At 36.4% G+C, this 53,631-nt stretch overlaps 1 protein-coding gene and 2 pseudogenes across 1 annotated transcript; all 3 read left to right on the top strand.

Moving 5' to 3' along the window:
* Positions 1-3,515, top strand: part of LOC148873872 (putative calcium-binding protein CML44 pseudogene) — an 11,873-nt pseudogene extending 8,358 nt beyond the window's left edge.
* Positions 3,516-20,684: 17,169 nt separating this feature from the next.
* On the top strand, positions 20,685-21,450 carry LOC148873871 (putative calcium-binding protein CML44 pseudogene; annotated as a pseudogene).
* A 20,008-nt stretch (positions 21,451-41,458) lies between these two features.
* On the top strand, positions 41,459-52,750 carry LOC148873870 (putative methyltransferase PMT11). The gene is made up of 5 exons (XM_088965145.1): positions 41,459-42,441; positions 44,424-44,573; positions 44,680-44,950; positions 45,221-45,331; positions 52,495-52,750. The coding sequence occupies exons 1-5, from the start codon at positions 41,770-41,772 to the stop codon at positions 52,665-52,667; spliced, it is 1,377 nt and encodes a 458-aa protein (XP_088821271.1). The 5' UTR covers positions 41,459-41,769; the 3' UTR covers positions 52,668-52,750.
* The last annotated feature ends 881 nt before the right edge of the window (positions 52,751-53,631 follow it).

Below are 53,631 nucleotides of genomic sequence, written 5' to 3'. Positions count from 1 at the left end.
CCAAGATGGGCCAGGAACACAATAAGTGCTTTTTCAAAAAGTTCTCGAAAAAAAAAACCAAAATTTTGAGGTTATTAAAAATGGGTTTAAGCCTTGGGCTTGAGCCTTAGGCCCAATGCATAGGGTTCAGCCTATGTTGAACATAAACTCAGGCCAACCTGCACAACTTGCAGCCTAGCAGTCCAATCATTTGGGTAAAATGGATCAACCAATAATGTTATAAAGCTAAAGAATAAAATTAAATAATAGATAGAATTACAAAAACAGAAATATAGAAAAATTTGACTATCTCAAATACTATAAATTTGTCATATTAAACAAAGATAAGTCTGATAAACAGCAAGAATTGTTTTTAAAAGTAATTATAAAAATAAAAATAGAAAAATTATACAAAACACAGAAATTTGTCAGAAAAATTGTATACGTCTCTAATATTATATGTTTATCATATTAAACAAAAATAAATATGAAAAATAAGTAATACTTTTATTAACAAAGCAAATAAATTACAAAGTTTAATTTCACTAACACATCATGCTTTAATTACTTATCTTTTTTAATGGATTCTAAAAAGGATATTAAAATTATCATTGCTATTTAAACTTGTTACACATTTACTAGTAAGATATGTGCTTATTGGTGTGGTTCCAACCTAAAATAAGTGCTTTTCCGTTAAATGCTTAAAATTAAGCACCACCAAACGAAGGCTTAAGATTCTCTCAAGGGCTATATCTTTCACTTGAGGGAACCTCTCCCTCCTTCCACAAACGAGCATAAGTTTTTTAGAGATTTGACAAAATGAAAATTATTATTACAAGGGAGAAAGTGGATGGGCAATTTGGCATTTGCTGGATCTCAAAGAATTACAAGAAAATCCTCCGTTCTTTCTATGTTTTTTTTAGGTAAATGGGCTACCATAGCCTCCTTCGAACCACACCAAGACCCCCAAATTTGAGTTCAGATCTGCCCCCTCACAAGGGGGCACCCCACAACGTCGCACAGCACATCCCCGCCGTGTATTGGGAATATCTCCTGATGATGACATCATCATTTCTGGTACATCATCAGGAGATGTTCCCAACACACGGCGGGGATGTTGGGGGGGCCTTGTGGGGCACAGATGTGAATTCCCCAAATTCTATCTCTAGTCTCCACTACGACTAGAAGAATTTGCATTTTTGGGCTTTTAAACTAGGCCCATTGAAATTTTAACAATTCCTCAACTCGAGCCCGCCCAAGTTGCACCTCTGTCTAAAAAACAGAGAAAGAAAAGTTGCACCTCGGTCTAGCCGTCTAGGTTCCATTTGAGCTTTGGGTGGAAGCAGCTTCAAAATGCTTTTTACTTTAAATGAAACTTCAATGAAGCTCCTTTGATGCTTAAAGCTTTTGCAAATGATTAATTAATGTCGAGTTTGGATGGTTTCAGGATTAGTGTTTTTCAAAAGCACTTTGGTTTTAAACTAGAGTCCGATCTGCTGCTAGCAAGATCAATGATATTATTGTTTTTGTAAGTAATTCTTATCAAATGCTCAAAACACTTCTTGGCCCATTTTTAGTTTTTGCATTTCAAAACTCAAAATTAGGAATGGCAACAAGGTTGGTTCGGGTTGGGATTACATTCTTTGTTTCCGATTTTAACTTTGAAATAAATCCTTATCCCCAACCCCTATCCTCATCGGGGAGAAAAGTTATGCTCCATCCCTGATTCCCAATGGAAATGGGTTCTCCATGGGATCCAAATCCCAAAAATTTTTTAATTAACAGTATTTTTTTGAAAAATAAATTTACTTAAAATAGAAAAAAAAATTTAATATATAAATTATATTATTTTAATATATAGGGTAAAATACAAAAACCTCTCCTAAAGTTTTTGACAATCATAAAAACCTCCCTTATAGTTTCATTTAACAAATACCTCCCCTGAACTTTTGAGAAACTCAACAAAAACCTCCCTTCTATCATCGTCCCAGATGGAAAACATTAGACTGATGCACTAGTTTTTTTTTCAAATACCCATTCTACCCTTTTATAAATTATTTTGCATTCAAAATTACTGAAATGATCCCATTTTAACTCAACAAAAATACATATTTCAGTAATTTTGTATTGTATGTAAAATTACTGAGATGATCGTTCAAGGATGTTTTTGTTGAGTTCAAGCAGGTTATTTCAGTAATTTTGCATGTAAAATAATTTATAAAAGAGTAGAATGAGTATTTGAAAAAAATCTGGTGAATCAGTCTAACATTTACCGTCTAGGACGGTGACAGAAGGGAGGTTTTTGTCGAGTTTCTAAAAAGTTCAGAGGTGGTATATGTTAAAATGAAACTATAGGGGAGGATTTTATGACTGCCAAAAACTTTAGGGGAGGTTTTTTTATTTTACCCTAATATATATTGGGTTTGGGGGTTCCCATCCTCAACCCCACGGTTGGGGATCATGGGAAAAATTATCATCCCTACTCAAAACTAAAATGATTATCTGAGTAAATTCTTGTAAAAAAAAAGGAGAATGACTGATCAGTCTAGGTTAGAATTCTGAGTGTGAATTGATGCCAAATTCATGGGCAGTATGTAGTTTATAGGGGGGGGGGGGGCTGTGATTTAGAATTCTGCATAGGGTTGCAGAGTACTTAACCCTAACCTGTTCTTTGCCACAAGAAAACCAATAAAAAGATAAGATTTTTCCCCTGAATGGTTTCTCCTACTTCAGTTATGTTAATTCGGGCACCAATCTTTCATATACGTTACGTTGTTGTGGTCCATAGATGTAGACTGACCGGCAGAGAAACGGCCCTTAAACTCTTGAGAAGCTTCTCCGAAATTTCCTTGCCGACTTTTTCATCATGTCAACTTTCGTACTCAATGCGGTACTAGCTAGAACAAAGTGGAAATTTCGCCTAAATTTCATCATCCCCATTGCACCTCTATTTATACAGAAGCTTTGCATACGGAATATGTGTGCAAGGCTGCAAATGCAGTGCCACCTGTTCCATATTGTTCCTGAATTCTGATGACTCCTGCTGCCGCATGGCTAGCCTCAAGTCCGTTGACTTGCACAGGATATTCAAGAAGCTGGACCAGAACGACGATGGCTACGTTAGTCTCGGCGAGCTCAGCTGGCTCCTGGACAAGGTTGGCATCCGAACTGGCCCTGACGAGCTCGAATCCATCGTGGGACGAGAGAGATTAGACCTGCAAGAGTTCATCTTCTTCTATGAGCAGATATCGAGGCCAGACGGGGCGGAGCCTGCAGCTGGCTTTGAGGGAGATGAAGAAAAGGACCTTGTCGAGGCGTTCAAGGTGTTTGACCTGAACAAGGATGGATTCATATCCTGTGAAGAGCTTCAGAAGGTTTTGTCCAGCCTTGGACTCTGGGAGGAGAGGAGTGGATGCAGTTGCCGGAGTATGATCTCTGAATTTGATACCAATTCGGATGGGTTGCTTGATTTTGAGGAATTCAAGAGAATGATGCTACTTAACGATTCCTTGAGCCTTTCTGTATATGAACTATAGACTTCTCGTTCTCTCATACAAAATTAAGTTGTTAATGGTTAATAATAATTTTGGATTTATTTTGATTTTATTGTTATAATATATGTTTATAAACAGGTATAACTCCTATATTTATGTACATGTATGGCATCCATGAAATTATGTATATAGTTATATGGTTATATATTATTATTTATTTATCACATCACAGGTTATTCTGGATGGTTGAACCACATACCAGCCATACCAGCCACACTAGAGAAAAATAGGTCAGGGTTGGTTTTTAAAATATTATGGAAGCGGTTGGTTTTATTGTATTTTTAAAATATTAAAAATAAACTTACATATTAAACTTTAAATAATCTTTAAGCCCAACAATCTTTTTTACAATAAAATATTTGATAGTTGTATATTTGAAACCAAAAAATGAAAAATTATACATCATTTAAAAAGGACTTTCTTCTTCCCCTTCAGATTCCCCCTTTTCCTCTCTCGACTTGTTTGACGAGACGCTCCTTTCCTTTCCTTTCCTTTCCTGATTTGTTTGAAGTGCATGAGATGCTCTTTCCCTCTCCTAACTTTTTTTCACGTGCATGAGATACTCCTAATCCAAGTTGTTGGGTGTCTTGTAGAAGACAATAAAAATAGAATATTATTTTCATGCCAAAAAATTATAAGTGCATGGAAAATAAAAATAAAGTTGGGATGACTTACCGGGTTTGCTGGCGAAGCATCATGAGAGGCGTAGAGATTGTTTTCCGATCCATGACTCTACACAAAATATATATTTTAAAATTCAAACAATAGCTTATGATTGTTTCTAAGTGATTAGTCCCATAACTAGTAAAGCAATTATCAGATTCCGTTAATCCTTTCTTTTTATTTGATATATAAATTCAGTTATCAAATTCGGTTAATTCAAACTAGAATCACCTGAAAGTCATTTTCTAGACTCCATAAGTTACTTTACCAAAGAGGTTGGATTTTTCACAATTGAAGCTATAGTCTTACAAGGGTTCAGCATTAAGCATGGAAATCTTTCACTTCACTCAAAATTCCAACATATTTATAAGAATCACCAAGGACCACTTTCTTTTTAAATTCGTTAACTAACATCCTTGCTCAAATGAGTAAGATATTCACTATAGACGCAAGAGCTTTACCTTCTTCAATATGGTGCCTCAATTGCTACAGCCCTTTCTCTACATTGTTCATCCGTCTGATGGCCATTTTGAGAGTCATCCTCCACCTTCAACCTTTGAAAGTCAAGGGAGAGCATGAACCTCAACTACTGCAATAATGCAAAGTCTTAGCTCTAATTGTTGTTCCATAACAAATCAGATATGAGCACTGGGTATAATGAATCTTCCCATCTGAATTTATGAAAATACCTTGGTTTCCAGAATTTCCAAGGTTTCCAAAACTACAGCCATAAAAGTTCAGTTTGGCAACTCCAGTCATGAGATGAAGGAAATCAATTCTACATCTAAATACTTCTTCTAGAAGATGTTCTCGGAACATCTTGCTATGCTCTCTTCTTAGTGCCTCATACACCTCATCATCATCAATTTGGCAATTAATCCTACTACACTCTTGCAGCATAAGTCTAGACAACTCTAATTACCTCAACATCAGAATGGATCCTCTTCCGTTGTATAGAAATTCATGAAGTTCATGTGTATTCCACCAACATCTCTCATACTTAATGTGGCTGAATTTCTTTCTAGCATTGAAGCAAGTTGAGACGTTCAGCCCAGTAGTTAAGCCTATAACTATTCGGCCCATTCTCTCACTCGCCTTGTCCTTTCAATGGGATATTCACCAATTAGATGTTAGCAATGCCTTTCTTCATGGTGTCCTTGATGAATAAGTATTTATGAAACAACCTAGTGACTTCACTAATCCCCAATTCCCTAACCATGCGTGCGACTTCACAAGAGTTTATATGGCCTCAAACAAGTACCTCGTTATTGGTTCACTTGACTTTGCAATTTTCTCCTCTCTTTCCAATTTGTTGAGTCAAGGGATGACACCTCTCTCTTCATTACATGATGTAACTCCAAAATGATTACTTTACTTGTAAATGTTGATGACATACTAATTACTGGCTCTAGTTCCACTACCATCTCTTCTCTCATTTCTGAGTTATCATCCTAGTTTGCTCTTAGAAATCTTGGTCCTGCTCATTACTTTCTGGGTATTGAGATGCATCACACTCAAGATGGTATTCATCTCTCAACACAAGTATATGCATGATTTACTGGTACAGGTTCATATGTATGAAACAAAACCTGCCTTCACTCCGATGGCTTCCTCTACTCGACTTTCTGTTGATAGTGGAGATTTATTGAACAACCCCACTCAATTTCGTAGTATTATAGAGAATCTACACTATTTGAAGTGTATGATTACTCATGGATTATTTCTTTGTCCCTTGTGTTCTCTCTCTCTAGCTTCTCTGATGTTGACTAGGTTGGTTGCCCTATTGATCGCCGCTCTAGAGTAGTTATGCAATTTTTCTTGGTCCTAATCTCATCTCCTGGAGTTCTTGGAAACAACCGGTTTTCTCTCATTCCAGTACGGAGGTTGAATATCAATGCCTTGCTTCTACTGCTGTTGAAGTCCTCTAGTTAAAGATGCTCCTCTTTGAGCTTGGCTTTCCTCCTCTTAACTTGCTACTTTATGGTGTGATAACATGGGTGTCAAATTTCTTGCTTCTAATCCTGTTCAGCGTTCCCATACTAAACACATTGATCTCTTGATATTCATTTTTATCTGAGAGAAGGTTGTTGATCAATCTATTATCATCCACTATAATACATCTCTAATTTTGATCAGATGACTGATATCCTCACTAAAGCCTTACCTTATTCATGGTTTATGGACCTCACTCTCAAGCTCAATGTCTATCAACCCCCATTGACCTTGAGGGGGCTGTCTAGGGATAGTGTTTATCCCATTGTTGTTATAGATTCTTATCCTAATTAACCACTAACTCTTATCTTTGTAACTTATCTCTTCCAAAATACATGTATAAATATCTATTGTTCAATCAATGAAATCACTAGGATTTTCATTCAAACTCGAGCTCTATTAGGAGCTTCAAAGTGTGCTGGTGAGACTTGACCTGTAGTCAGAGAACGATGGGGTCTGCGAGCAAATTATTTGTAGGTTCGATACCAATTCGGATGAGTAGCTTGATTTTGAGGAGTTCAAGCTCATTATGTTGCTCTACATTCCATGACAATATGCAAAGAGAATGAGAGACATTCTTTGTGAGATTCAAAAAACATTGTTTCTTTCTCATGGTGATTGAGATCATTTCATTGTTTCTATTAGATGGGAATGGATTGGATTAATGGTCAATGAAAGTAAGTTTTCTTCCTTCTTCCTCTTACTCTTACTCTTATTTTTTCTTCTGAGAATAATCAACTATTTCATGCCAAATTAACATGGTTTTCAAAATCGGACCAGACCGGACCGGACGGTTGGACCAGAAAAACTAGGAACTGATTAGGTGACCGGTTCCATTTCCCTCTAAACCGGATTTTCTAAAAAAAAAACGTTGATTTTGGTCAATAAACTGCTGAACCAAGCAGTTAACTGTTCAAACGGTTTTGCCCGCTTTTTATTTTTTTACTTTTTTAATTTTTTTGTTAGAACAGGCTGATCATTTAGTTCGAACGGTTGGACCGTTCGACCCGGTAACCGGACCCTTGACCGATTCAGTTTCTAAGTCGGTTTTAAAAACCATGCAAATTAAAGGAGCACTAAAACAGTGAAATGAAAGAAAGAACAATCATCCAGATTTTCTCAAAAAAAAACATTGATTTTGGTCAGCAAACCGTTTGAACAGTTTTGACCTTTTTTTTTTATTTGTTTTTTATCAGCACAGGCTGACCATTCGGTTCGGACTTCGGATCGATTTTAAAAACCATGCAAATTAAAAGAGCACTGAAACAGTGAAACGCAAGAAAGAGCAATCATCCATTGTAAAACTGAATCAAGAACCATCATAAACCATCATACCCAATAAGAAATGAGAGCAAGTAATTATATTAAACTCACTATTTTAAAATAAAAGGAGTCCTATCACAAGTTCAAATCAAACTTTGGATTATGTCTAAGTCAGTCCAACTACAATTCAAGTTTTACTTAATGGTTAATTTTCTATTTCTATATATCTTCTATTATTTATTATTTTTAAATTCTATTAATTTTATGAATACTTAATAATTAATTTTTTTAAATAGAATTTAAATCGACTTATATGCAAGTATGTTAATTACATGGGTATAACATATGAGAGCATATATGAGATGGATTGGCATCAAACTTAATGGGCCCATGGTCAGAATGAATATCCATGTACTATTTTCTTATGGTCTGAAATTCTGAATGAGTCCATGTATTATGTGGTTTCTCATTTCTATATAAGATATGGGACTGTATATGGGAACGGTTCACATTAAAAGTAATGGGCCTATGGTCTAAATGAACTCGTGTATTATGAGGTTTTTACAAAAGATAGGCCCATATATAGGAGAGGTCAGCATTAAAATTAATGATGGAGGTTTGAACGAATCCATGTGTCATGCAGTTTATATACAAGAGGCTATATATGGGACGGGTTGATATCTGGGTTATTTTTGGTTTCACCATTTTAGTTTTAGGGTATTTCCGTTCAATTAATTCGGTTTTAGGGTATTTCCGTTCAATTAATTCGGTTTTAGGGTATTTTGGTCATCAGATTAAAGTTTTATATTTGAAAAATCGATTAACCAAAAAATCCGGATTAACCTTATTTCATTGTGGGATTAATTGAAATAATTGAATAAGAAATTAGTTCAATTATTTCTATATTTCCTTAATTTGCTTTTGGTTTGATTGTTCATCTTTGAATTTTAATTAATTCGATTTTGATTTTTAACTAAATAAACACCCCATGGGGGTTATGGATGTGGATGGGCTATCTCCATTGTGTAGCCCTATAAACCAAAAAAACAAAGAAAAAGTTGTACCTTGCGGGATGGGTTTTTGACTAAATAGTTTAACACATTAATTCAATAGGGCTGAATTGGGTTCTTCCCTAACTAATGTTTTTTTTCAAATTTGAGTGCTATACAAAAATAATGTAGAGCAATAATGTGAGGTGATTGTGTGTAGAATGATCAACAACAGGGGTGGAGCCAGGAAATTGTTATAGGGGGGCCAAAACATAAATGAAGTATGGATGCGCCCATAGGGGGGTCAACCATTGAGATAGAGAGTGGGGGAGGGGAAAATTTAAATGGAAAATTGTATTATAGTGGGGATTTTTTGAACCATAGGGGGGGGGGCATGGCTCCCCTCAGTCCCCCGGGCTCCGCCCCTGATTAATAACAAGTTTAAAGAACAATCACAAAGAATCAAAAGCACATACAAGATTTATAGAGATTTGACCAACTCATGCCTACGTCCTCTCCCTAGTAGGGGTGTCAATTGGATTGGATTTGGCTCAATTGATCTGGTCCAATGTAAGTCTATTACAAATGGACCAGGTCCAATCCAATCTGATGAATACTTTGGACCATTTTGGACCAATCCAATTCAATATTTGGATTGTCCAATCTTCTGAAATTGGTTTTATTTTAGATTTGTTCCAATCAAACCTGAGCTATTGACACTTGTATTCTTATCTTCTATTAATGGACCAAATGTTGGTTCAATCAGACCCAATCCAATATAAATCCATTACAGATGAATTAATTCCAATTAATCCAATGAATACTTTGACTTCTTTGGTGTCAATAAGTCTTTTAACTGGACAAACTTACAAGTGCTATCTCAACCTTTATAGTGGTCAATGTTTAAAAACTCAACAACTATCAACAAGAAACCCACTAACTAATCAAATCTAACAAAAATAATCAAATATGAAAATAAAACACAATATAATTCATTTACAAAGACTGATATATGCAAATACAAAATAAACTATTCAAATACAAGAATGAGCACAAACAAATATGGGCTATGCACTTGAAGAGAGTAATGATTCTTGGAGAGAATCAATGAAACACAAATAAAATTTTCAAGCTTTTCCTGCCAATACATTTGGGTGTATCAATACTTTAAACCATGCAAGACCTTAGCCCAATTCACTTGAGTTTTTCAGCACAAACTCATGTACATATAGCAAGAATCAAGCTTAGAGAGCTTGTGACCATTATAAAGTTGCTGGGAAGAGATTTACTCTAGAAAATGTTTAGAACTTATTCCCAACATTGCTAAAGGCTTACTAGAAGAGAAAAGAACAATCAAGGGTCAAAATATCGATACGATCAGGTCGTATTGACCAGTACATATCATATTGGGGGCTTCCCAATATGCCCATACAAAGGGTGTTTCGAGGTCCCGACCGGTTCAGAGGGTGGAGGAACCTTAAACCGGCCCCTCTGAACTAGATTAAAAAATAATACTAAAAAAGAAGCTACCGATACTGCTTGATATGCTACTACCGGCGTATCAGGCGTATCGATATTTTGAACCTTGAGAGCAATTGATCCTTTAAATGGTCAAAAATCTCATTTATTTTCATGAAGTAGTTGATTAGTACAAGAAAATGATCAACTACTTCAATTCCATCAGAAGTAGGTAGTCAACTATTGTGTTCAAGTAGGCAACTACTATTCACTAGAGAGAATATTTTTTCTCTCATAGTTGATTGCTATCTCTTGGTAGTTGACTACTTGATGCAACTTATTCTCAGTTAATAGATAGTCGAATACTATCTTTTCAATAGTTAACTATAGGCTAGAGCCAATGTGGCATCAGACTCAGTTGTCATAGGTAGTCGATTAATGCCTCATGGGTAGTCAACTATTTAGTGACACTAGTTTCGACTATCAAGGTAGCCAACTACTACCTTATGGGTAGCCAACTATTCACTATGTCCAACCTTAGAACCTTTTGGTAGATGAGTCCAAAGGTCTGGGCGGTTAACTTTTCGACCTCTAAGCTTAATTTAAAGTTTGGGGAAAGCCTAAACACTTTTTTCTAACTTCTCCATTGGTATTTAAGGTCTTGAAAATATCAAGATAGGTCTCAGATAAGTCATTGTTCAGCATCTTGCAAATGATTACATTAAATCCTAAAAGCAACAAAAAAAGTTGAAAATTCTAGAGCTTGATGTCTTCTTTTTCTTGTTCATGGTAGCAGTAGAAATCACTTATTGTAGTTTTGGATAAATTCCTTGTGAAGAGAAAGAAGAAGAAGAAGGTGAAGAGTTTCAGTGGTAGAGAAGAAAAGGAGTAGGATGTCAACCAAAATTGAATTAATTCTGGCCGCCAACCTCTCTTTGTATTATATACTCAACTTAAAAGAATAAGAGATTACAAGAATGCCCTTAGTAGGGCGGCTACCTAAGTAGCTGAATAGTTACAACTTAAAAACATAAACTAATGGGCCTAAAGCCCAACAACTTCCTAACTAAACAACTTAAAAGTAATAAATAAATAATTGGGCCCAATAACGAGAAATTGGCCCAACTCAACAATCCCCCTCAAGTTGGGAGTAAATGTCACACATTCCCAACCTGCGTAGATCATGCTCCAACGTGCTTCTTGCAATACTTTTTGTGAGAACATTAGCAAGTTGTAGATCAGAAGCAATGTATGAGAGACAAACTTCCCTAGAAATCATCGTTTCTCTGATGAAGTGTCTATCCACTTCGATGTGTTTTGTCCGATTATGTTGAACTGGGTTATGGGCAACGCTAATTGCTGCCTGATTATCACAATACAACATCATAGGTTCTTTTTCCTTTACACCAATCTCTCATAACAAGGAACAAATCTAGAGAAGTTCTAAAACTCCATGTGCCATAGCCCTGTATTCTACTTCTACACTTGATCTTGCCACCACTGTCTGTTTCTTACTATTCCACAAGACTATGTTACCCCCAACAAGGGTGTAGACTCTTGAAGTAGATCTCCTGTCATCAAGGCATCTTACCCAATCAGCATCTGTATAAGCCTTTAGCTTCAAATGTCCATGGTTAGCAAATAGTATGCCTCTACCTGGGTGTCCCTTCTGATAAGCAAGAATCCTGTCAATAGCCTCCCAATGATGGACTCGTGGGGAATGCATGTATTGACTCACCACACTCACTACATAAGAGATGTTTAGTCTTTTCATACACAAATACAGCAGCCGCCCACAAGTCTGATATTGCCCAATGTCCTTTACTAGCTCACTTTCTGATGCATTAATTCTATGATTTTGATTAATAGGAGTATTGATTGCCTTTGTTCCAAGCTTCTCTGTTTCTTGGAGAAGATCCAAAACATACTTCCTCTGTGAAATAAAGATTCTGTTTTAATCTTGCAACTTCAATGCTCAAGAAATACTTAAGCTCTCCAAGATCCTTAATTTCAAATTCTCTGTGTAGATTTTTCTTCAAACTGCCAAAATCACTTAGGTCATTCCCTATGACAACAATATCATCTACATAAACAATTAGGGCTGACACCAAGGATCCCCTCTACGTCACAAACAAGGAATGGTCAGATTGAGCCTGAGAGTAGACAAAAGCAACCAAAGCCTTCTTGGACCTGTCAAACCATGCTCTGAGTGACTTCTTAAGTCTGTATACCTTTCCCTTTTCAGCATCATTGTAGAAATCAACAGGAAGATCCATATACACTTTATCTTGCAGATCTTCATTTAGGAAATCATTCTTCACATCAAGTTGAAACAGGAGCCAAGAGTATGTGACAACAAGAGAAAAAAGCATCCAAATAGAAGTCATCTTTGCAACTGGTGCAAAGGAAAGGAAAGGAAAGCACGGTAGGAAGGAGAAAGTCCAATGTAGGATAAATATTGTGAAATACAGTGAGAAGTACACTTTCTCTTCCATTTTCTGAAAGCAATAGGAAGGTCTAGGTTATTTGTAATAGGATTAGTAGAATCAATGGGAACTGAAACAGTAGAGGGATCAAGAGGAATACTTGAATCCACGTCAGCTGAATCTAGAGTCTCCAAGGAACCGATAGGAAGTGATGTGAGTACTACTGTAGTGAAATCAACCTCCTTGTGAAGGCTCTGTTGTGAGTAACGTTGAGAAGCAGGACACAAGGGAGGTGGTAAGGTAGATGATGTAGGAGGATCAAACATAGGAGTGGACACAGGAACTGGAACTGGAAGAAGGATAGGCTACTCACTCACTTCCCCAAAACACTCCCCCTGAGAAGGATTCTTTGAGAAGAAGGATGTGGACTCAAAAAAGGTGACATCCATAGTAGCATATCGACTCCTAGAGATTGGATCATAGCAATAGTACCATTTTTGATTTTCTGCATATCCAAGGAAGACACAATTTTTTGTCTTCGGATCAAGCTTCGAATGGTGAGGACCAAGAATATGAGCAAAGAAAATACACCCAAACACTCTGAGAGGAATATGGAACATCTCCCCCTCAAAAAAAAAAGATTGAATGGGGTGCTGAATCCAAGTATACAGGAGAGCACCCTGTTAATCAAAAAGACTGTTGTCAGAACTACATCACCCCAAAAATGAACTGGAACTGTAGATGTGATCAACAATGTGCCTATTCTTCCTCTCTGCCACATCATTTTGCTGTGAACTGTAGGAACAACTGTACTGATGGACAACACCATATTCTAACAAATACAAAACAAGATGTTTTTCAAAATATTCCCTTGCATTGTCTGATCTGAACACCTTTATTCGTATCCCAAATTGTGTTGGCACCATCTGATGAAATTGCTTTACCAAGGATGGTACCTCATCTCAGGATCTCATTAAGTAAATCCAATAATATTGAGAAAAATCATCCATAAATTATCAAAAATATCGATAACCGCCCATAGAAGGAACATGATAAGGTCCCCATACATTAGAATGAATAACATCAAAAGGAGATGAACATCTTTTATTACTAATTTTAAAAGAATATTTACAATGTTTTCCAAGTTGATAACATTCACACTCCAGACTTGACAAATTAACAGACTCAAAAAGCTTTGGAAATAAGAAACTTAAAGAAAAAAAGACAAATGACCTAAATGATTATGCCAAAGCATAATCTGACTCACAGACCTTTACTCACTATCCCTGCTAACATGATGACCCTAATGAAGAGGAAGCATGTCTAGGAGGTAGATTCCATTCACTTCACGATCACTCACAATCGTCCTCTTTGAATCCAGATCTTGCAAAATACAATGATCAAGATAAAAAATTATTGAACAGTTCAGGTTTTTAGTCAAACTACTAACAGATAGCAGGTTAGTACTCAATCTAGGAATATGAAGGACAGAGGGAAGGGAAATTGAATCATTAATCTTGACAGTCCCCTTCCCAACAATGGGAACAGGTGATCCATCAGCTGTGGAGACTTTGTCTCTCCCAGATAGTGGAACTTTGGGTCATGTGCTCTAAGGCTCTAGAATCTATAATCCAAGAAGGTCCCTCTTTACATGTAGTAGAAACATAATTTGTAGTGGCATGTGAGCTACCAATGTGAGCAAAGGAAGTAGTGTGTGCTCCACTAGAACCGCCTGTACCTGGCTGTCCACATGTTACTGAATTAGAACTGTTTGTATCCTGCTGATTTTGGAACTACCCATATCTCTCAAGTTCGGCCCTCACTGCAACAGCTGCAACAAACTCTAGAGTAATTGTAGTGGGAGGGGTCAGTATGTCACCAGTGACTGCCTTGTTAGCATTTCCCTTCTTGTTTTTTAGTCTATTCAGCACCAGATGAGGATGAAGCTTCCAACAAGTATCTCTTGTGTGTTTAGGCTTCTTACAGTAGTCACAAATCAAATCCTTTTTGTCTTCCTTCTTGATTTCATTGCCACCCTGGTCTCCACTTTGTTTATGTCTCACAGTGCAAACCATGGCTGATTGATCAAAAACAGAATTTCTCATCATCACATTTCTCTTGCTCTCTTCCCCTGACACAAAGGCATATGCCTGGGTGAGAGTAACATTGTCCCTGGAAAAAATGTGTTGTCTTGCAACATCATACTCGGGCTTAAAGCCAACAAGAAATTTAAAAACCCTATACTTCTCTAGGAGCTTTTGATAGGTTGTTGCATCCTTAGTGGTTTCCTAAACAACTGTCTCTAGATGGTCAATCTCCTGCCATAGGGTTTTAAGGGCTGAAAAGTAAACAGCAATAGGTCTATCTCTCTACCTTGTAGCAATAATCTAATTTCTCAACTGATAAGTCCTAGCAACATTCTCCCTCTGTGAATAGGTTTCTACAACCCCATCCCAAATTTCCTTAGTTGTATTTGCCCACAAAAAAATTTTACTTATATGGGGCAACATCGAATTACACAGCCAAGTCATCACCATATAATTTTTCTGTACCCACCGGGAGCTGTTAGTTTCGTGTTTCACTTCTTCACTAGTGATATACCCTAATTTTCCACGAGCACCAATTGCCATCTTTGTAGATTGTGACCATTCTAAGTAATTTGAACCATCCAACTTAACTGTAGTAATGGTTCCATCCCCGAAAAATAGGGATGTTCATAAGAATGCCCAACCCGACCAAACCGACTAACCCAGACCAACCCAACCCGAGTCGGCCAGGTTTTCATTAGTACCGGTCGGTTTCGGGTTGGGAAAATATAGAAACCGATACATCGGGTCGGTTTCAGTTTTCTTGTGTGAAAACCGAAACCAACTAGACCCGGACCGAACTAGTCATCTACAAGTTCGATAGTTCCTAGTTTGAGTAGTTTCCTACTTAACTATAACCAGTCTTCTACTAGAACTAGAAGGCCCATTAGGCAATTACAATTAGAATAGGCAATCTATCATAGTTCTAACTTTCTATAATCTTTTACACCAAATAGGCAACCCATTAGGCAATTTCAATTAGAATTCAATTAGGTGTCCTTTTGTATAGGAGCAAAACCGAAACCGACTCAAACTGACCCAACCTGACTCAAACCGACCAGGTCGGTTTGGCCTATCAGTGGGTTGGTTTCGGTTTCCACCTCAGGTAACCCGACCAGGTTGGGTCGGTTGGGAAAACCCCAATAAACCAACCCAACCCGACCCATGAACACCCCTACCGAAAAGGTCTCTAGTACCTCCTCCCAGTGGTCCCATTTCACTCCCGGGCTTGTTTTAAACTCCATTACCCTCCATAATTATCAAAATGGGGATGGAAGGTTACTGTAATATGCAAGAATATCAAATAAATCACTTTTGGTACCAACACCCTTCTAGTGCCCTAGATGGTCCTCCCACAAAAGATTCATTTTCTGCGAGATGGGAGAAGAGAGAGAAAAGGCAACCGCTCTCTCCAAAAACCTCCAAAACAAGTAGGACTTGAACCGTCCCCCTCAGAAAACTCCAAGGAACCCTAAAAAATCAGAACAACACTTCCTAGGTCAAAATTGAAAAGTCCAACAGAAACAGGACTCTCCCCCTTTCTCCAGTTTCTCCTAATTTTGATGGGAAACCCTAGACCAGTTATAGGGCAAACAGATCCACCAAAAACTAGGCTTACCTAAGATCTTCGATCAGCCTCTTAAATCACCATGCAATCGGCCAATCTAGGGCTGCATGATAGAACGGTTCAAGGAACCTTCAGCCTACTCTGATACCAAGTAGAAATCATTGATTGCAGTTTTGGATAAATCCCTTGTGAAGAGAAAGAAGAAGAAGGTGAAGAATTTCAACAGTAGAGAAGAAAATAGGAGAAGAAAAGGAGTAGAATGTCAATCAGAATTGAATTAGTTATGGCTGCCAACCTCTCTTTGTATTATATACTCAACTTAAAAGAATAAGAGTTTACAAGAATACCCTTAGTAGGGCGGCTACTTAAGTAGCTGAACAATTACAACTTAAAAACATAAATTAATGGGCCTAAAGCCCAACAACTTCCTGACTTAACAATTTAAAAATAAGAAATAAATAACTAGGCCCAATAACTAGAAATCGGCCCAACTCAACAGTAGCATAATTTCTTGCTTGGAGAAATTTTATTCCATCATCTAATACTGTTGTTCCCCTATAACTTGGATTATTAGTTAAGTCAATGAGTTTATCAGCAAGTCTTTTCAATTCATCTAAGGAGTCTTTAGATAGAATTGCACATTTGTCTTTTCATTGTCTTTTCATGATATTAATACTTTCAGTGAGTTTATTATTTGGGTGAATGATGGTTCAGCCTAGGGTCAGAATTTTTAGGCCCAAAGTACAGTTGGGGTGGGTGTCAACATGGAATTGATGCCAATGGCATTCACGGGCGGGCATTGGTGTATAGAGTGGGTGTTTTTGACATTTTAAATGTTTATAACTCTACATTAGAATTCAAAAATCTGCATTGAGCCTATCCGTACTTTTTCGTTATTATTATCACCAAAACACATACGATCAACATGGGTCCCCTTCAATCTTAACCAACCATTAAATTAATCATTCTTTTACCCAGAGAAATCCAATAAATGATTCATGATCAACAAAATGATAATTGGCATTAAGAGGCATGCACACGTTAGTAGGGGTGGTAACCAGGTGGGTTTGAGTTGGGTTGTAAATGGGTTGGATTCAACCCAAACCTGCCTTAACCCAATTCACCTGCACAACCCATTAACCTTTGAACAACTTGAGTTCTATGAGAATTACTTAAAACTTAAAACTTTCTTTTGAGAACTTAGTTGGGCATGGCTTAGTGGTAAAAGTGATTATCTTCTATACAAGTGTTCAAGGTTCAAATCGCATTACATGTACATTAAATTTAAGAGTACTTGATTGTATTTGGGTTTTGGGTATGACTGAGCTGCTTGGGTCCGAACCGGACCAGGCCAGCCTAAACCATGTGCTTGAGTTCGTAAATAGGTCGAGATTGAATCAAGTGCAGTTGAGCCATTCAAACTCATGCTGGATTGAACAACCCAAACCAATCAGGTGTGGGCTGCTTTATAATGTCCCTGGTTGAACCATTCGGATATGGATCGGATGATTCAAACCAAATTGGTCATGCCGGTTCATGTGCCACCCTTCTGGTTGGTTACATTTGGGATATTCAAACCAAATATGACCAGGTTAATCTGAACTATGTTAAACGGATCTAGGTCAATTTGGACTTGATGTGGTTGGGTCCATTTAGTCCCAAATTGGGACAGTCCAAATCGCATGCTTGTGTTTGGGTTAATTTGGTTTGGGTACTGGGTTGGGCCACCAGCTAGTTGTATTCAGGTTAATTCAGATCAAAGTATGGGTGAATTGAATTGCCCCACATCGGATTAAGCCATTGAACCATTTTGACCAAGTTTAGGTTTGGTCCAAAACGAAAATAATTTTAGTCAATAATTTTTTGCAATAGTTAATTAGAAATTAATGCATTAGTTATGAATTATAATTTTGAGTAGATTAAAGTGAAAAAAATTAATAAAAAATTGTTAAGTAATTAACACTTGTATCATTAGTGGTTAACCCAGTGGGTACCCACAACTCGACCCAACCCAACCTACCTTCTTTGATATTATTAGGAAAGTAGTTTCCCATCCCTAACTACTGTTTAAGGTATTATGGAACCTCATGGTTTGAATGGTTGGCTTTAAATGCTGGCCTATAAAGCTATAAACCCAAATGGTATAATGAGAAAGCCAACACATGTGAGAAGTTGACAGAAAGTCATAATAAACACTAAGCAATACAATTAGGAGGTGTTTGGTATGGCTTCCGTTTATTTGATAAACGGTGTCATGTCATCACCAAATCAGCATTTATCCCATCACGCTGATTCGTATGCATAGGTATTGATAAAATTTGGTCTTGATTTATGTGCATGCAACCATTGGGGGAAGCTTCATTTTAACGTTTCCCTCAATGGTTAAGCACTTATTCACTGTTCCACTGATGTGGTGCCTAATGGCATCTATTTGTCAACAAATCTCAGAAAAACGTTGGCCAACCACTTTTTCTCAAGTCTTGAAGACAAATCAAGTACAAATTAATTAAGGTCAGTATTCATTTGTATGTAATAAATTTTGAAATTCCAATGCTTCTAAAATGTAATAACTACTTTTAAAGGTACATTGGAGTTGGTGAACTTTTCTTAGTGCTGATATTTGAATGTAGAGAATGTTGTTCTAATTTTTGACATGTGAATGTTGAGTTTTGAAAAATGACAATTGACTATTTTAACCATGGATATAAAGAAGTTTGTTTAACTATTTAATAAACTAATTAACAATTAATTTTGTATAAAATGATTAAAGATAGTGGAATTGATAAAAAAATTATCAATAATTAAATAATATTTAAAGAATTGAGCATTTAACAATTAATTGGGTAATTATTATTTAATAATTAATTAATTAAAATAGGTATTTTAATTAACTATTTATTTTGATAAGTATTTTAGTAACTAAAACAATAATTATCCTACTTTATAAAATATTAATTAGAAATTATTTATTAATTATTTTAATTATTTAACTAATACTATTAGATATATACTAAACAATTACTATGTATTTACATGACCTGGATATTTAAAATAAATAATTACATTATTATTTTAATAAATACGTAAGTAGTAATTATAAATAGATAATCATTAATTAATACATGAATAAATATCAAAATAATAAAATAATCATTACTATACAATAAAATAATTAAATAGGTGATTGAATAAAAATAGTTAATTAATCAAATAAGAAAATAAAAAATAATTATTATAATTATGAAATAATAGTTAAATAATAATTATATAGTTAGAGTATTAAATATGTAAAACAAACAATTAATTAATATTCCCATATATACATATTTATAAATTATAATTAAATAATTAATAATTAAATAAATAACTAGTAAAATAATAATTATTAATAATTAAATATTAAAAAATAATTGAATAATTGTGCATTTAATCAAGGTTTTAAAGCTTGACCCGAAAATAGAACCAATTTGACCATCAGTTTTTGGGCCCTCCAGGCGGTGGGTTAGAAAGGAAAAAAAATCAATTTTGATGGTGAGAAACTTGGAATGAATGCCTTTTTTCTTGCAAATTATTAATTGATCATGCTTTTGTTATAAAGTCTAAGGTGGTGTTTTGCAACTGCTAAAATATGTGCTGCACAAAAAATGTGGAAATTTTTCAAAATAGAAAAAGATGCTCCATTCAGCATTTCAGTAAATCCACTTGGCTATTTATCTACTAAATGTGATTCTTGACGACTGAGATTATTTCATTTACCTCCAAAAGTTTTATTAAATATGAGAAATCACCCTAAAATTAATCTATTTTTATTTTAGAAATCATTTTGCATTCCACTTTAAACACCTATTGCAACAACTATTGAATTCCACCAAAATTTTCATATTATTAATTATAGCAATAACTTGTAAAGTTTTATTGTTTTTATTAATTATAGAAATAACTTTTAAATGTTTTAATATAGAAACCTAGAAAATGTATCAACCCGATTAAATGAATTTTGCATAATAGTCATATTTGAGATAAGGTGGTTATGATAAAGTTAGAATTTGATATGGATTAGGGCAATACTTAGCTCCTACCCGTTGGACGACATGCATCTTACCACCTCTTGATTTTCATATTTAAACCCTAAAACCTAAACCCTAAACTCTACATTCTAAACCCTTAAATCTTAAACCTTTAATCAACAAAAATAACCTTTAAACCCTAAACCCTAAAATCAAAATTCTAGCTAAACCCTTCATAATAAAGAATAAATCTCTTAAACCCCAATCCTAAACTTTATATTTATCGTATAAAATGGCTTGTTAGCTGGGACGTGCGCATGTTTCCTCCAATGGGGTAGAACCATGTATTTTCTTCCACTAGAATTAATCCCTCACTTAATTAATTAGTTGCATGGCTGACGTGGGGTGTAATTATAGGTTAAACTGCCCCTAACACAGCCATAAAGTACAGCTAATATAATCCAGATTAAGTAGAGAAAGCCTGTCTTGATCGTACATTTTAAGGTTGAAGTAACTCCCTCTTCCCTGGGAGACGTTTGACTGTTTGTAGAAAACAACCAACAAACAGCGAAGCGTTCCCCCTTCCCCGGAGGGATCCCGTCATTTCATTAAAACCCAGTTGGTAATTGGTATATATATATATATATATATATATATATGAGTCGGTTTCTATCACAAAGATGAAAGCAAATAGAATTTTGTCCAGAACCCAGTAAGGAAGAGCCAAGGAAATTAGCTGAGAGAATTCCAACTACAGAGCTCTGATTATTTTTCTTCTTCACCAAGTATTTAGGACGATTTCCTTCACAATATAATCCTCATTTCCTCCTGCAGCTTGCAACTATCTGTACAAACATGTCTGGTGGCCACCTTCATCATTCAGACTTGGAGAGGATATTTTTGAGGTTGGACGTCAATGGCGACGGCCGTCTATCCATTGATGAACTAGTTTGGCTCCTTGACAAGGTTGGTAGCCACATTGTCCCAGGCGACCTGGAAGAGATTGTGGGAGAAAAGAGCCTAGACTTAGAAGAATTCATCCTCTTCTGCAAGTCGATATCTGATCCAGTCGAGGAAGCAGATGAAGACTTGATGCAGGCATTCAAGGTGTTCGACCTGAACAATGATGGGTTCATTTCTTGTGAGGAGCTTCAGAGCGTGCTGGTGAGACTTGGGCTGTGGTCGGAGAACGACGGAGGCTGCGAGCAGATTGTTTGCAGGTTTGACACAAACTCGGACGGGCAGCTTGATTTCGAGGAGTTCAAGCAGATGATGTTGCTCTCCATTACATGACAATATACACAGAGAGTGAGAGACATTCTTTGCATTGTGAGATTCAAAGAAACATTGTTAATTTCTTTCTCAAGGTGACGACTGAGATCATTTCACATATTGCATTAATTGTTTCTCTCAGGTGGGAATGGATCGGTTTAATATATATATATATAGGGTCAATGTTGTTAAATTTTCTTTCTTGTTTTTATTCAATTCCTCTTATTTTTCTTAGGAGAATAATCAACTTTTTCATACCAACAAACAGTTAAACCAAAGAAATTAAAAGGGCAATAATGCATCATAAAACTGAACCCTAAAAGGCCTTTTTTTTGTTTGGTAAAGAACTGAACTCTGTCAAGAATCATCATACCCCGCAATCATGAGACCTAGAAATGATATCAAAGTAGGAGGTGGGTTATTCCATCTCTGAACGAGAGAGAGAGAGATGTGGTGGTGAACTGGTGATTGGTCCACTATATCTCATGACCTACCGAATGCTATCAAAACCATTAAATACATATGGTGGTAAAAATGACCAAAAGTCAGATATGACCGTGCGAATTTCCCTAAGCTAAAATCCTAAAACCGTGGATCAAGACCTTCATGTATTTACATACGACTATAAATAAGTTACTTGAACATTAAATAAATAAATAAATATATATATATATATATATATATATATATATATATATATATATATATATATATATATATATAAAGTGTGAAGATATTGAGACAACTTTAAAATGATAGAAGAAATAAAACGCATGGTTTTTGAATTGCTGTTGATCCGGATGGTCAGACCGTTCGGCCTGGGAATCGTCCAAGCAACTGGTTCCATTTTACTCTAAACCTGGTCTCTAGCCAAAAATCATTGAATCAGTCAATGACCCGTTGACTCAGGTGATCGAATCATCGACCTATCGACCTATTCAATGGTTTTTGGTCATTTTTATTTTTATTTTTATTTAATTTTTATTGTCAAAATAGGCTATTCATTCGAAATAGACGGTCGAACCGCCGACCCAAAAACCAATGGCCAGAACATTTTATGAAAATGTGTAGATACATACCCCATGCATCAATTTTCAAAAAAAAAATATATCAATAAAATTTTACTTAATATTTATTATATATAAATTTTAAGGACAAACATCCAAAAGAAGGTTTACTTAATAGTCAAACTATATTTGATTTTAACAAACAAATATAATATATTAATATGTGTAGTGGTGGCCTAGTTAAAGTCTTTCTACTGCATAATTATGGTTTTTATATGAAAAATTATAGGTGTTAAGAATTGCATGTTTTGAATTTAAATATTGGGTTATTGAGTTATTATGTGTGTATGTGTATGAAAGAGAGAACGAGTAATTATTAGATCTGTTCACAGGTTGGGCAATTGAACTTTCAGATTCAGCCCATTCAAATTTTGGCAAAATCTATGCCCAAGCCTGATCCATTAACGGGTCTAGTAATTATATAGATTATAGGAATTAATTAAAAAGATTAGGATCTGGGAATGAGATAAACTTGAATTTGAAAATTTGAGTTGAATAGGAGAATTTTTAGAGAGAGGGATGGGATGGGATTAAATATTAAAAATTATATACGTATCAGCCAATACAGGTATTGGGCGGTTGGGCCCCAGCTAGAATGATACATATCAGCTGATAGGTTGCTAAATTTTAAACCCTGTGCTGCTATGGCTCCCACCAGTGATGAAGACCGTTTCTTTTCTGCTTAATCTTACCCCCTTTATGCGGTGGCTTATTTAACCGACTTGGAAATTTTTCAGTAATTCCCATAGTACTCTTCATGTAAAGCTATAAATAGGAATGCCTATACTTGTTTGTGATCACTTCATTTTCTTTGTACATAAGGCTTAGTTTGGAAATAGTATAAATATAAATATGTAGAGTATAAAATATTGTATTTTGTATCATTTTCTATGTATTTGTATTGTATATATTTGTATTTGTATTATACATATTTGTATTTGTACTAGGCTCAGTTTGGAAGGAGTACGAATACAAATTTGTAGGGTGCAAAACCTTATATTTTGTATTATTTTGTATGTATTTGCACTGTACATATTTGTATTTGTATTCTTTCCAAACTGAGCCTAAGGAATTAGGTTGAGAGAATGAAAGTGTATGGCAAGTCTGTAATGGGTTGTAAGAATGGGCACTGCTGAGATTCTAATGAGATCATGTTATTGCATTTTTCTTGTTTATAGTGAAAAAGAAAGCTTTGAGGTGCTGCCCATGAATGTAGGCAATTCAGCTGAACCATGTTAAGTGCTCACTCTTCCTCTTTTTCTTGGGTTATAATTGTCCATACCTATTTTATAACAAAAGGTGTTTGATCTCCTGCTCATTTGTTAAAGGTTTATGAGAATGGTTCTTTTCTTTGTTTGGATGTAGGTGGATTCCACTGTTGGATGCGCAAAGTTTGTTTGCTCCTACTTTCTTTAAATTGCCAAAGAAAAGGAGAAGATTAATGTGGAGATGTGTAAAGGCTGTTGTTAGTTGGACCATTTTGGAAGAAAGAAATTCCAGAATATTCACAAGGAGAAAAGCAAGGAAGCCATCTGGGAGGTGATTTCTATGAGGGTAGTATTGGTAACCTAGAGCTTTCAGATATTCGGGGTGTTTTAATCAAGGATTAAACTATTGCTATCGGGTATCGTATTGGATAACTCAGATATAGATATGGATATGGATACGGATATGCTTTGGAAATGCATGGATACGGACGAAAAATATGAAAACACTTGGATACTTTAGAAAAATGAATATTAATTCCATAAATATATTACTAACAATAGGTTTAATGTCAAAATATCTACAAATAATGTATAAGTACATAAGAATTGTATATTTTGACAATATATATATGAAGAAATATATTACAATTAATATAACAGAATGCATAGATATCATACAATTTTATTGATATGCATCAATCAAGATTTCAAGAAATATATTATATAGATTTTTACAAATTAATACATGCACAAAGCCATTATTATCTTATTTTATATTAAAGTCCAAGGAATAAAACATACACAACTATTATATTTCAATTATTATATCATTTTTTCTATTTTACTACTTTTTTAACATTAACAAAAATGTTAACTAAAAATCAATTCTCAAAATTTTGGTAATATTTTCATTTTTGTAAACAATAAATATGTTATTATAAAATGCAAATCAAAATTAATTGAAAATTTATAAAAATATATAATCATAACTTAAAATATATCAAATCTATTTAAATTTCAAAGATATATATTATAGGAAAATTCATAAATCTTAATTACTATAATAATTATTTCATTATTAATAATTTTTTATAAATTTATAAAATAAAAAATAATAATTTTTAATATAAATATAGATTAGTGGATTTGATAGATTCAATTTATATTACATTTTTAAAGATTTTATAAATAATATTTTTATTTTTGTAAACTAATAAATACATGGTTATTTAATGCAAATTAAAATATTAATTAATAATTTATAAAAATTTTGAGATATATATCATGTGCAAATTAGTAAATTCTAAGTATTAAAATAATTATTATATTATTATATTATTAATATTTTAAAATTTCTTTAAATTAAAATTAAACTTTTTGATATAAAAGTGGATTTGGTAGATTATTTATTCTATTGGTTTATAAAATATTAATTTTAAATATTATTCTTTTTAATTTGTAATTGGAGTTGTTGAAGATAAGTGTATGTTGGTTGTTATGATTTTATGTAGATATTAAGTAATAAAAGTTAGTGTATTCCATTTATTAATACGAAATTAATATTGGCTCAGTGGTTAGAGATGCATTGTTAATTGGCACTGAAATGTTGTGGTCTTGGGTTTAAGTCATGCAGGCTGCGTTTTTTTGTAGTGAAGTTGTCAAACGGAGGTTAGATACGCTCCCGGGCCCATATCGATATTTTAATCCTTATTTTTAGTATATGAGAAAGGGAAAATAATTGCATGCGGCATTGGAAGGTGTACAAAGATCTAAAGAGATGAATATGAGAAAACTAATCATCAGAGGAGACTCTAAGGTAGTGTTGGGCTGGTTGAAAGGAGACAAAAATGGACTGTGAATTTATAGCAATGAAAAGAAAAAAATCAATTGGCTGTCGAAAGACATGGAAATAAAAGAAAAATAAAGTGGGTTAAGAGATATGCACACTCCTTTGCTGATAGGTTAGCAAAAGAAGGGGTAAATAGGGGTGCTCTGTTTTGGGCTCAATTGTAATTTTTCAGTTTTGTTTGTTTCTTGTTGGGGGAGACAAGATAGGTTATCTCCTCCCATTGTATCCTTAATCTTCCTCAATGAAATCTTCTGTTATTGATAAAAAAAAGCAAGGGGCTGTTTGATAATGGCTGAATTGACTAGACAGAATTGCGGCATATTGAGGTGATTTCTTTTCTTTACCTCTAAATATTCGACAATATGACTATACCATTCACTAAAATTATGTTTGGTTTGAAGGAAAAACATAGCCTAAAAAAAAAGTATTAGATAGGGAAAGGAAGGGAAAGGCAGGAAAATCTATACAAGCTTTGTAAAGGTTTCTCTCCCTTTCCTTCCTTTCCCTATTTTTTCCTTTAAACCAAACACAGACTTACAAGATTGCTTTTAAGTATCAATTTTCAGCTTAGAAGTATGTCAAAGTAAAAAGGCCAATATACAAGGCGGATTGTAACCATCCAAATACATAGAATTCTTTTCCAGCTTTCCACAAGCCTTGGGAGGCTATAGAAACATAATCGTTTAGGTCATTTTGTAGATATTGTGGCCTTCTGCCCAATTTCTTGGATGCTAGATTCACATGACCAGACATGTCCTAGCATTTCTAATCGGATCAAAGGTCGCTCACTCGATTATAACCAGGAGTTATGAGGTTACATAAACTGGTTCAACTGTCCAACCCAATCCCTATCTGGTTCAGGTTTTCAGAACTGTGCTTTTCAGCTCTACCATGAAATATTCAAACCTTCATGGTCATAGCTCATAGGGCTCGGCGTCTGGATTATTAGACAAAGTAGGCCAGGTTACACGGCCCAAAATTTAATCTAGACAAGGCCCAATGTTTTACAGACCATGCTACAATAGAAAAATAAACTTACCCATATCTATCTGAGAATCTGAGATTATCGATATGGTTACTGATTTTATAAACAAGATTCAAAAAATTGATACATATTGACCTGTATCGGCCGATAGGTATTATATCAGGAGCATCCCGATATGCCCCTACAAAGGATGTATCGGGATTTTGACCTGTTCAGGGGGTGGAGGAACCTTAAACCGGTCCTCCTTAACCGGATTTGAAAAAAAAAGTACCGATACTGTCCAATACGCCCCTACCGGCATATTGCGCATATTGATATTTAGAACCTTGCTTACAAAAGAAACGAGAAATCCAATTATTTTGGACCAAGCCCGTCTAGAATAATTTTTTCTTTTTTCTGCGCTAGGTTTAAGCCCAATAGAGTTGTAGAGTTTGGGCCCTTGTCCGACCTACCCTAGTCCACTTCACAATAATATGGAGGGTCCTTTTGGGAGGGATTCTTAATTGATTGAACAGCAAAGTTACCAAAAAATAGACTTATTGGAAAGTTGATTTTTTTTAGTTATTTAAGCGTATTTTTCACTTTTTTGGATTGTTACAATCCATGTTTTTTTTTTTGAATTTATAAATATTTAGGGTTTGTTTGGTTTGCAGTTAGGATTGAAATTGGAATCACAATTAGAATCCCTTGAAATTGGAATTGGAATTGGAATTGCCTATTCCAGACATAGCCTTAAAGAGTATAGTGATTGGTGAAACGATTGGGAAAAGTTGAGAATGATAGAATAACTAAGATATGCACGTGTATTTTAATTCTTAGGAAACCAATATAATTATTGTTAATATTTATAAATTTTAATAATCAATTGTTTCTTAAATTTTTCTATATGCATGCATTAAGAAGAGAAAATGTCAATCCATGAATCGGTGAGAATGGGTAAGGATGGTAATAATCCAACTGGCCTAATTTGATGCTCTTTCATTCTTTGGCAAGTATTACATGCTCGTATAAAGGCCTGACTTGTTGCCTCATACCCCTCTAGTAGAATGTGGATCGTAACCTCTGAATGGTTTTCAAATATCCCCCTTCATGAGTGGAATTATGAAATTAGGCCATAATGTCAAGTATCAACTGAGAATATCTTGTAATAAATAAATACACCCCTTGAAAAACAATACCCCTTCTTTGTAGCTCCAAGGTCCAATAGCTTCTATTGTACATATAGGTTGTTTAAATGCTCAGATTGAATGGCTTCTATCCAATAAGATATGGGTTGGATCAATGCTAAAGATTGTCTTATATAACCCTCCTCCCCACTTCCTTCTTTAAATCGTCTTTATAGTGCATAGGCGCCCCATTAGCAAAGGCCTCATTAGTTGCATCCATACGAATCGATGTTTACAAAATTCTGTGTGTATCTCCCATTTCAAGAAGCTTCATTTTGGAGCTTCCCCCAATAGGTGGGCATTTATTGGCATCTTTGCTAATGTGGTGCCTAATGGCGCCTATGTATCATAAATACTCTCATTAATTGTTTTTCTCGATTTTACAGCCACACAAATATAAAACATTTATTCAATAAACGTAAAAAGAACCAAACACCCTCTAAATTTTATTGAAACATCATATTCATCATCTTGTAGAGCCACTGCTGATGTGCTATAGTGGTGATTTTTTACTCCCAAAGGCACTTGATGCTTTTTTGGTCAAACTAAACAATCAATTTGTGACATCAAATCCAACTTAATGAAATAATTAAAATCATGTAATTCATCAAGTAGTTAATCTATTTATAGGAATGGGAAACTTATCTGTGACTTGATTTAGTGTATGGTAGTTCATACACATGCGCCACATGCCATCTTACTTCTTTACTAGGATCGCCGGAAAAGAATATGGGCTGCAACTAAGTTGGATCATTCTAGATGCTAGAAGGTCTGCAACAATTCTCTAAATTTCCGCCTTTTTGTAATATAGGGTGACTTTGATCATGGGCCCTAATAGGGGGGAAGCCCACATGGCTCACTAAACACGTCCTGGAACTGATGCAATACCTACCTTAATGATGGAGAAAGTCCTTACTTCAATCCAGTGGAATTGGATTGTATATATGGTGTGTAATTGTGACATCACTCCCTTTCCACACTTTCTAACAACCTTCTCGTAATTTGTTTCCATGGGCCTTAATCAACGGTTGTACACCATGCAATGTAATCTCCCTCCATTTAAGCAAAATCACATCTGCAACCTTCTAAAATGAAAAAATCCCACCATATAGGACTGAGAGTGGATAACCATTGAATACCTAATACAACCTCATACCCATCTAATGGTTAGAGGTAAAAGTCCAACAACATTGGCTCCCCTTGTAAATACAGCTTCACACCTGTGCATTTTCCAGACGTGACCAGCTATTGCCCATTTTCTATATAGAGACCTCAAAGCACAAGTTACCATTGGGAATGAGCTCAACTCATTGAGAGAGTTGAGGGCTGAGAAAATTAAGTGTACTCCCCAAGTCAATGAGAACCACCACCTTCTCGTCTCTCAAAGTGAAGGCTGGGTGTGTCGATTTCCATCTCAACATCATTGTCCTCCTCCTCCCAACATCCTTCAATTACAAACAGTCACTGTTTGTATCAGTGCCTAGGTGTAAATTTGTCATTACAATTGTATCAAAGACCCTTCTCGTGTTATTCCCGCAGTTCATTGGGTGTCATCCGTTTTATAGGAAGTGCTGAAGAGGTGGCCTCTATCTCGTTCACTGCCTCAAATCAACGAGCTTCTATGGTTGCAGCACACCAGTGACAAGTTTCTTGCTTTGTCTAACGGAGCCAATCTTATAGCTGATGAGAGGTTAATTGGTTGAGCCGCGACCACCTCAGCCCACAGGGCCTCCTTAAATCCACTTACGAAATAGCTGACTTGGTGAACCGGGGTGAGATGATTGACCCATGTCAGTAACTTTTCGAATTGCGTTTGGTATTCCTGCACCGTACCGGTTTGTTAGAGTTTTGTGAGGTCTCCGAAAAAATCCTAGTACTGAGTAGGACCTTAGTGCGTTTGAAACCTTCCCATCCTACTTTACGAACTAGAACCACAGTTGGGCATCTCCCTCAAGATGAACCGACACCGTTAGCACCCTTTCTCCCTCTAGAACCCCTTGCCACTCGAAGATCTGCTCATCCTACAAATTAAGCCAGCTTGTTAGATCTTCATTCCCATTATAGCGTGGGAACTCAAGCTTCAGACTTTTGGACATTGGGTTGAGAGTACCGTTGGATCCGTTGGCACAATCTCCAACAATTCTCTTGGGTGAGCTCGATGCCTCTCCAACCTCTTTCCCCTTCGTCCCTTCCAACCAGTCAAACTTGTTAGAGAATGTCTTGATCAACTGGTTAATCTTCTCCATTAGTTGCTCATGACTCACCACCAAGGACCCAACTTCCCCCTCAATCTGATAAAAGTGTCATGAATCAGGTACTGGGATCTCATGACTGGTCTTCCAGTAATAAATGATGACAAACCGGTTTTCACTTCTAGTGAAGGATAAGATCTCTTCTTCTTCCCTATTTTGTGAAGTTACTAGATAGTTTAGGTTAATTCGAGGAAACCCGATATCCACACTCAATAAATTTTGAGAAATATATATATACATAATCTTAGAAGAGGTTAAAATTTTACTCTTAAAAGAGTCTATCCACTCACAAAAAAGTGATAACTCCATTCTCTTAAATTTCACACACAGTAACATCCTAATCCCTAAAAAATGCCATCTTCAAATGTTATGGTAGTAACTAAATTTTATTCAAACACAACCATTTCAAAAGTAACGATTAAACAAATTATTTAACTTAAAAATATTCAAAATATTAAATGGATAAAAATAAAAATATTTCATAAAAATGACTAAACAATTAATACAAATGGTTTGAGTTTCATTCTTTTAGATGAAATAGTTTATTAACTGCAAACTAGATTTAACTTTTTTTTGGAAGCATAACCTAATTTAACTTTTAAAAATAAATTTATCAAATTTAATCTCTTAATTAATGTGGGTCACTGCTTACAAATAAGACCTCATTTAATCTCTTAATTAATAGTGATTTCCAGACAAAATAGGCCAAAATAGATTGTCAATTACAAAGATATAAGACCCATGCTAATTTTTCTAATTTAATTTTTTTATATTTAAACAGTAAATTTCAAATTAAATAATACTATAGTTGCCACTTAGTATATGGGGTCATTCTCTAGATAAAACATGATAAATCTCTTAAATCAAATAAAAAACCCAACCTAAATGTTTAATATAAATAATTTAAAAAATTGAAATAATTCAGATTAATGATCCCATACTTAATACGGGGTCATTATTCCTAGTTCAAAATAAAAGTAAAATTCTCTTAAGTCACAATAAGTTCATGCATGAGCCATCCATACGTGGCATCATGCATGCTAAGGTAATCCGATTAAGCTATTGGGTTTGTGACAAACTCATATGGCTATAATAAGTGGTTTAAGCATGGCATGGTGGTAGATCCCCCGTGTCCCAATACTTCAACACTTGGGTTTAAATCTCTTTGCTTGTAGCTTTTTGAACGTATAAAGTTTATCGTGTATAGTATAGATTTAAATAAGAAATTTAATTAAATTATTGAAAGGTGAAATAAACTTTGGTGGCATGAGTTATTGAGAAGAGACCAAGTGAATAGTGTGAGTTAATGAGAAGAATAGGAATTAATGAAAGGGAATGGGTAGAAAATTTTGAATTCGGGTTAATGTTAAGATGTTTATTGATTCCATCACACTTTGTTCCTACAAAAATTTTGGTCTTATAATAATCTTATATGAATTTATTTTAATTTCAGTGGGTATTTGTCACACTACATAGATAAGCCCCAAGTCCCCTCTCGTTTTCAGTCACGTACCAATGTTTTGTGATGTAAAATTTTTTGTCTAACTACCTCGTTATTTGACCCGTGGTGGCGTGTCTTAGTGATGAACTACTTGGTGGTGAACTGCCTAATGGCGAACTGCTCGGTGGAGAACTGCCTGGGGGCGAACTGCCTGGCGGCGAACTGTCTGGTGGCGAATTGCCTGGTGGCGAGCTCCCTGGTGGCGAACTGCCTGGTGGCGAACTGCTTGGTGGCAAACTGCCTGGTGGCGAACTGCTTGGTGGCAAACTGCTTGGTGGCGAACTGCCTGGTGGCGAACTGCCCGGTGGCGATCTGCTCGGTGGCAAACTGCCTGGTGGCGAATTGCCTGGTGACGAACTGCCTGGTGGCGATCTGCTTGGTGGCAAATTGCCTGGTGGCGAACTGCCTGGTAGCGAACTGCCTACTAGGCGGCCGGTGACTTAGAGAATGCTGGAGCTCCCTGGTGCGGCGCAATCCGACTACCCTCAGCATGAGGTGGTCTTCTTTCCTTTGTAGGTAGCGGGAGCTGAGGGACCTGCGAGAACTTCATCTTTTCCTCCTCTTTGTAAGTGGTGGGAGCTGAGGGACCTGCGAGAACTTCATCTTTTCCTCCTCTTTGTAGGTGGCGGGAGCTGAGGGACCTGCGAGAACTCCATCTTTTCCTCATCTTTGTAGGTGGCGGGAGCTGAGGGACCTCCGAGAACTCCATCTTTTCCTCCTCTTCGTAGGCGGCGGGAGCTGAAGGACCTGCGAGAACTGAATCAGAGGTCCCGGGGGTATTTTTCAGGTGGGGGCTCTCCGATGCTTAAGTTAGCACTCTTATTGTAGAGAGCTTTGAAGATAATATGAGAGAGCTAGAGAGCAGGGTTACTTCCCTTTTTTCATCCCCCTCCCCTTTGGTGGGTGAGGTCTTTATATACCGGAGTCCTCGCGGGTTAGGTGGGTGAAAAGCCTCCAAACGGTAAGACTCGTCGCATCCTGTCAGAACTGGGGTACGGTGGTGAACTCCTAGAGGTCGTCAGGCTGGCGCTTGTGTCAAGTGACCAGGTCGACGCCTGGGCCGGGTTGCCAGGGGGGCGCCTGCGTCAGTCGGTGGGTCAGTGTCTAGGCCAGGTCGTCAGGTCGGCATCTGTGTCAGTTGGCGGGTCAGTGTCTAGACCAAGTCATCAAGTTGGCGCCTGTGTCAGTCGGCGGGTCAGTGTCTAGGCCAGGTTTGTCGGTGGGTGCCTTATGGGCGGCTTGGCCGGATCATGCGCTAGGCTGGTCCAAGTCGGTCAGGTCGCGCAGACCGCACGCCACACGCAGCTCGTGCAGGCCGTGCATAGTTCACACAGGCCGTGCGCTAGGCCGCGCGCGCGCAGGTCGCGCATGCCGTGCAATTCACGCAAGCCGCGCGCGTGTCACGTAGGTCACGCAAGCCCCGCGCGCGCCGCGTAGGTCGCGTGTGCCGCGCGTAGGTCGCGCCAGGCCGGCCAGACTGGTGCCCGGGTGAGTCACCAACTTCGTAAGTTTGTTGGCTGGGTGTTTTCCTAGTTGTCACGAGGTGCCACATGTCACAATTTCACTGGAGGGCCAAATCTGCCCTCATCAATAGCCCCCCACTCCCGAGCTGATAGTAACTTAGCGAAGGGAGTAGATTTCTTTTGGCCCGTAAGTCGATGAGCTAGTAAGTGCTGATCCAATTACTAGTGTGGCCTGTACGCTTTGGGAGCGACTCGTAGTCTACTCTTCTTTGACTTTTGCCCGTGCCGGAGAGGCGATCAGGTCTTTAGTAGTAATGTGGCCCGTAGGCTTTGAGAGTGACCAGTGGTCTACTCTTTTCTAACTTTGCTCGTGCCAGAGAGGCGACCGGGTCTTAAGTAGTAATGTGGCCCATAGGCTTTGGAGTGACTAGTGGTCTACTCTTTTTTGACTTTGCCCGTGCCGGAGAGGCGACCGGGTCTTAGGTAGTGATGTGGCCCGTATGCTTTGGAGTGACTAGTGGTCTACTCTTTTTTGACTTTGCCCGTGCCAGAGAGGCGACCGGGTCTTAAGTAGTAATGTGGCCCGTAGGCTTTGGAGTGACTAGTGGTCTACTCTTTTCTGACTTTGCCCGTGCCGGAGAGGCGACCGAGTCTTAAGTAGTAATGTGGCCCGTAGGCTTGGTCTGCATTAGCTTCATAATGCCGGTCACCTACTCCTACAAGAAGCTACTAGGGGCTTGACATTCGGGGGCAGCACTACTAACTTTAGGTTGCCAACTCACACGGGAGCCTTGGAAGGCTCGACCAGTAAGGGCGCCTACGTAGTCAGTTGGCCGCCAACTCCCGCGAAAGCCACGAAGAGCTCATCTTTGTCGGGGGGACCTTGTGGAGAGGACTGATGTGGCATTATCTGAATTGAAAGTAAGGTTGGTAGAGCTACTTAGCCCGTTAGCTCCCTACATAGTCTCTGTGTTCATAAAAAATGTAAACTATAAAGCGATAGCTTCAATTTCTAAAAAGTGAGGACTTAGTTTTGGCAAGATGAGAACTTAGCTTTTTGTAGCGTGTTCCCACAGACGGCGCCAATTGATGTAACCGTTTTCGGCCACGTACCAATGTTTTGTGATGTAAAATTTTTTGGCTAAGTACCGCGTTATTTGACCCGGTGGTGGCGTGCCTTAGTGATGAGCTACTTGGTGGTGAACTGCCTACTGGCGAACTGCTCGGTGGAGAACTGCCTGGGGGCGAACTGCCTGGTGGCGAACTGCCCGGTGGCGAACTGTTTGGCAGCGAACTGCCTGGTGGCGAGCTCCCTGGTGGCAAACTACCTGGTGGCGTGCCTGGTGGCGAACTGCTTGGTGGCGAACTGCCTGGTGGGGAACTGCTTGGTGGCGAACTGCCTGGTGGTGAGCTGCTCGATGGCGAACTGCCTGGTGGCGAATTGCCTGGTGGCGAACTGCTTGGTGGCGAACTGCCTGGTAGCGAACTGCCTACTAGGCGGCCAGTGACTTAGAGAATGCTGGAGCTCCCTGGTGTGGCGCAATCCGACTACCCTCAGCATGAGGTGGTCTTCTTTCCTTTGTAGGCAGCAGAAACTGAGGGACCTGTGAGAAATTCATCTTTTCCTCCTCTTTGTAGGTGGCGGGAGCTGAGAGACCTGCGAGAACTCCATCTTTTCCTCCTCTTTGTAGGTGGCGGGAGCTGAGGGACCTGCGAGAACTCCATCTTTTCCACCTCTTCGTAGGCGGTGGGAGCTGAAGGACCTGCGAGAACTGAATCAGAGGTCCCAGGGGTATTTTCCCGGTGGGGGCTCTCCGACGCTTAAGTTAGCACTCTTATTGTAGAGAGCTTTGAAGATAATATGAGAGAGCTAGAGAGCAGGGTTACTTCCCTTTTTTCATCCCCCTCCCCTTTGGGGGGTGGGGTCTTTATATACCGGAGTCATCGCGGGTTAGGTGGGTGAAAAGCCTCCAAACGGTAAGACTCGTCACATCCTTTCAGAACCGGGGTACGGTGGCAAACTCCTCGAGGTCGTCACGTTGGCGCTTGTGTCAGGCGACCAGCTCGGTGCCTGGGCCGGGTTGTCAGGGGGGCGCCTGCGTCAGTCGGCGGGTCAGTGTCTAGGCCAGGTCGTTAGGTCGGCGCCTGTGTTAGTTGGCGGGTCAATGTCTAGACCAGGTCGTCAAGCTGGCGCCTGTGTCAGTCGGCGGGTCAGTGTCTAGGCCAGGTTTGTCGGTGGGCGCCTTAAGGGCGGCTTGGCCGGATCATGCGCTAGGCTAGTCCAGGTCGGCCAGGTCGCGCAGGCCGCACGCCGCACGCAACTCGCGTAGGCCGTGCACAGTTCACGCAGGCCGTGCGCAGTTCGCACACGCCGCGCACTAGGCCGCGTGCAGTTCACGCAGGTCGCGCGTGCCGCGCGTCAGGCCGCACGCAGGTCGCGCCTGGCTGGCCAGACTAATGCTCGGGTGGGTCACCAACTTTGTAAGTTTGTTGGCTGGGTGTTTTCCTAATTGTCACGAGGTGCCACGTGTCACAATTTCACTAGAGGGCCAAATTTGCCCTTATCCCCCCACTCTCGAGCTGATAGTAACTCAGCGAAACAGTACTGTAGGGCATTTTCAAATTATAAAAAACATTGGAAATTATAAAAAACACTAAAAAGGCAAAAAAAACATGAAAAATGAAAACTAAAAAAGACCCTTTTTCCTCTAATTCGCCATCCAAGGGTAATCTGGTCATGAAAATTGTTATTTATGCTAATGTGGACACCTTTGTTAATTAAGAAGCATTAATAGTACAGTAACAGAAGGTAAGTTTTGGAAAATAAAAACTTACTAACACTACCAGTTTTAGACATTTTGAAAAGTTGTAGTGAGTTTAAGAGAAATAGTGAAAACTCATGGTGAGTTTTAGACAATTTTCTTATTTTTAACACCTATGTAGATTAACTAGGTTTCTTCAATAAGTTCATTTATGATCCTGTATTTTTTTTAATTATTGTTTTATTGATAAATAAATACCAAAAATAAAACTAAAAAATGCAAAATCATCACCTTGGTGGAGAATATCAAGTAAATAATTAAAGAAATCAATTTTCCTTATTTTTTATAAATATAAAAATTAATTAAGAAACTTCTATAACAATAGAAACTATTTGAGAAATATATAATATTTGAAATGTCTATATAAATTAATATTTTAAAATTCTCATCTATCAAACAAGTAGATCCAGTTGCTGATCACGTGGTCATTTGACAGTAAAATAAAAAAAAATGGATTTTTTAAAAAACAAAATAATAATATAAAATCTAGGGCATGTAAAAAGTCAAAGATCTACGAGGAGTACGACCAGACGGCGTATTCTCGATGTCTCAAACTTTTAAATCCTTGATCTTCCCGCCACCTTTATTACACAAACCATCCACATGCAGCGTGTCGGGATCCACGCAGCAGATTAACTGACCCAAGGCCCATCATCAATCACGCCGTTAAATCTAAAAAGCATTTAGTCTAGACACTGGTATCTCAGACCGTCTGGCTATCTTGATTACATCTTAGTCGTTGATTTAAAATTTACCGACTTTTCCGACAAATCAGCAAATAATTCAGTTTTTAATAAAGTAGTAATCCTTGTAGCCAAACGTTGTGTAGGCTGCGTTTGTTTGCGGTGCAATTTTATTTGCACTAGTATTAGAATGCAGATGAAAAAAAAAGTTTTATTTCGGCTTTTACTTTATTAATTCCGGCTCACGTCTTAATTTACTTCAACTGCAATCAAACAAAATAAGTTAAAATTTAAATGAAAAATAGGTCAAAACCTACACCCAAATCATTTGTACTGTCATAGTTTTGTACCAGTACAAATTTATTTGCATTGCAACTGAATACAGCTTTACGCATGGTTTGTTTGCAATACAATTTTATTTGCATTTGTGCAAAGGTATGATAGTGCAAAATGGTTTGAGTGCAAGCTTTTATTTATTTTGGGGAAGGGTGCTCACGGTTCGGTTAACCGAACCATGGGCTAATTTTTTAAACTGAATCAGGGTACTGAACCAAAGCCGATTGGTTAACCATTGGCCGGTTCATTAGTTTTTTCGGTTTTTTATTATTTACAATGTTTATTATAGAAAAATATATAAATATATAATAAAATACTAGAAATATATATAATATTTTATTTTAAATAATATATTATATATTATATATTATATATTATAAATATGTATATATAATTCATATTTATTAATTTATAATGTATGCAGAATATAAAATATATATAATATATAAATATACACAATATATATAACGATCGGTTTGATTAACCGCCAATTTTCTATTTTGATTAACCAAAATCGAACCGATACCTTTGATTTTGTTAAAATACTGAACCGAAACCAAACCGACCAATTTGTTTAACCAAAATTTCCAATCGATTTTGATCAATTTTTTGATTTTTTTGCTCACCCCTAATTTTGAGAATAGTACTTTCAGTTGCAAATTGCAATTGAGAGCTACCTTATGCTTTTAAAGTCCAAGTCCATTAACTAACGTTACCGTGAAGATAAATTTACCAAAATGGCCATTGTTGGGGACATAAGGACATTGAGCAAACATGTGATGAGTCTATCCTCCAAGGGGATCTTGTTGGCAAAGATGGGGAAAGAGTCGTCACCTATAGGTTAGTCTTGGCATGCATTGTGTTTTTAGATTTTCACTTGACCAAAGAAGAACACACCATATCAAGGAAGAAATCAAAGATAGGGTAAATCTTTTCGCAACTTAACTAGTGGAATGCAAACAGCTGAACTTGAGTGTTAGAATCTAAAACTAAAAGGATAACTCTATTACAAGTGAAAGTTAGGTTCTTTAACTGTTGTAGTGGAGACTTGGGATCAGTCATCTCACATCTTGTTGTCATGCACAAGGGTTCGGGGTAGGGGTTCTTTAACTGACTATGGGCTTTTTTTTTTTTTTTTTTTTGAAACCGAACCGGTACCATCAGTTTTTTAGAGGATTTTTGGATATGACAACCCCTGGACTTTATGGAAAGGTCACTACCCTCAAAGAAAAAAAAAAACGAATTAAGTCAATGGATATATTGGACAATGAATAAAAAAAAAATGTTTATGTTGCATTGCAAAAGTTTAAAAAAGCTATTTTAGACCATAAAGTTTGAAAATATGCCACTTTAGACCCTAAAAATCTATTAGTTAAAAATGAATTATAAATTACTTTAAGGATTTTATGGAATTAGAGTCATCAAATGCAATAGTTAATTTAATAGTAAATAATTAACAACGATCAAGAGTAAACTATTACTTAAATACTAACTTTATTAACATAACAAATAATAAATTAACAATCACTTAATTTACTTAGTTAACAGCTTAATTTTCGAAGTAAACTAATTTACCTAGTTTCTTTAATTACATGATTTACTTATTTACCAATTTACCATTTCGGCCACTAGTTTCTAGGTCAACCATTCGACCATCTGATTGGAACAGATCAACCCTTGACATTTTAAAAAATAAAAATAACCTAAGACCATTTACTAGATCGAACATTTAGCAATAACCATTTGAGTCAAATGTTTGTTGATCAAGTCAATGTTTTTTAGAAAAATTTTGGGCCAAGTAGACAATTGACCAGTTCTTGGGTTAAATGGTTTGATCGTGGGGGTCAGTGATGATTTTAAAATCATGTAATTAAGTCAATTAAACTAAATAAGTAAATTAAGTCAACTAAAATGAATTAACTAATTGATTAAACCAATTAAGCAAATTAAGTTAAGCAAATAGAGTGATTAAACAATCAAAGCTAATTAAGCTAAATACGTAAATTAATTAAACTAAATTAAGTAAATAAAGTAATTAAAGAAATTAGCTACACTATTTAAATTAATTTACTATTAGTTACACTAATTAGGTTAGTGTTTAAGTAATAATTTACGCTTAATTGTTGTTGATCATTTACTACCAAATTAGCTATTGTTATTTTAATGATTCTAATTTGATAAAATCCCTGAAGTAATTTATTTCAAGGTTAATAAAATTTATTTTTTAACTAATAGATTTTTAGGGTTTATAGTGGCCCATTTTCAAACTTTAGGGTCTATGTTTTTATTTGCAAATTAGCGGGGACCTGTATTATGCATGGGAAAACGAAATTCAATTTTGACAAATTATTGTAATTTATTTAGGTTCATATTTGATAATTTGAAGTAACTATCATCCTAAGTTCTACTAATTTTTGGAATTTAATGGTTATTTTTACAAAGTTATACTAATTTCATCTAGTTTATCATATTTTATGGAAATTAGTAATTATTTTTCCCTACGTTCTACTAATTTCTAGTAATTCCTATTATATAATAATTTATGATAATTCTTGGTAAATATAATATTTTATGGAAATTAGTGATTATTTTTCCCTACGTTCTACTAATTTCTAGTAATTCCTATTATATAATAATTTATGATAATTCTTGGTAAATATAATATTTTATGGAAATTAGTGGTTATTTTTGGCTAAGTTCTACTAATTTCTTGTAATATCTATCATATCCTAATTTCTTGGTAAATATATACTAATGTATTATATTTATTATATGGTAGTTTATCGGTAAATTATAGTAATCTATCAATTTTATGGAATTTAGTGGCTATTTTTGGACATTTCTACTAATTTATGATAAATTTTGGCAAATTATTTTAATGTGTTTAGGATTATATTATTTGATCATTTCAAGTAATTATCATCCTAACGTCTACTAATTTGTGATGATTTCTTTTGATTTATTTTTAGTAATTTTTTATAAATATTGGTAATTTATGTCTAATGATGGTAATTTCTTTTAATTTACATTTTATGATTTTTATAATTATTTGACAATTGTTATTCTTACATTATTTGACAATTTTAGGTATAACAATTATCAACTTTCAAAAAAAAAATCAAAAAGCAATATTTTTAACTTACAATATGTAACAATATTCAAAGCACAAAATCTATAAACGTAAACCAAAATAATTCAAGGTCCAAAGTATCGACATGTATCAATCGATACGCATTGTGTTGGTGGCTTCCTGATATACCCCTATAGGGGTTGTATCGGGTCAGCCACTGATTTAGAGGGTAGCTAGGCCTTAAATTGGACTCTCTAAACCGATTTCGAAAAAAAAAAAAAAGTAAAACATAAAAACAAAAAGCATCAACATAGGGTGTATCGGCCCATGCTGATATTTAGAACCTTGAAGCAATTCATTAAGCTAAATGCAAATAATATTTTTAACTAACATTATGTAACAATCCCAGAAATTTAAACCAAAGAAATTCAATAAGCAAAAAGACAAACATTATTTTTGTTAACATTATTTATTAAATATTTAATTATTAACAACATTTATCAATAATAGTAAATAATTATAATATTTTATTAAATAATTAGTAATGATTTTTTAATAATATTATTTATTTATTTTTATTATAACAATAATTATTAAATTTATGAATAGGATTTATTAGCAATATTCATTAAATTAATAATTACCAAAATTAAATTAAATTAACAATATTTATATATCAACAATAGTCAGTAATTATAATATTTTACCAAGTAATCAATAACAATACTTTTAATAACATTTTTAATTATTTTTAAGATAACAATAATTACTAAATTTATTAACAACATTTATAATTTTAATTTAAATTAAAATTAAAGTAAATATCTATTTATTAACAGTATTTATAACAACAACAATCATTAATTATAATCACTAATTATATATTTATTAAATTACTATAATAATTAGTAATTATTAAAACCGGGTTACTAAATTTAATAACAATATTTATAATTTTAATTTAAAGTAAAATTAAAGTAAATATTTATTTATTAACAATATTTATAATAATAGTAATTATTAATTATAATCACTAATTGTATAATTATTAAATTATTATAATAATCAGTAGTTATTAAAATTGGGTTAAAATAATAGTAATTAATAATAACTGCCATTTAGTGAAAGGAGATACCACCCCTTTCTTATGAATTTATATATATATATATAAACACACACACACATAAGATATTTTATATCATAAATCTAATTTTTAAATAATTGCACTATAATTTTTAAAATGAAATTTAATTTTAATCTTTTGGACTGATTGACCAAACCAATAAATCAATCCAAACCAGTACAACTTGAGTGGGTTGGTTTTCATAAAAGGTTAGTTAGTTTTAGCTGGTCAATTCTCCAACCTGACTAGGTCAATTTGCTTGGCCAAATAGCCTACAATCTAACCGAACCAACTCATGAAGACTCATAATTTCAACTAAATTAATAGTCTCATTTTTGATAAATAACAATAGTTTATAACAAAAATACACAATTATTGAAAATATATTGTTAATGAAAAAAATACAATAAGTACTAAAAATATATTAACTTAGTCAATAAATAGTATAATCTCAAGTAATAGTTTAATCTCTAATAAATAGTAATTAATAAGTTATAACAAAAATACAATAAGTACAACAAATACAATAAATATAACAAAAATATAATAAATACAATAAGTAATTAATAAGTTATAACAAAAATAGGCGTATGGGGGATGGCTACCCCGGTTGTTCAGCTGCATGAAGCATAATATATATATATATATATATATATATTGAACTACCATGAAACAAAATTGAACCAGTATTTGCATTCCCAAGTTGCAACTCCCATACATTTATGCTGGTACAAATGAGCCCAGTTCTGTTCGATTCGTTTCTTCGTTTTCGAAATATTCTTGCTCGTCAGTCGTCACCTTTGAGACTTGCGAGGCTTTCCATATTAACGAGGAGAAAACGAAACGAAACGAAACCCAGTTCTGCAATTGTTTTCTTCTCACACTACCAAGAGATTTCAAGAATATGCAGAACCGATAGATTCAAATCCTCTTAACATAAACGCATTCTCTTCTTCTTCTTCGATTGGATCATAGTTTCATGAAGCCATGAAAGGCATCAACAACCCAGAAATCCTTAAGACTTCATTCTTTATAAAACTCTCAGCTTTTGCTCTCATCTCCTTCGCTTTGTTCTATTTCGGAAGACACTACTCCGATGGCTACGACCAACTCTTCTTCTACAACTCCCGCCAAGAAGACCCAGTTGATGTTCAGTCCCCATCTGTTGCCATCTCCCCAAACGCCCACAAAGCTTCCAACCTCGACTCTCTCGCACCCAATCAAACACTAACCACAACGAATTCTCCTCCTCCTCCTCCGCCGCCGCCGCCGACATTGCCGCCACCGCCACCGCCAGCGAGGGTGCAGAGAACGGGGATTCTGGACGAGAACGGGAGGATGTCCGAGGAGTTTGAGGTGGGGGAGTTTGATCCGGAGTTGATTGAGAGTTGGGAGAGTCTGAGTCGAAATGAGGGAAAAGCAGACGGTGGGGAAGGTAAGGTTAGGCTTAAGGTGAAGAGATTTGAGCTGTGCCCCGAGAGTATGAGAGAGTATATACCTTGCTTGGATAACGTGGAGGAGATTCAGAAGCTGAAGTCGACGGAGAGAGGGGAGAAGTATGAGCGGCATTGTCCTGGGAAGCGAAAAGGCTTGAATTGCTTGGTTCCAGCGCCTAAAGATTACAAGGCTCCAATACCATGGCCAAAAAGCAGAGACAAGGTAAAGAAAAACACCTATTTTTCATTGAATTTCTTTGAGATTGTTTTACTGTTTGTTCAGTATTGTAGTTGATAATGTGATATACGGAGCCTACAGGGCTGTAACTTCCAGTCTTCAATTTTGTATTAACACTACTCTATAGTTCATACTAAATCTACATGAAAGTTCAGTTGAAGCCAAAGAGGGAGTTCTCTTAGCTTATTCTATGGATCTAGGTATTTGCAGGTTCAATGCTTGTATGTACTCCAAAGCTGTGCACTTGCACCTGACTTGTCCTGATGTTGGTGAAATAGATTTTTATGAACTTTTTTTTTTTGGAAAATAAATATATTAAGGAAATCTGAAAATAAAGATATGAATGTTCTATGTCAAAGGCTGTGTGGCAGATTGCTTCAATGCTAGTTTTATACTTGAATACAAAATATACTTTCCAGAAAAGAAAAGCGGATATTGGGAACAAAATCCATTTGGCCAAATGCAAAAAGGCTGTTAGACAGAGTTGAACCTTCTAATATCAAGGAAAAATAAGTTACAAATATTCATTGAGACAGCCAAAAAGACACTTCCAAACTTTTTAAATGGAAACGCTATCTTCATCCATCCAAGTACCAGCTGGTTGTTGACAATGAGTTTATAGAAAGAGTCCGCATACAGTTTGTCTCAAGTTTTTATTTTTTCAGAGTTGCTTAATTTAGCATGAAACAGTTGTATTAGATGATGCAATTATATAAAAAACAATGTATAAAATGCCAGTTAATATTTATATAGATTTATTGCTGATTGTTATAACTCTAAATCTAAAATTAACCAGAAATGTAATCTGCATTTGGATTATTAGGAGAAGTATTGAAATAAACCTTTCTTTCATATCTGACTTAAGTTCCAGTTTTTCATCATATTTCTGTGTCAAAAACCATTTAAAAAGCACAACTAAACACGAGAAACCTGTGATATTGTTCTGCAAATATTATTAGCTCCTCCTTAGGAACTCCTTGGTATACTTGGAAGAAATTATATAATTTCTGCAAATATTGTTCTGCAAGTCAGGCAGGGTTGCCTTTGTACATGCTTTTATATAATTTTGTTTTCATATTTATCTAGGAACCATGAACCCTAATTGACTAACTTTCCATCTTCTCTTTTTGTTTCTTCAACCATCATTATATCTCCTAAACGCTTATTTTGCACCTTTATCACTATGAACTAAGTTTTCATACTATACTTCCCATGCTTTCTTTAGGCTCCTTTCTTATATTTGATTGGTTCTAAAGCAAACTTCTATCTAGCAAATGATTGTTTCAAGTTCTCTTCACTATATATTCACTTTGACTATTGACCATTTAGTACAAAGAAAAGCACTTTTACCCAGCTAAAAAAGGCCATTACTCAATGTTGGTCCCAGCTGTCTGGGGTCTTGGGTGGGTTAGATTGGATATTGTCCTAACCTTTGCCTTTTTTTTTTTTTTTTTTTTGCACAAAGTGGCTATTTTCAGACTCGAAACTGCATTTTCACACTTTCCATCCTGAGAATTTACCATTGCTCCAAGTAATGACCCTTCTTTGGACAAAATTGGGTCATTCCTGACTACCTAGTTTTCCTAGTGGAATCCCGGCTGGATAGAACCTTCAGTAAAAGGGGAAGAATCTTATGGAATTTGTATCCTTTTGCTATTTGTTGATGCATATGGAAGGAGAGAAAACACATGAGGTCCAGGTGTTAACTTGGCGCATTCTAAGAACTATTGTATCTTGGGTTCCATCTTCAAGGGTATTGAAGGGTTTCAATTTTCAAACTTCTGTAATGGGTGGGTGGTGATCAATCTTTGAACCTTGAGGATCTGTTTTCTTTTTTTCTTTTTTTTTTTTTTGGGTTCTTTGTTTTGTTTGCCTTTAGGGTTGTTCTTGTATGCTGGTTTCAGTCTCCACTTGGCAATAAAATTTCTTTACTTATAAAAAACCAAAGATATAATTATTGATTACAGGTTTGGTCCAACAATGTACCATATACACATTTGGTTGAAGACAAAGGGGGTCAGAATTGGATATCAAGAGAGAAAGATAAATATAAATTTCTAGGAGGTGCAACCCAGTTTATCTATGGGGCAGACCAATACTTGGATCAGATTTTGAAGGTCTGTTGTGTACAAAATTCAGAGTTGTTTGAAGAGAGATAAATATTCAGTTCTCTCTGTCTTCCTCCATGTGACATTTATTCTCATTTCTGACCTGAATATGCAGATGGTTCCTAATATAGCATTTGGTCATCATACCCAAATTGCCTTGGATGTGGATTGTGGAGTAGCTAGTTTTGGTGCCTTTCTTCTTGCACATAATGTAAATACTCTATCCATAGCACCAAAAGATGTTCATGAGAACCAGATTCAGTTTGCTCTAGAGCGTGGTGCGCCTGCTATGGTAGCAACCTTTGCAACCCAGCGTTTATTATATCCAAGCCAGGCTTTTGACTTGATACACTGTTCAATGTGTAGAATTAATTGGACCCAAGATGGTATGGGTTTATTTATTTCACATTTCAAGTTTTAAATAAGTATAATTATTTTAACATGGTCAAAGTAGTTATTCCGGTAAATTTATAGCATCAATTTGGACACAGATTTAAGTATGATAGTTACATATATACATGTATAGGCACATCTGTATATGCATATACGTACATGGTACATGTATATGTGTCTCTATGTGTTTATGTCTGTCCAATGCTTTATTGTCAAAACTTTTCCTTTTAGTATTGATCATGCTTTTTTTTCCCGTTGTGAAGATGGTATTTTGCTCCTTGAGGTCAACAGGATGCTAAGAGCTGGAGGATACTTTGTTTGGGCAGCAGAACCTGTTTATAAACATGATGAGAACCTACAAGAACAATGGAAAGGTAGCTATCCAAATAGATGCTGTCAAAAGTAAGCTTTAAGAACTTATTAATCAATAAAAGTTTCGGTTACCAATAAAAAAGAATGTGATTTTAGAGTTACAGATTAAGGAATTTGTATTGTTCATTGTTCTGTTTAATGTAATTGCAGAATCCCTGATCATCACTTGGTGTTTTAGTCCATCCCTCCTTAGTACTCATTAATGTTACCTAGAATGGTAATTGAAAATAAATAGGAAGGGGATTACAACTGGCAGAATATTAAATGACATTCAGTTTCTAACTCCATGATGATGACCGATGATTCTCAAACCTGCGATTATGCTGCAAGTAATCTCAACTCAATCAAGTCTTGTACCAACTATCTGGGGTCAGCTACATGAATCCTTTTCCACCATTCCAGTTTATTGATTATCATATTCATTGTTAGGTTATGGTCCCTTAAATCATTTCTCACTATCTCAACCAATGGTCTTTTTGGTCTGTCCCTAACTCTTCTAGACTCTTCAACTGGTAACCTATCATTTCTTTTTACTGGTGTGGGAGATGGTCTTCTTTGCACATGACCAAACCATCTTAGTTATACCTCATGTAGTTGTCAAGGCAACGCCTAAGCAACAAGGTGCCCTTGGAGGCTTGCCCCGCCTAATCGCCAAGTAGTTTTCTATAGTGTGTTATAAAAAACTTTTGTATTCTTAATTCTTTGAGGTTATAATTATAAAATAGACATTTTTAAACTAAAATATTCATTTTGTGTGTTTATATACTAATTTCTTTTTATTATTTTCTTATTTGTTAGGGTTTAATCAACACAAACATTGCTAAGTGCTGTGTTGAACCCTCAAAAACTTCAAAACCTGAACCAATAATCAAGGAAGAACATAAAATGTTGTCCAATCAACACATTTTCTTATTTTCTTTACTAATTTTGTGTGTTTATATACTAATTTCTTCTTCTTCCACCTTTTCTTTTCTTCTTTTTCTTCTCATGAATATGTTGGAATATGCTGATTTTCTATACATGAAGTTTATACTTCTCTTATGAAAATTATAGATATTTATTAAGGAAATATGATTATAGAACCTAGGAAACTACCATAGGATACATGCTTCTACTTACAAAAATCCATCGCCTAGGCAACTAAACGACAAGGTGCCCCCGTCACCTAGCCTTGCCTTGGCGCGTTGAAAATTTTGTTTATCACTATTATAATCCAATCTGCCTTTGAATTCTGTTAGAATAGTGACTATAGAAATAAGAGAAAGAGGAGAAGAGGAAGAAGAAGAAGAAGAAGAGAAGAGAATAAAGGAGAGAAGTCTGGTTCGAACAAGAGAGAAATTCAGTCTCTTTTTAGTCGGCCAGATCTATTTATATGTTTCTATTAATCATAAAAGGACACCTTTGCCGCTACTTAAGTGAGGGACACAAGTATTAACAAAACTTTACACATCAACAACTTAAACATAAACATAAAGACTAAACTACCCCTACATAGTCGACATTAACACTCCCCCCTCAAGCTAGTGAGTATATATCATATTGTCCCAGCTTGTTACATATGTAGTCCACTCTTCCCCAACTCAACCCTTTGGTAAACAACTATGCCCATTGGTTTCCTGTGTTAACATATGTAGTATCTATCACTCCACTTAGCACCTTCTCTCTCACAAAGTGATAGTCAACCTCTATATGCTTGGTTCTCTCATGAAACATCAGGTTAGAAGAGATATGGACTGCAGCTTGATTGTCACAGTAGAGCTTCATTGGAGTGTCAATGGTGTATCCATCTCCTGTAGAAGGCTCCTCAGCCACACTAATTCACAAGTAGTATGAGCCATAGCTCTATATTCTGCCTTTACACTACTTCTTGCTACAACTGTCTGTTTCTTACTTTTCCATGTCACCAGATTACCCTCAAGAAAAGTACAATTGCATGTAGTGGATCTCTTATCAGATATAGAACCAACCCAATTAGCATTAGTATATCCCTTTATTTCAAGTTTTCCTCCACTTCTATTTATATATCAAGCCACAACCAGGAGCCCCCTTTAAATACCTCACAATCCTTAGAACTGCATCCCAATGTGGAACCCGCATGAACTGACTTACCACACAAACTGCAAATGAAATATCTAGCCGAGTAATGGTTAGGTAGTTTAGTTTATCTACTAGCCGCCGGTACCTGCTAGGGTCTTCAAACTCTTCACCCATATCACTGCTCAGCTTAGCATTTGCTTCCATAGGTGTTTCAACTGGTTTGACACCTAACAATCCTGTTTCTTCCAACAAATCAAGAACATATTTCCTTTGACACAAATTAATACCATGCTTAGACCTTGCTACTTCTATCCCCAAGAAATACTTTAGTTTACCAAGGTCCTTTGTCTGAAAGTGTTCCTGCAGAAAGATCTTCAACCTATCAATTCCCACTTTATCATTCCCGGTAATAACAATATCATCTACATATAGCACCAATAGGATCTTTCCAGCTTGAGAGTGATAACTAAAGACTGAGTGGTCAACTTGACACTGTTTCATACCAAACTTCTTTACCACCTCATTGAACCTACCAAACCATGCACGAGGAGATTGTTTAAGTCCATAAATGGCCTTCTTTAGTCGGCACACCTTACCATCCTCCCCTTGAGCAACAAACCCCGATGGTTGCTCCATATAGACCTCTTTAAGTAAAGTGCCATGTAAGAAAGCATTCTTGATATCAAGTTGAAAGAGAGGCCAATCATACATAGCAGCTAGGGATATCACAACACGAACTGAACCAATCTTAGCAATCGGGGAGAAGGTATCCGTGTAGTCAATACCATATGTTTGGGAGTACCCTTTGGCAACCAGTTTAGCTTTCAACTGCTCTACACTACCATCAGGTAAGTACTTAGCAGTGTATACAACTGACAACCTACTTACCAAGAGGAAGTGTGGTGAGGTCCCATGTATAATTATGAGTAAGAGTTGAGAGTTCTTCTTCCATTGCATGGTGCCACCCTGGAGAGGCAAGAGCTTTCTGGACATTCGTAAGGACAACAACAGAGGATAACAAGAAGATAAACTGGTGATGGGAAGCAGAAAGGTGAGTGAGAGAAACATAATTAGAAATAGGATGAAGGGTGCAATTGCATTTACCTTTTCGCAAGGCAATGGGAAGATCAAGTTCAGAAATTGGGGTTGGGGCTGGTGTGGGAACAATTGCCGGATCTGTTGACGATGATGGAGCTGGTGGAGGAGCCAATACATGTTGGCGATGTGTATGCACTCGACGAATAGGTGGTCATTCAACAGGTGGTGGCACCGGAGGCAAAGATTTAGTCACATCTGAAACAAGTGGAATGGGATCCGCAACTGGAAGTGGAAGGGAGGAGGTGGTGAGTAAGAAGAAACATTACCTAGCCTCGAGAAAAATGTAATGGACTTAAAGAAAGTAACATCAGTACACACAAAGGAACATTGAGAACTAGGATTATAACACTTATACCCTTTCTGGGTCTGGGAATAGCCAAGGAAGATGCACTTAATGGATTATGCATCTAACTTGTCCCTTCCCGGTCTTAGATTGTAAACAAAACAAACACACCCAAAAACCCGAGGAGAAAGGAGAAACGGAGACAAGGTAGGAAACAAAGTGGTGAAGGGAGAATGACCATCAAGGATAAACGTGGGCATTCGGTTAATCAGGAAGCAAGAAGTAAGCACAACATCACTCCAAAAAGGTTTGGGTACATTCATATGGTGCATGAGGGATCAAGCAGTTTCCAAAAGATGACAATTCTTTCTCTCAGCCACCTCATTTTGTTGTGGGGTGTAGGTACATGACGTCTGATGGATAATGCCATGTTGTTCCAAATATTCTTGAAATGGTGTAAAAAAATATTCACGGCCATTATTGGAACGAAGAATTGTAATGTGGACACCAAATTGGTTGCAAATTTCAGCATAAAATTTTTGGAAAATGGTAAACAATTCACTCATTTCTTTCATTAAATAAAGCCATGTCATCCTTGAATATCTCATCAACAAAAATAATAAAGTATCTATACCCATTGTATGGCATTATTTTATTAGGACCCCAAACATCTGAATGAACTAAAGAAAAAGGATTCGACATACGTTTATCAACCCTAGGAGTAAAAGAAACACAATGATGTTTCCCCAACTGACATGGCTCACAATCCAAAACAGAAAGATGACTCAATGAAGGAACAAGAGACTTCAAAACATTCAGTGACGGATGACCAAATCAATAGTTCCACTAGAGAGGAGAAAGGGATGTATGGAGAGCTGTTGATGTACTTCCACCACCATCAAGGTAATACAATCCACCAGTTTCATGCCCTCCACCAATCTTCATCCCCGTCTTGAGATCCTGAAAAACACACGAAGAAGGGTAAAAAGTGATAGAGCAATTAAGAGACTTTGTCAACTTACTAACAGACATAAGGTTAAAAAGAAATTTGGGGACATACAAAACCAAGGATAAAGGTAAAGGGTCTATGTTAACATTACCAACACCACAAATGGAGGATGTGGAACCATTAGCAAGGGTAACAGATTGTGACGTTGGGTAGTGAGAGAGGGAAGAAAACACACTTGGAGTTCCAGTCATGTGATCGGAGGTTCCAAAGTCAATAATCTAGGGATTGGGTGTGGATGCCAGACAAACCATACTTGAGTGTGCAAGAGTGGCTGTATTTTGTTGAGATGTGGCTTGAACAAACCTCTCATATTCATCAAGGGAACACTCATCATCTCCTTCCCGAGAACATCTGTGGATGTAGGGGGCATCTGATCAGCTCAATGGCTCTTCTGTCTAAAGCTGCTATTACTAGTCATAGAATGATTGGCCCAAGTTGAAGGTGGGCAGTGCAAATCATAGCAATAATTGATGGTATGTCCATCCATACCACAGTGTGTACATCTTCTTGGACCTGAACTACGTCCTCTGCCATGAACTCCCCCTGAATCTCAACCTCCACTACGATTACCACTACGGTTATACATAGGTCCACCACCACCACTACGGCCATATACCGGTTCACTGCTACCACTACAACCAAATTGAGCTCCCCGAGCTCCACCTCTAACACCATGGCCCCTTGATACTGCAAAGGCGGATCTATCGGAAACACTAGAATTCTCGCTAGATCCAATAGAAATCCTCTTAAGTCGAGCAAACACCTCTTCTAAGGAAGGGAGAGCTGATCCTCCTAGTATCTGTGCCCGCACTGGTTCATATTCAGACTTCATCCCCACAAAAAATCAGGTCACATCTAGTTGTTCTCTCTACTGTTGCTGAATTTTAACATCAGATGTGAGGGGGTGATACACATTCAGCTCATTACGAGTGTTTCTCATGCTAGCATAGTATTCCTCAAGACTCTAATTACCCTGTTGCAAATTAAAGTATTCCTGATACAGCTGATATACTCTAGTTGTGTTGTTTTGGCCTGAATACAGTTTCTTAGCATGGTCCCACACTTCCTTGGCAGTATCAAGAAACATGAAATTCATACTAATCTTGGGTTCCATATTGTTCCATAACCATGTAATAATCTAAGCATCTTCTTGTTCCAGTCACCATACTCATGACAATCAGTAGAGGGTTTTTCTTCCCTTATGTGTTTCACTTTCTTCTTTGCTTTAAGAAAGACTTCTACAGATTTTTCCCAAGGTACATAATTTTCTCCATTCAACTTGATAGAGGTCATTTGAACATTCAGGTAGTCAGTAGGAACCATCACACTAGTTTTATTGTCACTATTGTCTCCCGTTGCTGAATTCTGTTATTGCTGAATTCTACACACTGCACACTAAACCACATTGTTCTCAGCACCTGTTATTGCTGAATTCTGCACTCTCTACACCACAACCCTACCACACGACTACCTGAAAACTCACCACACTACTCGAAAATCACTCCCCCTTCAAACCACACTGAAATTTGCATAAACCCTAACACACTACAACCTGAATTTCCACCATACGATCTGGAACATATTCATCATTTGATTCACAATAAAAACTGCATAAAAAACCACTTACCTAATTACCAGAAAATCAGACTATACCAACACCCACTGCATCACTCGAATCAGCCCTCTTCTCTTCATCGATTAGGGGAGGGCTTCCTACAAATCACTCGAATCAGCCCCTTCCCTTATCTCCAACTGATGGCGAAGAAAAAAGAAGAAAACCCTAGACTGGATGCGTGAAGATCAGAATCCTGGGCAGATTTGATTAGCTCAACCTGGCTCTGATACCATATTATAATCCAATCTGCCTTTGAATTCTGTTAGAATAGTGACTGTAGAAATAAGAGAAAGAGGAGAAGAGGAAGAAGAAGAAAAGAAGAAAATAAAGGAGAGAAGTCTGGTTCGAACAAGAGAGAAAATCAGTCTCTCTCTAGTTGGCCAGATCTATTTATATATTTCTATTAATCATGAAGGGACACCTTACACAAGTACTAACAGAACTTTACACATCAGCAACTTAAACATAAACATAAAGACTAAAATATCCCTACACAGTCGACTTTAACAATCACCTATTGGAGCTACTCCTAGGTTCCTTCAAATAAGTTCATTTCTAATTCTATCCTTTCTAGGTTTTCCCACTAATTCATCTCAACATTCACATCTCTGCTACACTCATTTGTTGGACATGTTTCTTGATTGTGCAACATTCAATTCCATACAAATTCATTAAAAAAAAATTCAACTCCATACAACTTTGCTGGCCTTTTAACTATCTACAAATTTTCTTTTTAGCCCAACTGGTATTCTCCTATCACATAGGACCATTGATGCACTCCTTTTCACCCATCTTGCTCTCATTCTGTGGGCAACATCCTCAATCTCTCCCTTGTTGTGGACTATCAAACCAAGGTAACAAAAGAGAACACAATGAGATATCTTGTGGTCTCCAATCCCAAGTGTATCGTGATTCCACTGTTATTATTAAATTTACATTGCACATATTCTGTTTAATACTACTTATTTAAAATCCTCTTGTTTCTAAGGCATTTGTCCATAAATCCAATTTTTCTTTTAATCCCTCTCTAGTTTCATCAATTAATATTATGTCATCAGAAAATGACAAACGCCATGGGACCTCCTCTTGCAAGTAATGCATATGTTGATTTATTTATGCACAGATATGGAAGAACTTACCTTACGCCTTTGTTGGGAACTTGTGAAAAGGGAGGGATATATTGCCATATGGAGGAAGCCTTTAAACAACAGCTGCTACATCAATCGCGGCGCTGGAGCCCAACCTCCACTATGTGATCTCAGTGACAACCCTGACAATGTTTGGTATCTCCATTGACATAAACTTGTTAGTTATGTGAATGCATAACAAAGGAATATTTGTAGCACTGGAATGAAAATAATAATTTCTATAATTTTTTATGTTTAAAGATTTTCTATATTGGCAATTATGAATACATAAGAGAAAACCATTGGATACTTTATTGTAAAATTAGGCTTTGGGAATTATTTTTCTTATTTGTTTGTTTCTTCTAGATATTTTCTAATATCTGTATATTAAATAATATTCTGAATAAAGCAATTTCAAGACTATTACATTGGTTTGCTTTCAAAAGCTTGGCTCCATGCAGTGAGTTTTTTCTTTCTCCTCCTAGTAACTTCTGTCAGTGGACCATTTCACTAATCAGATCCTGTTTACCAGGATATCAATAACCCTGCGTAATCAAGAGGCCTGAGGAAATAGAAGGCCTTTTCTGAGATGTGCCACCTTCATTGGGATTACACTGTGTTAACAGGTGTAATATATGTACTGTTCACAGACTTAATACCCATAGGGATATTTTTGTAATTCTGTAGGCATATTGTTATGTACGGCCAGAATAGTATAAATGCAAAGCTTCACTCGACTAAAGCTAAGTTTTGTTGAGGCCTTAACTCAGTTGCCTCTTATCCTTCTTCCTCTTCTCCTTCTTCCTTCTTCTTTTCTCCTCCTTTTCTTCTTCTTCTTGGCCTCCTACTCAACATAGTATCAGAGCAGATTCGTCCAGGCCTAGAAAACAACTAACTGAGGTCTCTCTCCTCTGCTGTGAAGGAGCTATAGTACTGATGCTCGAAGACAAGGAGGAGGAAGCTTTTCTAGTCTGCGGCTAGTCTTCACTGCCGAGTAGGGCTCTACTATAAGTATGCTAACTGTTCAACTTCCTAGCACAGAAAAAGGGTTCAGCTACATGTTTTTTGCTGGTAACTGGGTTGCTTCGGCTAAGAGGACTGTAGAAATCCATCCCAGATGTTCGAAGGAAGGC

Source organism: Nelumbo lutea, chromosome 1 (assembly GCF_056320005.1).
Source record: "Nelumbo lutea isolate HS-2025 chromosome 1, American lotus-T2T, whole genome shotgun sequence".
NCBI classification, from domain to species: domain Eukaryota; kingdom Viridiplantae; phylum Streptophyta; class Magnoliopsida; order Proteales; family Nelumbonaceae; genus Nelumbo; species Nelumbo lutea.
The sequence above is the reverse complement of the archived record's forward strand: the minus strand, read 5'-3'. Positions and strand labels throughout refer to the sequence as shown.

What these genes read in the sequence shown, in the direction of transcription:
- LOC148873870 (XM_088965145.1), top strand. Translation starts at nt 41,770, where the DNA reads ATGAAAGGCATCAACAACCCAGAAATCCTTAAGACTTCATTCTTTATA. An exon ending in ACTTGGATCAGATTTTGAAG is followed by an intron (nt 44,574 to 44,679) that starts GTCTGTTGTGTA and finishes CTGAATATGCAG; the next exon opens with ATGGTTCCTAATATAGCATT. An exon ending in CCTACAAGAACAATGGAAAG is followed by an intron (nt 45,332 to 52,494) that starts GTAGCTATCCAA and finishes ATTTATGCACAG; the next exon opens with ATATGGAAGAACTTACCTTA.